The following is a 72,089-nucleotide window of genomic DNA, read 5'->3' on the forward strand; positions in this document are numbered from 1 at the left end:
AGTTTCATATGCAATTTTACTAGGAATATGAAGATTTGTTAAAATATCTTAAGTAAAGACATACTAATCAAGTGAATGTTGATGCAATTTGAAGAATATTTGTTTTGTTTTTAAGTAGATACAGACGCATGGTTGATGATATATAGATTGGTTAAGCTAACTAGTACTAAAAAAACCTAGCCATTCAGTTTCGTTAAGCTGGATGAGAGGCCGGAGCATAGCATTCAGTACCAATTTACCTGTGGATTTGGCGACATTACTCGAGTCTATAAATAACACGGCTACAGTACACTCATTCAATACATCGATACAAGTCAGCGGTAGAGGTTAATATAAATGCATCATTCTCAGTTGGTGTAGCATGACTGTAATACCAAATATTAAAACTTTCATTGTGATAAAATACTGTATGGTTAAATTCCTCTTAATCTTACAATATCTACCAATACTCATTACTATTAATAATTATTAACACAATTTGTGACGATTGTGACAGAATTAGCAATCAATGTAGGATTTGTAGTAAAGAATTTTTCTTTTTTCCTGAAAGCCCATTCCAATTGTTATAAGGGACCAAATTTATCGTAGAAGGATCTAATTCATGGAACATCCAGCGCAAACCTGATTTATGATGTAAACTCCTCAACTCCTTTTGTGAAGAAGGGAGAAGAAAAGCGCCAGTAAGCTAGTTCAGGAATCGAGACACCAGACTCAGTTTTTGGTGGCCACAGGCTGCCCTATTATATCTAGTTCCATGTATACAAGTTGGACATGAATTGTTAATAATCATTAATGAAGGACTCCAGTATGACAGATGATTTATCGGCCTCTCCACACTGAACCAAGCAGGCTGTGATACAGCTACACATTATCACTGGATCTCAGCCACTTGGTCAGTACTGCAGACCCACTCCTCACGTCATCCAGACTCCTCTTCCATGCATTGACTGGCAAGCAAGCTAGAAAAAATGCCAAATTATAAAGATGTCAAGCAATCCTTGATAAGCAGCTTTCAGTGTTAGGAAAACTGGAATATACATGGCATTTCATTGTGAATAGTTCATTGCATATATATACTCACCAAAGTAACCAGGAGCATGATCTTGAGTGTTGCAAATAACATCTAGCACTGTCCAAGCAGGCTGTGATATATATAGATTTGGAACTACATCCCAGCCACTTGGACAGGGCCAGAAAATCAAGTTTGATTTCCTCTTGCTTTCAAATTCTATCTTTGATTGAAGAAATGAATCTTGCCAAGTTGATACACAAAAATGTTGTATACAGCCATCTCAACATTCGAGAATTCACACTAGGCACTGTCCAAGCAGACTGTGATATATACATAAATTAAATTACATCTCAGTCGCTTGAGCAGGGCCTTGTCAATGATTTTTCAAGAGAGGGTCCTAGGATAAGGTTTGAAAACCTCGAGCTCCAAGATAGATGGATCTGGCCGACAACAATGGTTGATCTACAGGTTCTATATATATGCAACAGAAGAGAGTGAATATTAATTCTGAACTAAAACTGTCCAAACAATATAAAGGCAGAGGAAAATCATGAAAATGAAACGTCACTCACTTCAAGGTCTGTAATACCAGTGCCAGAAATGAGGACAAAGAGTGATTAGATGGTTCAGAAATCTCGACACTGACCAAGCTGCTGTGATACACACAGAAATATCTACATCACAAAGCAACTTGACCAGTGTCAAACTCCCATTTCCTCAAATCTTTGCAAGTGTTGGTTTGAAGTTAATGGAGACAGCAAGCTTGAAGCCATGCAGCTTTACATTTATAAAATCTGCAATATAAATATAAGGATTTACATCTTATATAAATCCTTGATAAATATGATTGAAGTTAATTTAATTGTGTTTATAGATCTATCCATTTGTATACAGTTTATATAACTAAATTGGCCGAAAGTGTATACCTGACAACGCTTTGATGATCCAACTCCTTCAACAAGGAAATTTCTCTAATGGCTGTGCTAGGAACTCCCTCAGATTCGCTACAGAACAAAGGACATTTCTTTTTATCAATATTGACACAAGAAAAAAATACTACATCGTCAATTAAATTCAAGAATTGCATGTGGAAAACTAGAATAAAGACTATTATCCGGGTTAAACGTAATCTACTCTAGTGAAAAGTTACTAACAACGAAAGAATGGTCAAATCACTTGTGAGGCTATTAGAAAATGAAAGCGTGGAAAGCATGCATCCTTTCAACTAAACTCGTAGCCATACAATGCGTTGTTTTTAAAACATACACGAATGAATGAATATCAAAGAGCATAAAAACATACTTTCTATCTTTTGCATTTTTTATAACACATGACTATTGTACACCAAAGTTCTTTCTATTCGAGTGAAGAGAGCATGGCGTCCCTTGATGTGTGCTATCAAAACATGGAACACTTACGCATCCAGCCGAATCTTCTTTAGGGCTACCAGACGACCTGTTGTTTTATCACGAGCTTTGTATACAACTCCATATGTTCCTTCTCCAATTTTTTCGATTTTCTGGAAATTTTCCATAATATATGCTCTATTTTTCCTCCATTTGACTTCTCCCGTCGCTAATTCGACGGTCCTCTGTGGCCGGACCTTTGTGTTGATATCTTGTCCGCCAATAGATTTTCCCGCGTATTTCTTGACGTGAAGGGATTTCATTCATTTGATTGGCTAATAATCTGCCACCCACGCCACTACTTTTTAGAAAAGGCGGGGACTACTGCGCACCACGACTTTTTCATTGATTAGACTTTTCCCGCACATATGCCTTTCCTTGCTCGATATACAGATATAGATACACGTGTAGACATTTTTTATATGATCGGAAATTAGGTGCGTAGTGTTTTAGAACATATCAACAGTGAATTTTCTATACAGTAGAAGTTATGAATATGCGTTGAAATTCTATAAGTAACCCTAGGTGTCTAACAAGTTTCATACGTGCATGTATACAATGTAATACATAGCTCAAATTATAAGCAACGCGTGCTCAATAGATTAGATTAAAAAAAAACCTCAAAACATCTACAATTTAAAAGTAACCAGAAAACCCAGGATGCCTACACACGTACACAAACACAATGTGTCTCATCATTATATACCAAACGTTTTGTTTCGATTAGGGAGGGGGGGGGGGGGGTTCGAAAGGTCCCGTAACCAGATATTGAGATAGTATACTATCTAAATCTCTGCTATAATCTAGCCATACAGACGATCATTATGAAGTTATGATCAGAAAAAAAGCATTTAACGCGAGTAACTTAATAATCTTTCGTAAATTTTTCGACTCCTTCCTGAGTGTTCATGGTATATTTTTCTAAAATTGTACAAAATAGGGGTCATACATAGAGCAAGGACGTATATATCTCACTTATAAATCCTTGCATAGAGTTAGCCAAGGTTAGTAAGGTATGTAGAGTATGGTTTTTACCTATTTTTGATCCAATCCCCTAAAACATCTAAATCAATGGTCAATAGATTTGGGTACTCTGGTGAGTCAATAATTACATCAACTGAAACTAATTCTCATATCCCTGTGGGATTTCAACAAAGTTCACACGTTGATTTCCGTGTCATTATATGTATTTTAACACCCGTTAGCTTATCGGAGGGCAGAGTTCAGCGTGTCACCCGAACAATGGGCCGGATTAATTTACGTCCGCTGTCATCGCACTTGATGTGAGTTGGTGAGACATATCACTGGTCATAAGGCCCACGGACTCATCTGCCATAGTTAGTTGATTTTATAACCAATAATCCATTTTCCCCAAGAATTTATAAGCACTTATAAATCCATGCCGTTTTCCCCTAAATTTAGCATACCATAGCTCTGAACACGAAATACACATGATTAGTGACCACAAAATTGGATTATCATTTCAATTCAATTTGTTTATTTCCACAAGCCTTGCGACTTATAAGACACAAAGTACAAGTAATACATGTACATATTGAATAATTTAAACATGTACAGGAGAGTGATTGTATACAATAAAACACAAACATTAGCGCACAATTATTATACATCATATACTATACAGTTACTGAGAACGTTTCTGGAATGCAAGTTTTGAGAATTTTTCCGAGATTATTTAAAACTCAAACATTATTTACACTGAGTAATTGAACAAGTTTGAACACACTTAGATGATAAGAATAATAAGGTTTCAGATATCAAACTCGTAGTTGGGTATAAAAAGGACATTTAAGGATGAAGTGAAACTCATCTTCTACATGTATATCATTCGTATTACAAACTGTACAGATTCTATTAGGTCGTGCTACGTTTTGAAACCTACCACTTGCTATATTTAACTTATGACTACTTAATCGTATACTTGTAATACTGTTTTTATACTTTTGATCAATGGGTTTCTTTAAACAATATTGTAAACCAAAATTGTCTACTAGATGTTGATATAAAATTCCTTTTGAGGAATTCTGTATTCTGTATAAAATTTCTTGAGTACATACATCATAAAATTTTTGTTCAATTAGTTTATAACAATATTACTCTCATACGTACTATTCCACAAATACCCCAATCCTAGCTTATTATCCGGCTTGTACATTCATGATCCAAACATCATTGTCTAATATTCTTTGCTCATAACATGCTTTTAATATACAATTATTGGTTTCTTTAAGTTTTACCCAGTATTTTCATTTTCCGGATAACATGCATAGGCAATCTACCTTACTCATAGTATACAATATCGTTACAAGTGTTTTTACCGACGCCTAGAATTCTTTTACAAAAACTAACATCAACCTCAAGTGCTCTATGAAAACCCCATACTTCACATGCATAACCTAATACACTACTTACGTTAGTATCAAATACTGAACATAATGTTTCGGTGTTAAAACTGTGACTTTTTAATTTGTTTGATAATGCAAAATATGTTTTTCAGCTACATGTTGTTGAGTTTTGTTAAATTTACCATTATGATTAAAAAACATACCTAGATAGTTAAAATCATCTACCACTTCTACTTCTTTATGGTCGTAAAACCATTTTTCTTCTTGTCTTACAATACCACCATTTCTAAAAACTACAATTTTAGTTTTTTCTACATTAAGTGTAAGCTTCCATTCATTATTATACAAAAGCATTGCATCCAATATAGTTTGTAAAGCACGCGGACTTTCTGCAATAAGCACTATATCGTCCGCGTACATAGTATATAAACAGAGATATCATACCAATTTCAACCGGTTGACAACTTTCTTTTATAAAACTCATTTCACAATCATTCAAAAACCGATTTTGTTATCAAAATATTCTGATGTATGGCCATTGTATTTCATACATGATTTTACATTATCATATAGAGACTTAATAATTTTAAAAAAATTTTCCCTGAACTCCATATGTTATAAGTTTACACCAAAGTTTCCCTCTATCAATAAGATCAAATGCCTTTTTATAATCAATGAAACAACAGCACAAACGTTTCTTTTTATTAAGAGTTCTATTAATTAGTGATTGAAGGACGAATATTGCATCTACTGTTGAGTGACCAGCTTTAAAACCAAATTGAGCATCAGTTATAACAGAATTTTCCTTATCCCACTTAATCAGCCTTCTGTTTAACACTGCGGTAAATAGCTTTCCCATACAACGGACTAAAGCTATACCTCTATAATTATTGACATCATTTATATCACCTTTTTTATGTACTGGAACAATGGAGCCACATGACCACACTTCTGGAAAGAACTCGGATTAAAAAATTCTACTAAAGAGTTTTGATATACAAGGTATCAAAATATCTTCACAATCTAATAATAATTCGTTTAAAATGAGATCTTCACTGCAAACTTTTATCTCTTTTCAGATTACGAATTGCAAAATGTATCTCCTCTTCAGAAAATGGTTCATCTAATTCATTAAACATTGTTGAATCTATATCGTTATGCGACAACTCGTCACTAGTGTCATCTGTATTAATGTTATTACTAATATTACTAAAATAGTCCAAAAATTCATCCATACTAATATGTGGCTGGGATACATGATTTTTACGCTTTGAATAATATTTATAGAATTTTTTGGGGTTATTCTTTCTGAGAAACTCTACCATATCACCTTCTTGTCGTTTGTATTGACGATTAAGTCTATATTCCAACTTTTTGTAAGTTTCTTTTTTACTTATAAGAACCGCATGATTATCATGTGTCTTGTTAACATTAAAATTAAAGATGCTCCACCACTGAAAAATGGTATTTTTTCACTATCAAAAACAGGAGCAGACGATTAAGTATTTTTCTTAAGTTACAAAAGTTACTTACTTTACAGCGTTGCCACCACTGAAAAGTTTGAGCTTTTAATTTGACTTCAAGTTAAACATATGAAAAATAATTAATTGCATCCCGAAAAAATTCCATGGCACTATATTCAATTTGGAATGAAGTACTGATTGCGCATGCACCAAAGACGAAATAATTATTTTATATTATTTTTTGTGTTCATTAGACACATATATACACGATTAAACACCAATTATTGTTCAAATGCTGAATATCATTTATGCTCTGTCGGCGATGGAGCATCTTTAAATACTGCACGTTTATAATCATTATATTTATTTTTACATTCATCAGTAAACCATGGTTTGTCCTCTTTATCACCTTTTACTGTTGAGGGTATTGATTCTTATTACTTGTATTTTTAACATTACAGTTTCGTAAAACAACATGATTTATATTACCACAAAATTTGGTTACACATTCATCTATTTTTTCTTGAGAATTTAACGACATATCACATATATTAAGAAGGTCATGAACTATTGCTTGAAGGTCATTGCATATTCTATCTACATTGTCTTTGTTCCATCTCACAGTTTTTGTTGTACTACCACTACATAAGACATTATTGCGGTCATCAATTATATTAGTGTTACACATATTGAAGGAAAAACACAACGGTGAGTGGTCAGACATAGTATTGAACTCGCCCGTGCCAAATTTTAAAACATTTGAAATATAATCACAATCAACTAATAGATAATCAATGAGGCTCATTCCGTTGTTATTACAAAAGGTATAATTTCCATTTTCATCGCCTGTATGACGACCATTAACTATTCGCATACTTTTAGATTTACACAATGTAAGTAATTTTCTACCATATGTATTTACATATTTATCCATATTACTACGAGGACAATCAGTTGAATCGTTATTATAAAACATATCATCAAACAATTCATCATCAAGCCCATTATCTACAACATAATCTGGCCTAGTTCCTGTTCGAGCATTTAAAAGTCACCGGCTACATACACATTTCCATTTGTTTTGTAACGGCTTATTGACTCCTCTAGACTCATATATATATCACAACTATTATAAAAGATACTATTTTCCGGAGGAAAATAACAAAAACACAAAAAATGACTTATTACCAGAGTAAATCTTTACCCAAAATATACAATCAACAATATTTTCAACTATAGAAAACATATTTTTTAAATGGTCTTTATGCAGAAGCACAACTCCACCCCATTTTCCAGTAGGTCTGGGGAAAACATATGTACAAAATCCATTCAACTCAACTACGTCTTTACTCGTTATCCAACATTCAGTCAGACATATGACATCATATTTATGTAATATTTCTAAGAAATCTCCGTCGGCGAGTTTACTAATGAGCCCTTTACCAATGTTCCATGACAGGACCGACAACTCACTCTCCTCCCTGTCCTACCTCTGTTCCCCTACTGACTGGGAGCTCGAGGTGTCATGGGTACTAGACTCACGAGACTCAATGATCCTCCGTTCCTCAACTGGTTGCCTAGGAGTACTAGGAGGCACACGTAACTGCCCTGGCTGGGCCTGGACGAGGTTACCCTCGCTAACCCTCCGTTCCTCAACTGGTTGCCCAGGAGTACTAGGAGGCACACGTGACTGCCCTGACTGGGCCTCGACGAGGTTACCCTCGCTAACCCTCCGTTCCTCAACTGGTTGCCCATGAGTACTAGGAGGCACACGTGACTGCTCTGGCTCACGAAACGGGGCATTATTATGCACAGATGGGGAAGACGGAACACGTGATCGTTTTTAACAATTCTACCACTGTTAACATTAGATGATAGAAAAACTTCACTAAAAGATCTACTAGCTGTCTCTTGACCATCATACAGTTGATTATCGATGTAAATTTTGTCTCTCACAAGTTTAACTTGGTGGCCTGCTCTTTTGTGCGATCGCAGAATAGGGTATAGCTCTCTACGCCGTTGTTCTACAGCTTTGGGGAACTGCTCATTGATCCAAAAGTTCATAAACACTGCTACAATCGGCCGCGATTTGCCAAATACATGCCTGCCAAAACGATGGACATTTGTGAAATCAATGTTTTTCTCGATACACAGTTCATAATAGATAAAGTCTTTCAGTCTACTTTCAGTGTCCTCGTGTTTGTCTTCCCTGAGTCCATGGAATACCAGGCTCTGTTTCATGTCTAATATTGCCTGCTGGTTGTCTTTGTTTGTCATTACCACTGTCTCAATTTGTTTTGTGTTGTAGTCAATCATCCCTTCTGTCTTCTTCATACTTTTAATCTCTGAATTAGTTTTTAATGTGGAGTCTTTCATGTCGTCATATAAATCACTTATTATTTCTGCACTCTTCTCGATTTCACTGTGTTTGTCTTTAACCTTATGGATTTCATCTTCTAGGAATCTCACTGGAGTTGTCAATGAATTCAAGGATTTTTGAACACCATTAATGTTTTTACCTGTATTCAATTACATTAAGTCTCAAATCCAGCTTGCCCACTAGGGTTAAAAGTTCTCTGAGTTATCTGCTGATAACACTATCAGTCTCATCAGTTGTAGAAGTTTTATCATTAATGTTGTCTATATATTGTGAATCTTCACAAAAAGTCACCACTATACCACTGGTAAGCACTGTCTATGTAGCTATCACAGTACATAGGTAAGTAGGTACTGAACACTTCTCAGCTATACACGTAAACTCCACTGTAGGGATTTTCCTTTCAAAAGTCATATTTTCCCATTTTTTTTTCTCTCAGAAACTGGTTACAGGAGATGGTAGTTTATCCTTTACATAATCCACATATCAAAAATTAAGAAGATCCATAATCTCCTTGTATGGTATTTAAGAAGAAATTCCAGAGCTGTATGAACACTGATCCTCACTTATTATTACAGTGTAGCTGTAAAGTATTTTTTTAAATTTCGTAGTTGCGTAGTTTTCAAGATGGCGGCTGTGTTGGCCATCTTGGATTTTGGATAAACCCGAAAAATAACAACACTTTGACGGGACTATATCAGGATGATTTCATGCAAGTTTAAGTCAAATCGCACCAGTAGAACTTGAGAAGTAGTTTAAAATGTGAAAAGTTAACGCATGGCGCACGGCGGACGACGATGGACGAAACATGATGATTATAGGTCAACTTGACCCTTCTGGTCAGATGACTTAAAACATAAAACATGCAAATGAATGTATTAAGAGGATATGCTATTCCGTGAATATATAGCTCACGGAACAGCATTAGTCATGATCAATGACGTATGGTCATGATGCAGTCATCATCGACACACAGGGGTTCCGATGTGTTTAGTCAAGGACGTACAGTATATAAATCCATGGTTGGGTGTATCTGTACAATGTTCGTGTCTTTGGGTTGAATATCTATGTTATTGTAAATTAAGTTTTGTTGCACTGTAATCATGCACTTTTTCTGATGAACTGGTAAGGTTCAAAGAAAAAAGAATTGAAATTGAATTGAATTGATCATTTACGACCTCTACATCCCTGATCATTATCTCCGAGTAAAACCACCCTCAATACTCCAGGGGTTACTATAACTAACGTTATATGGAATCACGCCTGGACTATCTCATAGTAAAACTGGAGATAACAGAACAGGTAATTTAGTCCTTTGATGCACACCAGTAGAGGCGTACAGCGGCTGGATGGCTTTGAAGTAGGGCGTTGCTCTCTCTGCAAGTCTTCAAAGGAAATGTTTGCAAGCCTGTGATTGGTTCAGATTTTTTCTCCTGAGCTGCTTTCAGTTTTAATATAAGATAGACACGGGGCTGATTAAGAGTCAGTTATAGTGACACCTAGGGTATCGAGAATGCTCTCTCTCTCCAGTCTCTGTAGTCTTCAAAGTAAGTCTTCCAATGCCTGTGATTGGTTCAAGATTTTTCTCCTAAGCTTCCAAGGCTTCCGTTTGTCACGGTTGGATATGAGCTCAGTTATAGTAACTCATTGAGTATAGAGGATGTACACGTGTATATTTATAGAGCCTGTGCTGTACCAGAGCAGCGTTTTACTGACCCTAAACCAGGTGTGAACTTATAATCTACATAATATAAATATAGGACAAAGAAGTAATTACAACCTTGTGGACAAAAAATTGTCAAATTTTCGAGTCGATCTGCCCCTTTATCAAAACACACAAAACGAACACAATTACATTATATGATATGAACATAAACTAAACTTATTTTACATTTATTCCAACAAGTTATACAACTTACACAAATCACTTTCGATGGCCCGCATGAAAGAGCCGGAGAGTTAGCCCGAGATACTCTGGCCCTGACACCAGACTTAGACATACGTCTAGGAAAACGACACATTCACAAAAATACCTAACCATTTCTAAACACCCCTCCCTCACCCGGAAAAAAGAAAACATTTTTTGTGAAAGTTAGAAGGAATATAACAAACCATTTCATGACATTACAAGCACCATTTTAATATAAATCAATATTAATTTTCAACGACAAACTCGCTGAATATCCTTACCATACAGCAAAATACTAACAACAAATTCACAAAACATTTTTCATCTATCATAAAGCAAATTAATTGGTATCACTAAGGCAACACTGAACAACTACAACTTTTAGATTTGAAATAGATTTCTCTTTGGTATTACACAAAACAAAACTTATGTTCAGTCTTAACTATTTCTATAAAATTTCTTCGCGTTTTACAGAATAACCTCCCTAGAAGATAGGTATCTATTGTGATGTCTTTACTTCACGTACAAATCTCTAATCATTTTCTCTGAAAAGAATGATGATATGCTTGCAAACACATAAGGTCATAATCAATACCTACCCTCAAGGGCAGATAACTCTAATATGCAAATACAGAATAAGAGACCTTTTGTGATTTAGATTTCCTTTTGGATTTCCTGATATCATCAGACATGACAATAGCAGTCTAGTAACAAATTGTTTATATCACTATCATGTCTAACTCGAAAAGAGCACATTAAACTCCTCACATTTAGTTATTACAATGGTGTATACAATTTGCACTCAAGCTTAAGTTGGACTGGTATACTGCTAAGTTCAGTGCAAATACAAATGTACATTGACAAGAGGAATCATCTTATGGCCTAAATCTATATCAATGTCAAATTATGTTGAATGCCTGAGTCGAGACGAAACATTTGCTTACGGGGTATTTCATTCTCTCTTTTCTCAATGTACATGTAAAGAATACAGCGTTTTTGGCTCTTTAAAAAAATAAATAGGACTTTATGATTTATTGTTGTATATGAACCTAAAGTTTTTTTTCGAAGAAAAAAACCAAAACAAATCAAATAAAACCCAGTAACTCTCTCAACTTCATGACTTCACTATCTGCTCCAACAGCAGATAATCTAGAAAATTAAAGATTCATTATCCCATTGCTGGACATCATACAATCAAAACATCATCTACTTTTGATACATTTCATTCAATAATACCAGACCACATTTAAAATGAAAATCTCCTTATCTGAAAAACATAACTATTGGATTTGACAAAAGGAATGTTAAAAGCTTCCTTATAGAATACATCGTACTTCAAACATGAATGAAGCACAATAAGTTGAGACTTTTTTAACCTAAACAAATCAGATAGCTTTGCCGTAATTACATAAATCTTTCAGTAAAATTTTACAGAAAAGGCTAGTTGAATGAAATAATGAAATATAATAGCTACCATAAAAGGAGTATGAAAATATTATATAGCTGCAATAGCTGAAATTGGAAGAAAAATACTAAATCCTTATTAATGATATGACTATAAATCCTAAAGCAAATTAAATTTGTACCTAGAATTCAATCAATTAAAATACTGTTGAGTCTTAGTATGGATCAAACATTGAGCATGCTATTTTACTGGAATCAATCAGATTAAAATCAGACTTGTAAATCCGCATAGCTACAATATATATTTGCTCAAATACAAGATCTAACAACTCTCTGTTTGGTTTCACCTCAGATTGACCCCAATGGTTCGCAAAACATCAGCGTAGCATATGGAATCTTCAATGTTGTCAATTCGTTCTCTCATAAGCATAAATGGTTTATAAAACATCCCAAAATGTTCCAATTCTAGGCCATGGATCATGCTGAAGTGACCCCAAACCGAAAGTTTTTTTATCTAGTATTGGAGCGTTTTGTAGACCATTGTAATGGAGCAGAATTACAATTTTCACTAGATTGACTGGAACCATAAAAAGTTTCAAATTAACTTGTCTTAGTTAGGTTATATTTTTAGGTACCAAGGTTTAAATATAGAGAAATAAGGAATACGGTCACATTTAAAATACTTTACACTTCACAGGTAAGAACTGACCAACTTACAATATTCTGCATGCATACATGATCACATAGCTTTATATCACAATATTCTAACAATGTACAGTACATGAAATTATTAAACTTTTAACATCAACTAGTTTAAAACAGACTTTTCTGAAGGAACCTGAAATCAGTGAGATAGTGGCTTCTGAGACAGTTGGTAACATCGCTACATTTCTGATAAAGGATGAAATCATTACCATGTAATTTTCATTCAATAGTCTGTCTTAACTAATAGAGCTATCTACTCTTGTGATTTCTGGATTTCTCTGAATCACAACATCTTGGAGAAATTTCGAGCAATCTTGGAAAATTATATTAAAAATTTGTCAGAATTTTAAAAGGTGTTGTGATTACTGTATAATAGTTTCATATTTTGTATATTAAATATGTCAATTTCTAATCTGATTTTTCATACTACAGTTATCTTCCCTTGCAGATATTGGTAGTGGCATTTTGTGATTGCACGTTTTTCAGAAAAAACGACTTCACTATCATTACAACCCCCAAAAGACAGATAACTCCACAAGAGGGTATAAATCTTTAAAAAAAGTGATTTGGAAGATACAAGATCGAGATGGGGAGAACAGAAGACATGATAAATAAGTAACTTACATATGTAATAGTGAGGACAAACCACATCTTTTGAGTTTTATTTCAACATTGATCAGAAAAACATGTCTATCTGTTTTTACTATTGCGTATGTTACAGCAGGAATATCTATTAAAAATCACACAGGGACGGAACTTAGTGTAGCCTCAAAAATACACAATAAATTGCATCATCATGAACACTAAGGCAAATTTCAATAAAATACCACTTTGGGATAAAACATGAATAATTGAACATTGATCTCCAAAACAATTACCAAGGTTAGTTTTAATACATGCCCTGATCATCTTCGTTTTTTTGGGGCTTAATAGAGATATTATTTTGTTTTCGTATATCTTAATCCATACAATACATGACATTTTTAAAAATATCACGAATCTGTTCTAAACAGAGCTATTCATTTGAAATCTATTCCCAACAGGAAGATTGCCAAAAATAAACCACAAATTTGTTTGAATTCTTTTCATGCCCTATCAAAAGCAATGCTTACGCCAAGATATTTATGGTTTTGAATGGCAAAGAAAAGAAAGAGAAAGCCATAAATCTCTACTCAGTGCCTGTCAACTTCTCCAGATAGACTTCAAACTCTCCATCTAGTGGTGAAGAGCTAGGGGGTTGATATCAGATACCTCTTGGCTAATGAAGTGATCGAAATTAGAGGGTGACATACTTCAGCATCTGTTTCAATAACACCTCTGATAAGAAAAACTTCTTAAAGCTTCCTGTTGGGAAAAGATTTTCCAGAACAGCCTTAATACCAATAATACTAACGACAATAAAGAATTTGATGATATTTGTGTAACGTGCTAAGAAGAACTCTCCACCACTGGAGGTTCAGAACTAGATTCAGTTGGGGCGTCCTTTAAGGTGTCTGACGGATCCTTAGATTCTGGTGTGCTATTTGTGGCGTCTCCACCATTTGTCATAGACTCACTCACGTCTTCTGTATCTGAAAGCAGAAAAAGTTAAAATCATCTATAAATATTTCAAGACATATTCAAGGAATATTTAAAGTCAATATGATAAAAGTTCATCAATCATTTTTGTTAAAGCGTTATCAACTTGTACAATACACTGGTCATATAGTTAACATACAACCTCTACATTATCTAATTCAAGGTCTAACTATGGTCAGGTTCTGGAAGTAAGTGTTGTACAATACACTGGTCATATAGTTAACATACAACCTCTACATTATCTAATTCAAGGTCTAACTATGGCCAGGTTCTGGAAGTAAGTGTTGTACAATACACTGGTCATATAGTTAACATACAACCTCTACATTATCTAATTCAAGGTCTAACTATGGCCAGGTTCTGGAAGTAAGTGTTGTACAATACACTGGTCATATAGTTAACATACAACCTCTACATTATCTAATTCAAGGTCTAACTATGGCCAGGTTCTGGAAGTAAGTGTTGTACAATACACTGGTCATATAGTTAACATACAACCTCTACATTATCTAATTCAAGGTCTAACTATGGCCAGGTTCTGGAAGTAAGTGTTGTACAATACACTGGTCATATAGTTAACATACAACCTCTACATTATCTAATTCAAGGTCTAACTATGGTCAGGTTCTGGAAGTAAGTGTTGTACAATACACTGGTCATATAGTTAACATACAACCTCTACATTATCTAATTCAAGGTCTAACTATGGCCAGGTTCTGGAAGTAAGTGTTGTACAATACACTGGTCATATAGTTAACATACAACCTCTACATTATCTAATTCAAGGTCTAACTATGGCCAGGTTCTGGAAGTAAGTGTTGTACAATACACTGGTCATATAGTTAACATACAACCTCTACATTATCTAATTCAAGGTCTAACTATGGTCAGGTTCTGAGAGCAAGTGTTGTACAATACACTGGTCATATAGTTAACATACAACCTCTACATTATCTAATTCAAGGTCTAACTATGGTCAGGTTCTGAGAGCAAGTGTTGTACAATACACTGGTCATATAGTTAACATACAACCTCTACATTATCTAATTCAAGGTCTAACTATGGCCAGGTTCTGAAGCAAGTGTTGTACAATACACTGGTGTTAACATACAACCTCTACATTATCTAATTCAAGGTCTAACTATGGCCAGGTTCTGGAAGTAAGTGTTGTACAATACACTGGTCATATTGTTAACATACAACCTCTACATTATCTAATTCAAGGTCTTACTATGGCCAGGTTCTGGAAGTAAGTGTTGTACAATACACTGGTCATATAGTTAACATACAACCTCTACATTATCTAATTCAAGGTCTAACTATGGCCAGGTTCTGGAAGTAAGTGTTGTACAATACACTATCATATAGTTAACTACAACCTCTACATTATCTAATTCAAGGTCTTTCTATGGTTAGGTTCTGGAAGTAAGTGTTGTACAATACACTGGTCATATAGTTAACATACAACCTCTACATTATCTAATTCAGGTCTAACTATGGTCAGGTTCTGGAAGTAAGTGTTGTACAATACACTAGTCATATAGTTAACATACAACCTCTACATTATCTAATTCAAGGTCTAACTATGGTCAGGTTCTGGAAGTAAGTGTTGTACAATACACTGGTCATATAGTTAACATACAACCTCTACATTATCTAATTCAAGGTCTAACTATGGTCAGGTTCTGGAAGTAAGTGTTGTACAATACACTGGTCATATAGTTAACATACAACCTCTACATTATCTTATTCAGGTCTAACTATGGCCAGGTTCTGGAAGTAAGTGTTGTACAATACACTGGTCATATAGTTAACATACAACCTCTACATTGTCTAATTCAAGGTCTTACTATGGCCAGGTTCTGGAAGTAAGTGTTGTACAATACACTGGTCATATAGTTAACATACAACCTCTACATTGTCTAATTCAAGGTCTAACTATGGCCAGGTTCTGGAAGTAAGTGTTGTACAATACACTGGTCATATAGTTAACATATAACTCTACATTATCTAATTCAAGGTCTAACTATGGCCAGGTTCTGGAAGTAAGTGTTGTACAATACACTGGTCATATAGTTAACATACAACCTCTACATTATCTAATTCAAGGTCTAACTATGGCCAGGTTCTGGAAGTAAGTGTTGTACAATACACTGGTCATATAGTTAACATACAACCTCTACATTATCTAATTCAAGGTCTAACTATGGCCAGGTTCTGGAAGTAAGTGTTGTACAATACACTGGTCATATAGTTAACATACAACCTCTACATTATCTAATTCAAGAAGGTCTAACTATGGCCAGGTTCTGGAAGTAAGTGTTGTACAATACACTGGTCATATAGTTAACATACAACCTCTACATTATCTAATTCAAGGTCTAACTATGGTCAGGTTCTGGAAGTAAGTGTTGTACAATACACTGGTCATATAGTTAACATACAACCTCTACATTATCTTATTCAGGTCTAACTATGGCCAGGTTCTGGAAGTAAGTGTTGTACAATACACTGGTCATATAGTTAACATACAACCTCTACATTATCTAATTCAAGGTCTAACTATGGCCAGGTTCTGGAAGTAAGTGTTGTACAATACACTGGTCATATAGTTAACATACAACCTCTACATTATCTAATTCAAGGTCTAACTATGGTCAGGTTCTGAGAGTAAGTGTTGTACAATACACTGGTCATATAGTTAACATACAACCTCTACATTATCTAATTCAAGGTCTAACTATGGTCAGGTTCTGGAAGTAAGTGTTGTACAATACACTGGTCATATAGTTAACATACAACCTCTACATTATCTAATTCAAGGTCTAACTATGGCCAGGTTCTGGAAGCAAGTGTTGTACAATACACTGGTCATATAGTTAACATACAACCTCTACATTATCTTATTCAAGGTCTAACTATGGTCAGGTTCTGAGAGCAAGTGTTGTACAATACACTGGTCATATTGTTAACATACAACCTCTACATTATCTAATTCAAGGTCTTAGTATGGCCAGGTTCTGAGAGCAAGTGTTGTACAATACACTGGTCATATAGTTAACATACAACCTCTACATTATCTTATTCAAGGTCTAACTATGGTCAGGTTCTGAGAGCAAGTGTTGTACAATACACTGGTCATATTGTTAACATACAACCTCTACATTATCTAATTCAAGGTCTTAGTATGGCCAGGTTCTGAGAGCAAGTGTTGTACAATACACTGGTCATATAGTTAACATACAACCTCTACATTATCTAATTCAAGGTCTAACTATGGCCAGGTTCTGGAAGTAAGTGTTGTACAATACACTGGTCATATTGTTAACATACAACCTCTACATTATCTAATTCAAGGTCTTAGTATGGCCAGGTTCTGAGAGCAAGTGTTGTACAATACACTGGTCATATAGTTAACATACAACCTCTACATTATCTAATTCAAGGTCTAACTATGGCCAGGTTCTGGAAGTAAGTGTTGTACAATACACTGGTCATATAGTTAACATACAACCTCTACATTATCTTATTCAAGGTCTAACTATGGTCAGGTTCTGAGAGCAAGTGTTGTACAATACACTGGTCATATTGTTAACATACAACCTCTACATTATCTAATTCAAGGTAGGTCTTACTATGGCCAGGTTCTGAGAGCAAGTGTTGTACAATACACTGGTCATATAGTTAACATACAACCTCTACATTATCTAATTCTAGGTCTAACTATGGCCAGGTTCTGGAAGTAAGTGTTGTACAATACACTGGTCATATTGTTAACATACAACCTCTACATTATCTAATTCAAGGTCTTACTATGGTCAGGTTCTGGAAGTAAGTGTTGTACAATACACTGGTCATATAGTTAACATACAACCTCTACATTATCTAATTCAGGTCTAACTATGGCCAGGTTCTGGAAGTAAGTGTTGTACAATACACTAATCATATAGTTAACTTACAACCTCTACATTATCTAATTCAAGGTCTTTCTATGGTTAGGTTCTGGAAGTAAGTGTTGTACAATACACTGGTCATATAGTTAACATACAACCTCTACATTATCTAATTCAGGTCTAACTATGGTCAGGTTCTGGAAGTAAGTGTTGTACAATACACTAGTCATATAGTTAACATACAACCTCTACATTATCTAATTCAAGGTCTAACTATGGTCAGGTTCTGGAAGTAAGTGTTGTACAATACACTGGTCATATAGTTAACATACAACCTCTACATTATCTAATTCAGGTCTAACTATGGTCAGGTTCTGGAAGTAAGTGTTGTACAATACACTGGTCATATAGTTAACATACAACCTCTACATTATCTTATTCAGGTCTAACTATGGCCAGGTTCTGGAAGTAAGTGTTGTACAATACACTGGTCATATAGTTAACATACAACCTCTACATTATCTAATTCAAGGTCTTACTATGGCCAGGTTCTGGAAGTAAGTGTTGTACAATACACTGGTCATATAGTTAACATACAACCTCTACATTATCTAATTCAAGGTCTAACTATGGCCAGGTTCTGGAAGTAAGTGTTGTACAATACACTGGTCATATAGTTAACATATAACTTCTACATTATCTAATTCAAGGTCTAACTATGGTCAGGTTCTGGAAGTAAGTGTTGTACAATTCACTGATCATATAGTTAACATACAACCTCTACATTATCTAATTCAGGTCTAACTATGGTCAGGTTCTGGAAGTAAGTGTTGCACAATACACTGGTCATATAGTTAACATACAACCTCTACATTATCTAATTCAAGTTCTAACTATGGCCAGGTTCTGGAAGTAAGTGTTGTACAATACACTGGTCATATAGTTAACATACAACCTCTACATTATCTAATTCAAGGTCTAACTATGTTCAAGTTCTGGAAGTAAGTGTTGTACAATACACTGGTCATATAGTTAACATACAACCTCTACATTATCTAATTCAAGGTCTAACTATGGTCAGGTTCTGGAAGTAAGTGTTGTACAATACACTGGTCATATAGTTAACATACAACCTCTACATTATCTAACTCAAGGTCTAACTATGGCCAGGTTCTGGAAGTAAGTGTTGTACAATACACTGGTCATATAGTTAACATACAACCTCTACATTATCTAATTCAAGGTCTAACTATGGCCAGGTTCTGAGAGCAAGTGTTTTACAATACACTGGCCATATAGTTAACATACAACCTCTACATTATCTTATTCAGGTCTAACTATGGCCAGGTTCTGGAAGCAAGTGTTGCAGTAACTTGATCTCCTACAACATAATACATTATGTAGTTGTTTAATGTTGTTGAAAGGACCCAAATTCAATATCAAATTTATCATTTAAAAAAAAATTCTTTGAACTAATCCTTACCACCATTTTGAATTTTAGCCTCTGCTAATTTCTCCTGAAGTTCTTGTTCTTCTTTTTCTTTTTTCTCTTTTTCCTCTTCCTCCTTTTTTAACTTTTGCATGACTACAAATTCCTCTGCAATCACAGTTTTATGGCCTTGGTCATTTAGCAGTGAATGAAGTACATGTGCACAATAAATATTTTATATATTACTTCTTATGCTGCAGTCAAAGATACTATTATTGGGTCACAGTGACCTAATTTTTCAAAGAATACACTGTGTTACCTAGAAGGTTACAATATTTTCTGGATTATATGCTGCACTTAAATGTAAGATAGAAAGGTTTTTTTTTACGTTTTACTTTTTTTTCCCCAATTTTTACTGCACCTTTTGATCTTTGATTTTTACAAGAATGAAAAAGATATACTATATATTTTGTCCAAGGAACATGAAAACTGAATCTTGTTAACAATATCTGCCTTCAACAAACACTAACCTGCCATTTTACTGCACATCTTTTTATGTGTGGGCCAGTGTAACTTCTGACAGCGACCGTCACAATACCTCACCTGAAAAACGAAAAGATAATGACACATACTCATATATATATATATAGTAAAGTGTTTTTGTAAAGTAGATGGACAGATTTTTTTGCAAACTCATACAAATAGAAGAATAGTACATATTTTGTACTTGATTATTGATATCATGGTTTATGTTAATCATTGAAAACATTTTCTGATGTTGTTGAGAACTTTTTTGTCATACACTCTAATAAAACATACAATGTGTGAATATGGATGCTTATATATGATGGTTCAGATCCATGAAACCACCAACATACCATAGCGGTAAATGTCGCATGAAATGTAAGACATTTTGAAGGAACCGCCATAGTCAATACCATGTTTCAAACTTTCGGGTACTATTGGAAAACCGAGTTGCATCACGTGACCGACATCGACGATACCCTTATAGATCGGAACCTCCCGAGCCGTATCACGTGGTCAATATTTGCAATACCCATACAGATCGGTATAGATCGGAACAGTTCAGATACTTCCGAGCTATTTTAAAAGTGTACACGTTAAAAATCAATATTTTAAGTTAATTGTTCAATAACTTTGCGAACATGAACTTTACAAAATTTGGTAAATTTCAAAAGTTTAAAACTTATAGAGGCAGAGAATATAGGTAGAACACTTTAAATACTTTTTCTATGCCAAAAATACAACAAGTCACAGACCATACAACTATTTTTATTAATCAACTGGATTGTAAATAAAACAGTTCCAGAGAAAATCTATTAAAGTTTTGAGAGGAAATCTTACCATTTTACAAGCAGAACACTTCTTTTCTGCCCCCATTTCCCCACATGTTCCACAATTATCTTCAGTGTCAAATGTCATACGGTATCCATTGATTCCTTGTGACAGTACAGATAGACCAGTTGGGTTATCTCCCTGTCAACAATAAAAAAATCATATTTAGGTTATCTTGAAGGTCCTATTAAGGATGTACACCTCTGAGAAGTCAAAATTTTCTTGTATTAAACTTTTTTTCTTGTATAGATTTTTGGAAATAGGAGTTCATACCATACAAGAAAATGGAAGAAAAACATATGTCGGTGCGCTTGTTTTTGAGCCATTGGCACTCAAAGATACAAGGTTGACAAAATCTAAGATTTTTTGGGATTTTTGTCGTTTTGACCATATACACAAGAGTTTAAAGCCATAATTTCCTAATGAGATGTTTGATATGTATGGAAGTTTGAAGAATTTATTTTCCTGTAGTCTTCTTTAAAAAGATACACGTTTTGTTTAATAAGACTCATATTTTTTCTCAGAATAACAACATATGCTACCCCTACCCCTTCATTTTGAGCTACAAAATACACCATTTTCAGCCATTTTTGCCAAATTTAACCCTTTATAGAAACAGTTGTGGTATTAAACTTTTGTTAATATTTTACATATCAACAGGGAATGGGTTGTTCTTTCTAAACTATGCAGAAAAATGGGGGGTCAGTTTGCTTACTTTTTTGCCTCATTTGAATATGTGTTATTTTTCAGTATTTTAGAATAAAAAATAAAAGTGCTCAAATTACCATTAAATGTAAAAATAAAGTGACAAAAGCGTATCACTTCACGCAATAATGCTCAAAATTTTAATAACCACGAACCTAGTAAAGATTAACAGCAAAAATTAGCTCGATACAGCTAAAAATGCTAGTGCAGTGATGATTTAAGTAAAAACAATTTCAGTAAAAAATGGTTAAACTATGGCTCTACTCAATGAGGAAAAAGACACAATTTCAAAATGGCCGCCAAATGGGCCATTTCTTAAATTCCCTGTATAAAAAAAATCTACTGAAAATAGAAATGCAATTTTTTGACAAAATTTGCATCTGGCAACTTGCTACAGATATTGATAAAATATATTTGAAAATCTCATAACAACATTGATCTTTGTCGAAACGAGACTTCAACGGGACTGAAACCTCAGAAGAATACATCCTTAAAAGCTTTGAGAAATTCACAGCCTACAGTCTGACGACGAGGTAGGTATCAAACTGACGACTGACAATACACCATTACATACCATTAAACTTCATAGTAAACCATTACATACCATTATACTTCATAGTACACAATTACATACCATTATACTTCATAGTATGTATGTACTACAATAACAGAAGTGTCATCTGTTTTACAGAATCATTATGGAATGTAATACACAGTAAATCAAAATCTCATAATTAAGGCTAATTAATTATTAGTTTCTCAGGCCAATTTTTTTAAAATCTAATGAGGTAGGCAGGTGTTTTTTTATATATTTTTTATTCCCTACCAAAACAGCGAGGCAGGTACCTTTTTTTTTTTTTTTTTTTTACAAATGGCATGTTTAAAATAAAGATCTATTTGTAAGTTATATAATATGTTAGTAATAAAAGTGACCCCCATAGTCAGTTTGATTCTTTTTAAAAGCCCATCCATCTACTATCTACAGTGGACACTATATACAGTATACTAGTATATGTTCCTTCATGAAGTAGTTCAAAGCAAAACACATTTAATGAAAAACACCTTCAAAAAATCTTTTGAATATGGCAGTTTTTGTTATGGCTTCATTAACTTAACAAGAGATCCCAGAGGGATCTTGGTGCCCACCAAAGAATGATCTATGTCTGACAATGACAGAGGGATCTTTTCCCCTGCTTTTCAAACTTTTTCAAACACACTACATATAAAATTTGAGACAGATCCGCTACAGTAACTTTCTAAGAAATAGTGGTAACAACTTCAACTCAATGAAATCTAAGATGGCGGCCAAGAGGTTGGCCATCTTATTTACCGATCAGTCCCGAAAGCATTGATGCATCAGTCCTAAAAAGGTACTATGCACAACTAGGTTATCAAGGGGAAACCTATGCATGGAATTTGAGTAAAGATCCCTTCAGTACTTTCTGAGAAATAGCGATAACAAACTTTAATTTATCAATATACCAAGATGGGCCATCGTGCGTTCGGCCCATCTTTGTTTACCAGATCCGTCTCAAAATACAATATGCACAACTAGGATCCTAGGGGAACCTGTATATGAAAATTGAGAAAGATCCCTTCAGCACTTTTTGAGAAATAGCGGTAACAAACTTTAACTATCAAAATCAAAGATGGCCACCTGTCGGCCATCTTGTTCACCGATCAGTCCCAAAATGCAATATGCACAACTAGGGTCCTAGGGGAACATGTATATGAAATTTGAGAAAGATCCCTTCAGTACTTTTTGAGAAATAGCAAAATCCTGTCGGCCATCTTGTTCACCGATCAGTCCCAAAATGCAATATGCACAACTAGGGTCCTAGGGGAACCTGTATATGAAATTTGAAAAAGATCCCTTCAGCACTTTTTGAGAAATAGCGGTAACAAACTTTAACTATCAAAATCCAAGATGGCCGCCTGTCGGCCATCTTGTCCACCGATCGGTCCCAAAATGGCAAATATGCCCACAACTGGGGTCCTAGGGAACCTACAACTGAAATTTGAAAAAGAATCCCCTTTTAGCAACTTTCTTAGAAAATTGCGGTAACAAGAATAGTAAACACTACGGACGGAACACGGACGAACCGAAACGAATCACACGGACGAAAGGTGGCGATTTTGAATAGCCCACCATCATATGATGGTGGGTCTAAAAAATACCAATATAAAACTGTTTTATAGAAATAATTAAATGAGATTAAACAAGGAAAGTTCCTTCTAAACACACTTTTCCGGAACTCATTCAAATTTCCCACTCGCCTACGTAGACCGGAAGTACATCATGGGCTTCATGCATCTCACTGCAGAGATTATTTAAACGATGTTTTATGACTGTCTGTTTACATTACAACATCGGAAATATAGCCCAATATTACCTGTAATTTTTAACCCACTATCAACATGATTGAGTCGAGTTATTTCAATGAAAACACGAGCGAAAAATGTTTTGACAGAATCTTGAAATAACACCTGTTGACCGACATTAATTGTATTTAATATTTATCAAATAGCAGATCACTTCGAAGTTCGAAGACATTTCCCTTTGCACATTATTTTAATATATAAATTAGATTTAAGATTGTTTGATATTTTATAATTTTTGACGATTTAATTATTATTTTCTCGATAATAATCCCGCAGAAAATCGGTAGCAAAATCAGTCCGCCATTGCGTTACGATTGTAAACAATCACACTTCAGTTGGCCGATTTTCCGTGAATTAAACCATTTTACCGTTCAACATGTATCTGGTACGTGATTTATTTTCATCTTTATTATATTTCGAGTACATATTATATCTTTTTAACACTTTTACCAAGATTATTTCGATGTATAACTTAGCTAATCTGGCGGCTAAATCGAAAGTAAAACTTCAGATCTTCCGGACTGGCAAAATCCGGAATTTTAATGCGCCTGTCAGCTTTTTATTTTTATTTATATTTGCGATAAAATAGGTGGTGCGGGCATAAAAATCACGTGCGGCGGGGCCTGAGAAACTAATAATTAAATTTTTTGGGCCTAAATAGAGTCATTTGCCTAATATAGATTCCAAATTGTAACAGTGTATTAATTTAGAGTAAAAAAAAAAAACAAGTTCTCACAATTTTGACAGGAGAGAGAGTTCGAACAAGCTGTTGTAACAGTTGAGAGTCTCCGTATGGGAACTCCCGCAGGGTCTGTCGGATCAATCTTTCCTGAGTCTCAGGAAAACCATCAGAGTCACGCCCCTTCACCAATCTATAAGATGAAAACAGATTATGAAGATTCTATTGATTTATTGCTTTTGAGATAATTTTATTTTGTTTTCAGCTAGTTCTTATGACGATAGACTGCACATGATGTGTACAGTTTAACTGCAAACATTAAACATTTTACTGAAAATTTCCAATTTATCTACTCAATCTCTATACAAGAGATCCCAGAGGAATCTTGGTGCCCACCAAAAAATGACGTATGTCTGACAATCGAAAGAGAGATCTTTTCTCTGTTTTTCAAACTTTAACTACATATGAAATTTGAGAAAGTTCCTTTCAGTACTCACTGATAAATAGCAGTAACACGAAATGTTAATGGATGGATGCAAGGACTGACAGACCACGAACCACGGCCGATAAGCAATTTGAATAGCTACCATCTGATGATGGTGGGCTAAAAATTTAGATGGTTTTACTGATGAGAAATAAATACAAGCGTTAGGGTATAAAATAACTTTTATATGACAACCTAACGTAATTTCTTGGAATTACATCAAACAACTTTAAGCAATCATTCCATATTACTAGATTATACTTAAATTTAAGACTGTCTAAATAGTCCAATTTTTCATTTTATGAAGAATTTGCTCAAGACAAGATATCAAAATGTAAGTGTAACTTTTTTACCTTTTGATCCAGTTGTCTAATGACTTATGTTCCTGGTAAGACTTGGAAGCATTTTTGATGATAACAGCCATGAAGTGAGTTTTCATCGCCATAGCATCGTTAGTGTCCCGTGCTTTCATATATTTCTCACTTAGGTGTTCCAACACCTTCACGACATTGGAGGATTTCTCTAAAACACAGGTGTAGTCTTGAACTATCATTGAAATCTGGAAAATATAACAATATTGTAAACAGTTGCCAGGTACTGACTGTAAGTCGGTGTTTTTCCTCCAGGTAATCTGGGGTTTTCATCCACCATCTAAGCCTGGCAGGTCCTTAAACTAATCAAGCTAAATCCAGTGACAATAGACATACAGGCTTTAACAGTGATCTGACGCCTTAGCATGAGAAAGGAGTTCAATATGTTCTTTCACAATGTTGACTTTGGTAGCCGTCTTTGATATCAGATTGACCAGATGAAACCACCTCAGGATAACTGCAGACATGTTTTAGCTCAGTACAACTCTTACAACTGTGAAAAGTTTATGGATGGCACATGAGGAACGATGACAACATAACACAATGGCTGTTGTTCATTCTAACCCTTTGGCAAAAAAACCTGGTAACCTAAATATCTGTATTAAATCATCACAGTTTAAATGATCAAATATGTGTACGTTACCTTGACTGGATTTAAATTAGACTGGTTAATCAGCTTCAGCATAGCCACTTCCAGGTCTGCAGAAAGTTTGGGCTCTTTTTCAAGTCCTATAATATAAACATCAACAGCCTTAGGTAAGTTGAAATTACTGTGGATAATTCAGTGTTACAAATTGTTTATTTAATAACACCTGGCTCATAACAAATAGTAGCAATGATCTATTTCATTATCAGAATCAACCATACATACATAACTTCAAGATGAAAATCAATTTTGGTATGGTGTAATGCAAATCATTATCACGACAGAAAAATGTATAAATATCTTAGTGTGCATAATTCTAAGAACTTTGAAATTTCTTTAACAGTAAGTGATAGTAAGGAACTAACAAACAATGTTAGATGAAATGGCCTGACCTTGTAGATATAAAAAGATTTTTTGGCTATTAGCAGTTAGCTTTTGGAAATAACAATAATTTCCTAATAAGGTGGAGAGCTTCCAAATTTTCAAAGAAGTAAAGGACTACTAACTTCACTAATCAAGGATTACGATCTGCATGCTCAACTCTATAGGTGAAGAGGAGTAGACGTGTAGTTGTATTACTGTGTGTACAGATTATAAACCTTGGCTAGGATAAATAGGGGACTACTTACCTTGGGTGTACGGTGTAGTGTATTCCTGTGTGTACAGATTATAAACCTTGGCTAGGGTAAAGAGGGGTCTACTTACCCTGAGGTACCGTGTAGTGTTTTAGATTCTCCCGACCAAAGAAAGAATTAATCACGGACACACACTGGTGCTGACCTGTACAAACATGATAAAATCATCGTTAACAACATGTGTGATGTGTACAAATAACAACATGAATAAAAACACTTCAACCACTGTAAATTGATAGTTACAGGTACATCAGAAATAAATGATTGTGATTTCAAAATTCAAGGCAATAAACTAGTGTTTCCCAAAGGAAAAAAAAGGGCATGGTGCTGGATTTTGAAAAGGGCACCTTGACCGCGATAAATAACCATCAGAGGGGCACAAAGGTTATATCGACAACTTCCAATACAAGGAAAATTCTTTAAAACTGTCTTGTTGTTTATTTAATTCTGGTTCAACTTAATATCATTTAAATGCTTTAAACTCTCTGAGTTGCTAAGTAATATCAGGACATTATTTAATTATTCTGAGTGAAAAAAATGATTTTGAAAATTGTAATCTGCAGATCATATGATCATGACTATAATTGATTCACAAGAAAGATCTAAATTTCATTTATATTAATTAAAAGAATGCGAAAATTCAAAATGTATTCCTTTATTTCAATCCAATTACCTTTATTTTAATATATATCTTTATTTAAATATTAAAAATACTGTATTGATTTGAATAAGATAACATGTTTCATAATAATGGACAATTAATTAAAATAATGTTCTAAATTTTCAAGCACTAAATTAAGAAAATGCAGATAAGTGTTAGAGTAGTATGCAAAATATTTCAAATTAATCTGATAGAGAAAAAAGTTGATTTCTTTTTAATTTGATTTATTTTAATTACTTTGCTATTAATAATTTTATTATTATTAAAATATCTTTTCTAAAAATAAATTCACACTGAAATTCTAAAAAAATAATACCGTTTTCATTTTTAAAAACGTGAATATTAGTAAAATCCTGAAATTCAATACCTCCGGATCTACTATTACAATACACCCAAAATGGCGGCCATTACGATTACAAATCTTGTGACATCTATCCGATATAGATAGGCCTATTAAACATTAAAAACGTGAGTAAATCATTTACAGTTGTAAGCAGTATTTGTTTTTGAAGTAATGCTCACTAACTGTAGTCATAAAACTTATTGAAAGGCCAGCTGATTGTTTTCTAGGCTGCCGATCGGCTGCTTGACTTCAGCTTACGTAATACACAGACCTGAAAGTGACACCACAAGCCAAGGTGGAAATAGCCCAAGGCTGCTAATTAGGGCCACTGGGGTGTTGGTCAGGGGGTCAGGGAGTGGTCACACTTCTTTTGTTTACTTCATTATCAAGCCACTACCTGGTATTTTGGTAGTTTAGTAGAAGTGTACTGGGGACAAACAGGGCACGGCGTTAGGTCATAGGGGCATGGCGTCAGGTAAAAAGGGCACGGCGCGGCGCCATGCTAATCGGGGCTGTGGGAAACACTATAAACACTGCTGTTTATAAGTCACCACTTATAATAAAAACACTTTACAATGTATTTCTTTTAAAGAAAGCAGTCAAAGAGCTTAAAGATAAAGTTGTGTTATGATTTAACATTGTCTTGATGAATTGGATCAAATAATGATGCATTATTTAACTAGATTAAGCACTTTGCAGGGGTAGAAATAAGGACTGATTTTAGTTGGACCAAAGGGCTTGCCCAAAAGAAAATATACTGGACCTTCAGTGATTTAAGTGGCCTTCATATTTGGGACATGGAGCAAAGTGACAGGTCCGCCTGCCATAGGTGGGGCCGACAGGGGTTCAGGCAACACTACCCAACCATTTGAGCCCTGTTTTACTCATAGTTATCTCCCTTACCTACAAATCCTGTCATCTGAGACACTGTTTTCCTCAGTTATCTCCCTTACCTACAAACCCTGTCATCTGAGACACTGTTTTACTCAGTTTTCTCCCTTACCTACAAACCCTGTCATCTGAGACACTGTTTTACTCAGTTATCTCCCTTACCTACAAACCCTGTCATCTGAGACACTGTTTTACTCAGACACTGTTCACTCAGAGTTACCCCCCTTACCTACAAATCCTGTCATCTGAGACACTGTTTTACTCAGTTATCTCCCTTACCTACAAACCCTGTCATCTGAGACACTGTTTTACTCAGTTATCTCCCTTACCTACAAACCCTGTCATCTGAGACACTGTTTTATTCAGTTATCTCCCTTACCTACAAACCTTGTCATCTGAGACACTGTTTTACTCAGTTATCTCCCTTACCTACAAACCCTGTCATCTGAGACACTGTTTTACTCAGTTATCTCCCTTACCTACAAACCCTGTCATCTGAGACACTGTTTAACTCAGTTATCTCCCTTACCTACAAACCCTGTCATCTGAGACACTGTTTTACTCAGTTATCTCCCTTACCTACAAACCCTGTCATCTGAGACACTGTTTTACTCAGTTATCTCCCTTACCTACAAACCCTGTCATCTGAGACACTGTTTTACTCAGTTATCTCCCTTACCTACAAACCCTGTCATCTGAGACACTGTTTTTCTCAGAGTTAACCCCCCCCTTTACGGTACCTACAAACCCTGTCATCTGAGACATTGTTTTACTCGGAGTTACCCCCCTTACCTACAAACCCTGTCATCTGAGACACTGTTTTACTCAGTTATCTCCCTTACCTACAAACCCTGTCATCTGAGACACTGTTTTACTCAGTTATCTCCCTTACCTACAAACCCTGTCATCTGAGACACTGTTTTACTCAGAGTTACCCCCCCCCCTTTACGGTACCTACAAACCCTGTCATCTGGGACGCTGTTTTACTCAGTTATCTCCCTTACCTACAAACCCTGTCATCTGAGACACTGTTTTACTCAGTTATCACCCTTACCTACAAACCCTGTCATCTGAGACACTGTTTTACTCAGTTATCTCCCTTACCTACAAACCCTGTCATCTGAGACACTGTTTTACTCAGAGTTAACCCCCCCCCCCCCCTTACGGTACCTACAAACCCTGTCATCTGAGACGCTGTTTTACTCAGAGTTACCCATCCCCCTTACCTACAAACCCTGTCATCTGAGACACTGTTTTACTCAGTTATCTCCCTTACCTACAAACCCTGTCATCTGAGACACTGTTTTACTCAGTTATCTCCCTTACCTACAAACCCTGTCATCTGAGACACTGTTTTACTCAGAGTTATCTCCCTTATCTACAAATCCTGTCATCTGAGACACTGTTTTCCTCAGTTATCTCCCTTACCTACAAACCCTGTCATCTGAGACACTGTTTTACTCAGTTATCTCCCTTACCTACAAACCCTGTCATCTGAGACACTGTTTTACTCAGTTATCTCCCTTACCTACAAACCCTGTCATCTGAGACACTGTTTTACTCAGTTATCTCCCTTACCTACAAACCCTGTCATCTGAGACACTGTTTTACTCAGAGTTACCCCCCTTACCTACAAATCCTGTCATCTGAGACTCTGTTTTACTCAGAGTTATCCCCCTTACCTACAAATCCTGCCATCTGAGACGCTGTTCTACCAACAGAGTTTGTATGGTTCACATTAGCTCCGGCTTGAAGCATCAGGCGAGTTGTTTCTGAATTGCCTAATCAAATCACATAAAAACTTTTAAATATGTGTTAAAGTCAATGCATCATTCCAAATTAGAAATGTACCTACTGCTTCCAATAGTGTTGTCTTAAAAACACTCCTTTCGAACACATTCAATTATATGGTTGTTTTCAGGAGTAAAAGCCTAAAAATGGTTCTGAGTAATGAACAAAACAATCAAATGAATTTATTTTAAATGTATTCTGACATTTGAACTTTAATATTTAGAAAAATCCTATTAAAGAATAAAGATTGATACTACATCGTATTACAATACTATCAAAATAAATCGCTCAATATCAATACTATTCCAATAGTGTTTCTACAATAATAATAGTATAGCAATAGTAAATCTGTCCCAATATTCAGCCCTAACCAAGCCTAATACCTGAGAGGGCAGCAAACATTAGAGCTGTGTAGCCATTCTCATGATAGTTAGAGTTGACATTGGCTCCATGAGCCAGAAGTAATTGACAAAGTGCAGTCTTTCCTCGGAACGCAGCATGCTGGAGTGGGGTCATCCCAGTCTGCCAAAGTAAGGTTTGTTATTATTTAATTCAGCTGTTCATATTTCATCTTATGAATAAAGTTCAGTCAGGAAAATAATGAGTATTCTTAATACTTTGCATCCAACAGAACAAAGATATGCAATACAGCCAAATTATTTATTTCATAATGAAATTCAGTGCACCAGCCACATCCTTGATTTCATAATGATATTCAGAGCATCAGCTGATCTTTTATTTGTTTTCAAAAATATATGTCTCTTAGAAAGCTAACTGGTGAAAAATACTTGTATCATAGTCAAAAACACACCTATGTACACTCCCTCAATTCATGTAACATTTTGGGAGTAATTAACATACTCAAGATAAACGTTACTTACATCATCCAAAAAGTCAACATCCTTCACTGTGTTTTCCTTCAGCAGGAGTGTCACTTCATCTGCTTTACCTGAAATTTAATTAGAAAAAGATGTAAGATTTTAACATCTTTACTTGACACAGCATGCGAATATCAGTAGAAACAGGAGCAAAATGACGTCTGATGAAAAAACGGCTGACTAGTCGACTCTCATATTATGGGAGTAGGGCCAGAGTATATAGTAAATTTGGGAATATCTATGAATAATTGAATTTCATATGTTGCACCAATTTCTATTGGTTAGATCTGTGAGGTTATTTTTCCATTGACTGAAAGAATTGTACGTCACATATTATGACGTCATAAATAAAAAAAGTTTCCGCGGGGGTATTTTAAAAGCGGCACAGTCATTGGCCAAACTGAATTATTGGATAAGATATCAATGCACAACTCAATTTGTTTTACTGTAAAACTTTTAAAGTAAGTAAAATTACGGCAATTTATGCCTAATAAGTACCTGATTGAGATATCTGAATTAAATTATAAGCATTATCCTCAATATCTTTTCGTGTCTATGAAAAAGAATGTCCGTCCGTTTTTTGTCTATGACTTTGTCTATAACCCCAAAAGATATTGAGATTAACGTTAACATTTAAAGATTGTGTAGAAGAACATGGAAAATACACATTCCTGTCGAGTGCACCGAACAGGAATCGAACCCGGGTCTCCGGCGTGGAAATCTACGGCTGAGTACCGACTGAGCCAAAGAAGCATGCTCCGTCAGCTGAGTGACAGAGACCGTATTTCACACTGACTATTTACAAACCACGCCGACCCGCTCCTTTTACAATTGCATTAATGTGGAAAACAAATCTACCTCGTTGTATACTGGTGTATACTGAAAATGAATGGGGCGTACAATGGGTAGTGTGTGGCATGTCTCGATATAGACATTATTTGGCTGATTTTTTCCTATGCTAAGTGATGCTAGCCTAACTAACAGCGTCCCGGCATCCGTCAAAACTGGTAACGTATACAATTCCACCAAAAATGTTTACTTGTAGTTCTTATGGAGTTGTTGAAATGTTTTCTACGTGATAAAATACTAAAAATTACATCAACAAAGTATATTTTTCAAAGGAAATCCCACCTTGTGACACAGCATCGTGGATTTTCTTCTGCAATTCAGTGAAGTTTCCCTTTTGAGGCGCCATCTTCTTTTGATAATGTTAATCTCGAAAATGACATCAAAATATATATTTTTTAAGATTTTTCGCTTTTCACATTGAGATCATCTTTATACAGCAATAAAGATACTTAATTTGTATTCTGTGACTTCAAAATGTCTTCTTATATTGGTTTGCTAAGTAAGGAATATATAACATTTTTTCATCCTGGATACGAGAGTTATTGACCACAGGGCGAGTCCATAATGCAGAAATGGTGATGTCTTGTTTAGATATACATCTTTTCAAACAAAAATTCGGTCGTAAACGATATTTATTCACTTCATACTTAATAACTTTTATGTATAATTTTGTATTTTGAGCGGCCAACAGAAATTGTTCTTTTTATTCCGTTTCATTTTCTGTCAATGGAGCTTGCTCTACCCTATTACTATTGCATTCACTCCGGGGAAATGGCGGCGGTTCGATAGTGTTTGCGGCAAGGTGTGAAAGGCAGTTTATTTTCCATTTCAATGTCATTGTTTGATCCACCTGTTAACTGAGAATAGAAAAACTGATAATAATATCGTGTGCGCTCTAACTCCCAAATGCTGTTGACCATTGGGCATTGCCATTGATTTTATGTTAGGCAGCTGGCGTTCACTCCGAAATTTAGACCAGCGGTACTGCATGCTGTGCTTCTGCAGGTGCACGGTGGTCTTTGGGTGATCGGCGGTCGTAAGTGAGATAATGTAACTCAACGGTTCCAGAAATCTAATGGTTAGGGCCTTCTTCAAAATTACGATTAAATCTTGGTGACACGGAGGTGAACCAAGGAAAATATTTCTTGGCCTTGCCCCCCCCCCTCCTCCAGTCAAGATCAGATAGGCCTACAGTTCTAGTATGTAGGCCTAGTATATTATATGATAGTACCAAGGATACACTCTACATCATAACAATTTCGGTAGCTTGATCGACTGTCGCACAATGATCAGGTGATAAACTACTATTGAGTGTTATGGATTCTAAAATAAATTGAACTGATTAATGAACTTAAAAAAATATACTAATACTAGCTGGTTCCATTAGACTTAGAATGATTTTATTTATTTGTACAATATAAAGGCAATATAATACCTCAGTGTTGCTAGTTCCTGAATAGATTGAAGCTATTACTAACTGTTTTCACAAAGGTAGTAGATCACAGCTCACACCAAATATTACTAACTTTAGACTTTATTTTATTGCATTGATTGTAGAAGAGGAAGAAGATGACTGTGACCAGTGGATACAAGCCCAGATGTTTTCTGGACATAGAAATAGGTGGGCAGTCAGGTGAGTGATGTCGGGATTGGTTATTGCATTGCATTGCCGTGACATAATCGTCATATTTTGACGACGTCACGTAAATAGAAGAAGAAGAAGACAGGTGAAAAAATAGATATTATATAGTTTTGCTATTTATATAAGTAATATTAAAATTAATAATATGTTGTACCATCTTTAATGTTAAGATAAGTGTTCAAGTGATCACTTCATCTCAACAATCTGTTTTATCAAGATGTGTAAGATTTTTCTATTTCAAATATCTTGCCATTCTTGGCCATACTTCATAGGACCTTGTATAGAGGAAGGTCCAATTATATATATATGTCTATATGATCCTTCTTTTACCTTTACCTTTAATTCCAGTTGGAAGGATAATAGTAGAGCTGTTCTCGGATGTGACCCCCAAAACATGTGAAAACTTCCGTGCACTATGCACAGGTAAGTCTTTGTAATCAGGTTAATTCATTACAAATTTAAAACCAATATCAGTAAATGTATATCAAATTTCCAGTAAAAGTAACTGATCTATATGTATTATTTGATTATGATTTATGATAAGCTATAGTGCAATTAAATACTCAATACAGGATTTCTTTAAACCATACACCAGTTATAATTGACAATTGATGATTTTGATTCAAAAAGTACTTTGATCATACAATAATAATTACAATCTCGTCATCTATTCCAAAATTATAATTTTCTTCCTATTTTCTTACACAGGAGAAAAGGGGGTTACCCAGAAAACTGAACAATCCCTCCACTACAAAGGGGCTCCTTTCCATCGTGTGGTGAAAGACTTCATGATCCAGGGTGGAGATTTCACCAAAGGTAGGCCCATGTTATTTGTGTTATTGAAAGAAATCCACAATGAACTGTATTACAAGTTTCTCAAGTTTATCTTCATGTGAAGTTTTAAGAATTAAGTGTAGTTAAATGACAACATTAATACTTCATTCACATCTCATACAATTGATTGCATCCTCATATATCTTATAAAAAGGTGACGTTAAATTAACATCAACTAAATTTTTTCGCTTATGTTGCATGAACAAATAAAATGTTTAAGTTTCAATACTGTGTTGTTTCAGGAGATGGAACTGGGGGCGAGTCAATATATGGAGGGATGTTCCCTGGTGAGTGTCTTCTTTCATGATGACAGGAATGTTCATTTGAATTTTGAAAAATCAGTATGAAAAACTCCTTTTAATGGAACATAGTTATTTCTCCTAAAAAAAGAACAAAAGAGAGAGTTAATTGATGCTTCTACTGTCAATGGAAAGAAAACTGGCTAATCTTGGGTACAAATTTGCTGTAGACTAAATATCATATTTGGCATATATATATATAACCACTAGGTACAAGGAAGAAACTGTAAGCATACTGTAGAGAAATATGCTTAAATTTGATTGTTTTGATGACGTTTCTTTCCTCAGCATTACACAATGTCATTACTGAACTAATCTAGTACATATTTCAGATTACCAAAATAATGATCTTAATGTTTGATTACATTGTCAATCAAAATAAGGCAATATCTTCTTTATTTCAGATGAAAATTTCATCTTAAAAAATGAGAAAGAATTTCTCCTTTGCATGGCAAATCGTGGAAAGGATACAAATAGTTCTCAATTCTTTATGTAAGTATTAAATGTAGTCTAAAAACAGAGGAAGCTTCCTTCTTTCCTACCTTAGTGTCAGCATTGGTTCCAACCAGTTTTACATTTCTGCTTTGGTCACCAATACTGCTTTTAAATTACCAAAATATGCCAATAATAATTCTAAAGTTACTAGGTATACTGTACATGAGCTCTACCTCAGCATTCAGAAGTGAAAACTAAATCATTAATCATGTCTGTAATTATATTGTTCTTGAATGAGCATAATGTAAATGTTCTGATTGGTTAACAAAGATAAATCCAATCTCCATTTAGGTACGTGAGTTATAGTTAACTGATAACGGTGATACAAATCTTTCTGACAATTTGTGTTTGTGAGATATGACAATAGTCGGTCATCCCTCAACATGAATTTTCTAGACAGAACAAATTTTCCATATAATGATACAGGGATTTTGTTTTCAGAGACTGTTTTTTGCAGGAGATGCTGATGGCAGATGCTTGCAGTCATACACATCTTTTGTTTTTTATAAAAAAATTATACTAAAAATGAAACAAATGTAATGATAAATATAAATGGATCAGTTTTCTCAGTATATATAGAAATAGTAATTTGTTGTGTTTGGACAGAATTTTCATTCCTACCAAAATAAGTTTTATTGTCAAAATGCACAGTTATTGAAAGTGATTCTGACACAATTGTTCAAAGACTTGTTAGCTTCAAGCTAAACTTATGAAGTTTTTAGTCAAAAATAGCATGTAAGATCATGATATTGTTTTGCCAGGTAAATGGTACAGATTGTTATGGAAAAAAATTAGACAAATTTATAATGTGGTTAACATTTGTTTGCTGGCAAGAATTTGTACAGCTGTGCTCAGTGATGGAACAAAGATTTATGTAATGTATCAGTGTTAATATTAGTTGATACAAACATTATTTTTGACTTTACACTGATATGTTTTGTCGCATTTTACATTATGAACAGAAACCTCTGCGACGTCTGCAAGTAACCAGGTAACACACATGCCTCACCATGACTACAAGTCCGTAAAGATTCGCCCTCAAATTTCCTACAAAGGCGTCTATGCAGACTTGAAACTATTTTATCCCTCTCAACTTTGCTGCTTCATATGAACTTTTTTTGCTCGTGATAGATGCTGTAATTATTTGTAACCAGTCTATCAGTCTTATCAAATATGCCATATGTATATCCCCTTTAAAAATGAAATATTGATCAATCTGGAGTTGAAATATTGTTATTCTGGGCTAAGTTTATCAATAAACATTTTATTTGTAATTTAGAAACAACAACAGTTAATTAGTTATCATATTCGTTTGCTTAAATCTTAATTTTGTTTGCTTCCATTTTTCAATGTCTTTGTTTTCTTTCAAAAACATAAATCTTTCAGAGAAAGAGAGCACCAAAAATTCAAATTTCAAAACATAAAAATGCAAAATTATGTTAGCCGTAATAACATGTGGCACTTTGATTTTCGTAAGCAGATAAAAATGCCAAGTTCAGCTGTATGGTTTAGACGACAATTATGTAGATTACTTAGGGTTACTTCTGAGATGTCTAAATGATAGATGTTAGTGATGCTATAGAATGATGTGTAATAAAGCACAGATTTGAAACAAAGTTTAATTATTGAGTGATCTGCCCTGGTATTGACTGGTTATTTGTTGTAGAATAGATAAAGTCATGTTTCCTAACAGTGTTTCTTTCTCTTTCATGTTACAACGTTATTCCCCACAATAGAACAACAAGGCCAGCTCCACACTTAGATGGGTAAGTAGACAACCAATTTTAAAAACGAATCATTCATGGAAAAATAGCTAGAATTGTTTTTATTTAAAAACAAAAGTTAGATTCTGAGGGAATGATAAGTTGGTGTCTGGGAACTTTTATCATTTTGATAGGATGTTGATATTCCATCGTTAGATACCTGGTATTGAAAATTAGATTCTGAGGGAATGATAAGTTGGTGTCTGGGAACTTTAATCATTTTTGATAGGATGTTGATATTCCATCGTTAGATACGTGGTATTGTATTTACAGAGTTAGCTGTCTTACAGGTGGGTATCCATTTGTGATATTGTTATTTTGTGAACAAAATTTTCTGAAAGTATGACGTTATGCTCTCAAATACATGAAGTCACAAACAATATCTACCGGCAAAGACAGATACTGGTAACTTGGTAATATGGAAATACAGATCTCTTTCTAAGTCTAACCTATAGCTATGTGACTGTCCCATTTCAATGCATCTCATCTGGTCACAGTTTCATATGGAAGCATTTAGGCATTAATGTGTTGCTAGTATTTCTAGTTTCCAATTCAAGATTACAAAAGAATACATAAAGATAGGTATTTTTGTTCATTTTGTAATCCTTTTGGTATTTTAAGAGGTTCTTCTGTTTTAAAGATATTTGTTAAAAAAAAAACTGCTTATAATTGTCTATAGTGTACTTGATGATTTTCATATGATTGCTTAATTTGTCCTTTCAGAGTTCATGTCGTATTTGGTCAAGTCATTCAAGGCCAGGAAACTGTCCGTCTCATAGAAAATCAAGAGACCGACACAAAAAGTCGACCTCTGAAAGAGGTGCGCATTGCCAATTGTGGGGAATTAGTCCTGCAGATGAAGTCAAAAGGTGATTTAAAATTTACAGAATTAGAATATCATTTTTGATGAATAATGTTAGGTACATTAATTCTTATCTGGTTACCTGGTGAAGAAAAGGTTTCAAATTTTCTTATCTGGTTACCTGGTGAAGAAAAGGTTTCAAATTTCCTTGAGTGAAACAGTTATTGACAGCGGAAAGAAAAACATTGAGAGATATTTATATTACTTTATCTACTAAGACAAATTAGGCTTTAAATACTCACATTAAACATAAACAAAATAACAGTTAAAAAATAACTTATTTTTATTTGTTAACTCTCAGCTAAGAAGAAAAAGAAAGTGTCAGAATCTGAGTCAGACTCAGGTTCAGAATCAGCCTCGGGCAGTGACAGCAAGAAACGTAAACGTAGAAAGAAACAAAAGAAAAAAGATGCCAAACGGAAAAAGAAGGACAAGAAGAAGAAAAAAGATAGAGATGAAAAGTAATTAAAATCAAATCAAATTTGTCATTCTCAAAAAAAGGGTGTGTTAAATAGATTATGATATAAAAATGACTGAAAAATGTTAAACTTATTAAAATCACTACATGTGAATGAAGTGATTCATGGTTTAATAGTTCACTCCTATATTAAAGAAGTATCAGCAATGTTCTAATTTGATATATAATCTTTGTTCTATAACAGAGATGAAGAGGCAAGCTCTAAGGAGCCAGAGATTACCACAGTATTTGCTGCCATTAGGCCTGATGAAATCCCTGACGTACCGTCACAGAAGTTTCTGATGAGAGAAAACCCCAACAAAGATCAAGAAGAGTAAGAAGCTGAAGTTTAAAACTATTTTGATAATCAATATTCATTTTTGTCCTGTAACAGGCTTTTGAAGGCCGTTGCTTCTTTTTATCATACTTAACATACTAATCATTGCTTTGGTCATTTGAAGACGTCTTAGTTTTTGTTGATGGAGGAAAAGCGAGAATCCATAGACAGCAGGAGAAATCATGATTATGCTAATTCTGACTGTCAGAATCGTAAAATGACTTATCACAATACACCATGTTAATCCTGTAACATCAAATTTCTAGGACACTGTAGATGTATTGAACCTTTTAAAATGTTCTGTTGGGTTTCTCCTAGATATTCCTCGTATCTGTGAATATAAAAAAAAATCCCATGTTGAAATTTAATCAAAATGTTTTGGTATATCTCCTGAATTCTGAATTTCATGCAGTTTTGAACATCTTACAATGTAGAGTTTTCTTGGAACATCAAATCACTTTTCATTTAGGACCTTTGATATTACAGAAGTAATAGTGAAAATGTTTATTTACAGCAAAGGCAAATCTCCTCCTGGCTACGGTCAACGTCGACCTATTGACAGGATCCCATACAGTTCTCAGGTTAAAGTGACACGAAGTGGTCGTAGAATCAAGGGGCGTGGTACGGTGGTAAGTCTCCAAAGAAAATTGACAAAGTTATCTCCGTAGAATCTTAATTTGGTAATACAGTGAGGTACTTGTAATAATGAGTACCGAGGTAGTTATTTGCAGGTGAATAAATATATTGTTGAATTTTACTGAAAAGGTAGGTCTAACATTGAACTCATTGTATGTACTTGGACTACAAGTTTGGTTATCATTGGTATGTTAACACAGAGATACAGAAGCCGGAGTCGTAGTGAAACCCCGCCCCACTGGCGACAAGCCATGCAGAAACCACAGCCTATAGACTACAGTAATCGACAGGAGGAAGACCAGGGAAACCGCTGGGTGAGAGGGGACAAATTACCACTGGGGAGAAGAGAGAGGGGCAACCGACGATTATCTGACCGTGATCGGGACATGGAGTCCAGAGAAATTGGTCAAGGTGATGGTGGTAATCCTCGATGGGGCCGGGAAGCTGCTAGAGGTAGGGGGGATAGAAACGAGGAAAGGTCACAAGGTCGTAGTCGTGACAGACAGCCCCTTAGGGAACGCTTCAGACAAGGAAATGAGGACAGGTGAGAGTTTGCTGTGTCATTCAATACACATTCAGACTATTCTTGTAGAATTTTCATGTCACAACATAAGATAGGGGAATGTAATTGTTATCCAAATACATCGACTCACATCGTGTGCTGCCTAACCCCTGAGTAAAATTTTATATAAAAGCGGAGAGTGTTTGCACATTCTGAAGCAACCTCATAGATGAGTTGTTTTATGATTGCATTGATTTTATAAGATAGATTTTTGTTCTTCCTGAAGGAATGCTGAAATGCTATCTTATGACTGTTTTATGATAGATAGTATGTCATGTACTTTTGATACGAGACTATTTGAAAACATAAAAACCAATGTTTGTATTAACAGAAGTGAAGAGGAGGAGGACGATAATGAAAGGAAAAAACACAAGAAAGATAAAAGGTTGGTTGACTCAAACATTTACTTAGCCGTTTTGCATATTACAGAGTTTGTTCCCTTGGGGGTAGGTATCGATTGTTATGTCATTATTTTGTGAACACAATTCACGTTGTTTTCTCCGAAAAGTATGACATTACACTCGCAAACACATGGCGTCACAATCAATACATGCCTGCAAGGGCAGATAACTCTTCTGTAATATGCAAATACAGAATACACAAAACTAAATATCTTAATTATGCTACAAATTGTGTCTCAAACAGTCTTTCATGTTTTTATTTAGAGAATAAGTCTTCAAACATGAGCTATTGTGTGTTTCATTACTTATATATCTATAATTTGAGACTGGTTTCATGATGCCCCTCTTTTATGAATGTTCAATCTTGATTGTTTAAATTTCAGTCACAAGAAGCACAAAAAGCACAAGAAAACATCCAAGAAGCACAAAGAAAAGAGAGGTAGTGATGACGAAGATGACCAAAGAAAGGCAAGACAAGCTAGCGCTTCTGGTGGAGAAAGTATGTCCCGATCACCCTCACCTCGGTCAGTCAAGGACAGCAAGACTGAGAATGGTCACTCAGATGAAGGGAGATATAACGATGGCAAGGATATCAGGAGGTGCGTGATCTATTTAGGAACATAGAAAAGAAGAAGAAAGTATCTTTATTAGCCCAAATCATTTTCCATGATTTACTTTAAATTTGGATACTATAAATTTAATACATTTGAGTAGTACCCTTAACCAAATGCAGATGAAGGCAAATGTTTTGCTTGAAAGATTTAAATAGAAAATTGTAAATAAAGAGTTTCATTTCATGTTTTGAAGAAATATCCTTTATTCTTAGATAATGTTTTACATCTACACTTTAACTAAGCATAAGGCATTTTGTGGAAGGGAAGTACCTTTATTCCTACACCAGTAGGAACATCCTCAATATTTCAGGGGTTGATGTCAGTGCCATTATATCTACCCCTGGACTCTGTCATTGTAAAACTGAAGGCAGTTCTGGGGAAAGAAACTAAGCATTTCCAGACCTGCAGAGACTTTTGTTGAGGAGTACAAAGACAATAACACCCATCTTCAGAACCATAAAGTCTACCACAGTGTACATAACATCAAAGGACCACTCTAGCCATTTCATCTTTTGGTCACACACAAGACCCTTAAGATTTTCTTGACATAATAGTCCAGAAGTGGATATTACAACAGTGATAATAACCCCTAAAGTGTTCAGGATGCAGAAGGAAAAGCTTATATAAAGGAAGACTTGATGAATTAGATTTATAATAAAAACCTTTAAATTGAGTTTGATTACAGACTATGAATCGTTTTGATTAAAGGATTCTTCATCAGCTAAATTTATGTTAAATTCTGTTATTTTACTTGGATGATAGACGGAATGAATCTTCAATATATGGATACATAATTCATATTTTATCTTTAATTTTTAGACTGACTACGGACAATATGAATAGTTCTGACCGAAGGAGACATGATCGCCGGAGATCAAGATCACCTGACATCAAGACAAAACAACCAACTCGTAGAAGATCTGTGTCAAGAGACCGCCATCGTTCAAAATCTAAATCACCCAACCGAAGACCTTCAGATTCACGTGGTAGAAGACGACGATCTTCAGATTCTGAGTCAGAAGACGGACGCTCTAGGTCAAAGAGGCAAAACAGACAAAGGTCAAGGTCATCAAGTTCTAGTAGAAGCAGGTCAAGGTCACGAGGTCGTTATCGTGATAGTGGAAGACGAGGAAGAAGAGATGATGAAAGACGTCCACGAGTGCTTCCAGGGATTAGGTAGGTGGAAATTAATCTTTATGGATTGGACAATTACTGTATAGTATAGTTGCTTTTATTTGTAGGCGATTCATTTCTCTATTTTCATGCTGAAGTTAATTTCTGTGAACTTCAGCTTAAATACCTGTGAATGAAGTGGACAGAACAATATGGCCTGTATGGCATATTAATATTAGAAACTGGCAATGCACACTCATTTCTTCCAGAGAATCCATCAAAGAAAATCACAATTTCAAAGTGAATAGTCGGGCAAAGAAGCTTCAAGTGGTAAAAATGTAGTTATAACCAGAATAATTTCTTATGAAACAGAAAAATATAACTTTCCATCAAAATTGCATGCATTTAAAGAAATTAAATTTATACTATATGAATCCTAAAAGGTTCTCCCAGCTGGCTATGTCTGTGTTAATATTCCCATGCAGCCTCGCTTTCAGAATTTATTTTTAGAACTGTGCTAAATTTACAAGAGGCTTTTCCATAATTTCAATGATCAAAACTGGACAATGTAAGCAGAATTTGACCGTCGTTTATATAAGGACCTTTGGAAGGCCAACAAAGGCATTTAGGCTGGATTCATTGCCCAACTATTCACCTTAAGATCAACTTTGAAAAAAGATCTTATGTCATGTAAGACTAGATACTTCGGTGAATAGAAGGTGACAGTTTTACATTTCTGTCAAAGCTAGATGTCATGATCGAAATGAGACATGCTGTCCCTTTGTTTTTGATAACACACTGAATGCTCTTAGAACTACTAGCTCTAATAACAAATCTGTCACCAGGATAATGAAGATGAAGTCTGAAAGTCCCCCTCCTACACACTGGAAAAAAGGACAGAAGCCATGGAAAAACAAACCTCAGGATCGACCACTCACAACAAAGTATGACGCTCAAATTTTTGCATCAGGAATCTTTTTTTCCAGAATATTCATAATAGCTGAAACAATATAAATGAAATGTTAATGAGCTATATTTGTCATTATTTGCACGGCTTTACTCTAACCTCTGCTTACACTGATATCACTTTGGAAACCGTTACTATTTTGGAAAAGAAGTTAGAAATTGATTGAAAGAAGGTTGTTACTTTTTATTACAGCATGTATGACATTCAAGTGAAATTAGTGAATATTCTTTTTTTTTTTCCCTCTCTGTAAATTTGGCTAAGATAAAAGTTTCTAATGATACTTGCCTCGCACATGAGATACAGATATTGCAAGGTTCCATTTAGGTTAGGTTTCTGGGGTCACTTGGGTGCTCGCTAAAGGTGACCTAACCTAATTCATATTGACAGATGAGCAATCTTAATCTTAATTTAGTTCAGTTAGGCAATTAAGGATATCAGTATGTTAGATTCTTACCTAAATGCTTCTAGATGTTCCTTTCCTATATATAATTACTAGAGGAATACATTTGACATGTAATTAATCTAAATGTGTATGTTGTAGGGATGTCCTTGGAGCACCTGACATGAAAGAAAAAAGTCCACAGAAGTCCGGTGCCAGCCCCAATGACAGCCAGCTAAACCGAAATCGTTTGTCGAGTGATTCTCCTGTCAAACTTCCTAATCGTCACAAACAATCGGACAGCAGTGACAACAGTGATCGCTCTCCTAGTCCAAACATACCCATGACAAAGACTCGGAGATCGAGTGGGTCGGATCCATCACGGGAAATGAGATCCGTTCACCTGGATAATGACAGGAAAGGTTGTTCCGAGTCGGAGAGTATTAGGACAGGACATCATGGTGGTATAGCAGAACAACGATCTATCCACCTTGGTAGGACAGACGATGATAGCTACAGACGTGAACCTGTCCCAGCTAGTAAAATCCAATACGATTTGGCTGAACAGGAAGATCCGATTAGAGCTAGTCCTGTACGGAAAGAATCTAAGTCAAAGTCCATGCATTCGTCAGATTCTAGATCAGAAAGCTCCTATAATGCTTCAGAGGATTCTACTGAAGATTCTGATACATCAGTGAAATCTGAGGAGGAACAGAGACGCACCGTGAGAAAAGTCGAGGTGAGTTGTCCCCATTATCTAATAAGTCCTTATTGTTCTGATGTGGAATGAAGGGAAGTAACGAAGCATCAAAATTGGGTACATACAGAACTTGTGTTGATTTGTTGAAAGAAAATTTGACATAAATGTCCACTTTCAGAACACAATCTTAATTAAAATATTGAAATTGTGATATATTGGATATTAACAATTTGTTGTTGTTTGAAAATCTAAAACAATAAAAATAAAACATGTCTTCCAGGAAAAATGTAGTTGTTGTTGGGAATGGATATTAAAAGGGATGTTACTGCAAGATTACATAAACATTAAATCATGTATTGTATGATTACAGGAGCGCATTAAGTGGCAGCCGCCACCAGATCCTGAGGTACCAGAGTGTGAGGAGATTCCTAGAACAATGAATAAGGTAAATTCAGTATATAGATTTTATCTCCTTGATATGTGGAAAGGCAGAAAGTACCCCACCCCCCAGGTAGAGGTAGGCATTTAGTGATACCGATATTTGTCACATTCCATTGCATCACGTTCCCATTCCAGTACTGATTTCATATAAAGGTGGGGGCATTCTGGTTATACAGAATTGGAATATTTTTGTGAACTCTTTTATGATGACTTGTGTAGCAGTAACCTTAAAATTAATGTTCAGCTATACGCAAAGTACTACATATCATGCAGCTAGCTGTGTTTTATGATTTCTATATCCATTTTCACTAAAATATGTAGAAGAGACATGAATATGTCTTATAAACATGTTGTACTTGTGTTTGCAGCAACCAGAGGAAGTGAGTCGGACGTCGGTGAGAATGAGGACACCTCCACTGCCACCGATGGGACAGGTAGCCGAGGCGGCCTCAGAAATGGCCAGGTAAATACACAACTAAATACACTTTATTTCTTCCGTCAAGACAAATTTTACATCTCTGCATGTTATGTACAACATTAGGTCCACACGACAAAAATTGACAGAAAACAGAGAAGAAAATGCATGGGTAACAAGTATAACAGACCTGCACATTTATTCCAGAACATATTCAAAATCTTCCACCATATGAAACAAAATTGTGAGAGGAACACAGGTGAAGATTAAAGAACAGTAAAGAAATGCACCCAAATGGATTAAAAACTTTGAGCTTAGACTTTAATGATTTTTTACATATGGTTTATTGATATATGTATAAGTGTACATCATTTTGGATTTGTAAATATCTTTCTGTAATGTTTTGATATCTGTTTGCAGGAAGAAAAATAGGTGGGATGTCCATGCCCCTGTAGTTACACAGGAGAGAACAGCTGTACCGCTTCCTGGGCTCAAACAACCTTCACCTCCAAGGTCATCATCTCCACGTTCGAGGTCATCTTCATATTCATCAGACAGGTCAAGGTCACAGTCTCCAACTAGCAGCTATCTCTATGGAGATGAGAAGCCAAAGGATAATGGACAGACTGCATCACGAGATCCTCCTAAGCAGTTTGAGGATTTTTCTTCTTCTGTTTCTAAGTCTATTTCCAAATCTCCTGCAAAATCAGACCAAAATAGGGGAAGTCTAATCCCCCCAGTCACCAATATAGAGAGTGTTCCTCTACAAGGAGGCCGCTCACTGGATCTCAACATGCTAAGTCCTGGCAATATACCTTTCCCCTCTGATAATGCAGACAATATCAAAGATAAAGCCTCGAAAAGTTCAGAGAAAAAAGATTCCCAAGAAAATGCACCCCAAAAGAGTCTAGAAGAAAGGTTGAAATATTTTACTGCAGGGATAGGTGGTCCCAAGTCCAAATTTACTTCTGCAGATAATAAGACTCGATCAAGGAGTAAATCCTCAGAAGCTTCACCAAAAAAGAAATCCTCTCCAGACAGGAGACCATCCAATAGATCAGGCAGCAGAAACCGAAGTAAATCTCCTCAGAGATCCCGTAGGAAAAGTCGTTCAAGATCTCGAGGAAAAAATCATTCCAAATCACCAGTACGATCAAGAAGGCGCATGTCCAAGTCACCTGTTCAGTCAAGGAGGAGAAGTCATTCAAAGTCACCGAGACGTTCACGTGGGAAAAGCAGATCAAAATCTCCTATTCGCTCCAGACGCAGAAGTTACTCTCGCTCTCCACAACGACGAAGGATATCTCCGGCAAGATATTCACCAGTGCCACCTAGGAGAAGGTCACGGAGTCCACGCAGGAGATCAAGGTCACAAAGACGATCAAGGTCACCCAAACGATCAAGGTCGCCCAGAAGATCAAAGTCACCTAGAAGGTCGAGATCAAGAAGGCGCTCCCCATCACCTAGAAGACGATCTAGATCACGTCGTTCTAGGTCGCCAAGGCGAAGGTCAGTGTCGCCCAGGAGGAGATCACCTGTCCGTAGGCGACGATCCAGGTCAAGGTCATCCAGGCGACGATCACCAAGGAGACGTAGTATCTCTCCACGACGCCACAGTCGATCTAGGTCAAGGTCAGTTGTTAAAGAATTGTGTAGAAAGAGAAGATTTGTATTTTTTTATTTAGATTTAAACAAATTAATTTTATATTTGTTCTTTGATTTTTATTAAACTTTAATAAAACTTCTCATTGGTAAATGTTTTCGCAAAGTTTTATGGCATTTTATTTATTGAAAGATTATAGATGATCAATACTTTAATGATAAGACAGGGTTACAATATTTGGGCTTGCTCAGTGTCTAATGAACTTGATTATTTCTTAATTTACGATTTTCCCTTTGCAGGAGACGTTCTCCCCCAAGACGGAGAAGGAGTCCTTCAAGGGATAGACGAAGGAGGTAATGCATGTTTACATAATGATCATTGAATGAGAAACTGATGAATGCTGTTGTTAACATTCTGACTGACATGTAGTGTGATTCGTTGTTATCAAGCTATAACCAAATTTAAATCTCCAGTCGGTTTAGTGATAGTGAGTTACTGACAAAATGCTCTCTCTCTCATTGTACATTTACGTTTACAGACGCAGTAGGAGCGGGTCGGGATCATCGCGGAGTCGGAGTAGGAGTCACAGTCGTCGTAGAAGACACTCCAGTAGCTCGCGTAGTCGGAGTCGTAGTAGACGCCGCCGACACAGAAGTTCTAGCTCAGATAGTGACTGAACGTTGCCAAAGAGTTGTGGATCTAAGATTGATGTTCTCAAACACAGCTAATACAAAAATAATTCTGGTTTTAAATTTTCTGAGAATATCTCCTTTTGCTTTAATGGAGTTTTGAGGATAAATGGAATGGAGGTTTAAATGCAGCTATAGGCTACCATCAATAAACTGATTTCATCATATTTGTAACTCTGACATCTATTATGTCTGTTTTCAATCATCTGTTTTTAATATGATCGTGGGTAAACTAATGGTTTTATGAATATTTATAACACAAATGTGGTGTTTACTCAATATTGTGCAAGTACTTCAAAAAAATTAAATGATATAAAAATAAGATACTATTGAAAATTATGAGTTGTTATTATTAATTATGAGTTGTTATTGCATCAGAGCTTTCTGTTGATCTTTCCTAGATATACAGCATCCACCATGGAGAGAGCCAAACTATATTATGAGGGCCACAGGAAATACGGCTAAATCTTATTTGTGAACTTATTTTAGCGGTATTCTGATATTACTGTATTGTTGTTAATTTCGCTAAATTCGCAGATTCATCCAAATTCGAGAAAATTAATATCTCGCAAAATTGATCAAAATAATGGTTTTCCATATCAGAGCTTGTCCTGTTAATGACGATTTCAAAGGCTATAATATAATTTGTGAAAATAGATTCGCGCCAAAAAGTTCCAAGCCGTAAACCACGAAATTTTACTCCTACAAAATTTTACAACTACATGTATACAGAAGTAGTTTTCGTGCTGCAACAATATGCCAAATGCTGGGCTGAATTTCCGACAACCTGTATTGTGCCATTTTGCATTTACAATAAAACTAATTTGACTCTTACTTCACCTGTACCATGTAGCGATATAATCTACTACAGTGAGTTGATACACTAGTACTGTAGCACAATCGTGCAATCTTATAATAGAACGGCAGTAATTAGCAATATCAAATGTCATCAGTGTACATATACAAGTCACTTCACCATTATACTTACTACCTGTCAGCTGGTTTAGTATTGGAAATCATTTTTCTGACAAGTGTCAAAAGTTTTTTGTCATGCTAAACCTTCTAATATTGTTGGAATACATTATACATTGTACTTTAACCCATTTTCTAGCAAGAACGACAATTTTATCAGTACAATGTCTTCGATTATATGAATGAAGACGACTTCTATTTTCTTCAAATGGTTACCTGGGTATGTGAATTAAATATAGATGTAGTTTGAATAAGGCTACACCCTCTCAATGCTAAGATGATGGTATGTATATATACCTAACAGACTATAAATGAGACAATATACAAATTCCATATTTAAACAATGTGACAAATAGCTTAAGGAATTAGACAGGAGGCACTGTCAATATAGGTATTCTCCCTACAAAATTACACAGTGGTACAAGGTACAAACATCCGATTTCAAATGAAGAGATATAACTCTAGTAAGTTTTGGGGCACTCATCCTCGATACACCAGAGGTTACTATAACTGACGTTGTGTCCCGTACCCCCCCCCCCCCCCCCCCCCCCCCCCCCCCCCCACACCCCTCGACACACACACTGTAAACACTGTAACTGATGTTATATCCAACCCTGGACTATATCATAATAAAACTGGAGGCAACACATGAGAAAGCATCTGAACCAGTCACAGATCTGCAAATACTCTCTGATGAATACAGAGAGAGCGACGCCCAACTTCAAAGCCACACAGTCAACCAGTGCTACGTTATATAGCTCTGTTGATGTAGATCAAAAGACTTAATTACATGTTCTGTTATATTGCCTCCAGTTTTACTATGAGATAGGTCAGGGGTGGATATAACGTCAGTTATAGTAACCCCTGGATTTTCGAGGATGTAGGACACTATAAGCCAAGACATGAAGTATCCCAGAGAAGTGTAAAATTAAATGTACACCATAACGCTTGTCAAACTGTCATAGTTGGTTTTCGCTGCAGTACAGATAAATTTCTACAGTGTTTAACATTCATCAATAACTTTTGCTCTAGAAGTCAGAAATCATTGAATATAGTATAAAATGAAGTAAACATTTCGAGAACATGTCAACGGTTTCAACTGTAATATAATAGGCCTATCGAGCAATTACTTTCAGATTTGGTCATAATTTTTGACGAAGATAATAATTTCAAATAGAATTCCGCCCTCAATGTTTTATTTGAGTATTTTAATTGCTTTAGGGTGCTTTACAAACTGTCCGGGTAAATCAGATATGTCACTGAGTTTGAGATTTTCGCACTTGAACAGCATCCTTGCCCCGAAGTGAAGCGGAACTTGCAATCTTGCTCGTTTACTGGTATTTTTTCTCGTTATGGGACGAAGAATTTATAAGTAACAGCTAAACCCTTTCCTATTTATTTTGTGTATGAGAGATTGGTATATTTTTGTTTTCGTTCTCTTATTATTACGTGAAACTTGGCCGCTTAGTGAAGCCTACTGCCAAGGATACCGCACTCCACCCGATCAAATAATTTACGGAGCAACAAAGACACTGAACACTTGCAATTGGAACCCTGAGCCTCCCCTCACTTGGATTTGAAAGTAATGTCGCTTTGTTCTTTCTTTTAGAGTTTTCACAATATATATATTACGTTTGATCACCAGTGGTCAAATTTAATATGGTAATCCGCATTAATCCAAAAGTAGCCATTAAAGAACGGATTATAGCTGAGTGAACTGAACAAAGCTAATTATATCCTGATCTCTGAGGACTTTAAAAAAGAACTTAATAAAGTACTTGCTGACTATATATTAATACATAGGGTGTGTTTTATTCGCCTTGCTGATCACCGTGACCTGCAATTTTAGGGTTCTCGATTTCCCTTCCAGGTTAAACCAGGGGTTCGGTGCAAATTTGGAATAAATTCAATAAAGAGTGAGTATTGTTTCCATGTGATTGTTGAATACCGTTGACCTTACCATGTGTTTCGGACTGTACGTGTGTAATCCTCTAATACTAACGAACGGTTTTCATTTTCTTATTCATGTTATTCATGGAAATACTATCTACTTCGGGACAGGCTAATAAAGATATACTGTAGCAATGTTTCAAAAGATGTGTTTTAAAAGGCAGTAGACAGATAGACTACACTATAGAATAGAAAATATGCAAGATTTATTGGAATAAAAACTGTTGGGTGAATTGATAAAAAATTATAAGAATTTAACTGAAAGAATAAGTTTCGTCAAGATAATACTGTAAAAATATGGGTTGAATTCGTACAACACATTGACTTCATGGTCTGACCATATGTACTTATTACATTGCTCTGTAGATGTAATTGCAATGATTTTTGCGGTACTGCCAAAATCATGTTCAACGCTTATTTACAATTAAAATCCTATGCATAGCAAGTATTGTTATTCTCAAAATGTTGGTGACTTTTGGTTGTAAATAGCATAATAAAAAATCTTTGTTCGTGATTATCAAAAATACGTCACATGTATCCATGTTTTACGTGTTTTGGGAAACTGCGGTATATTTGCGTTTAGCAAATAAGAAATCCTCGATACTCCAGGGGTTACTAATACTGTCGTCATATGCACCTCTGGAATAGGCCTATTCCGTAGTAAAACTGAACACAGTTTAGAAATAAAACACTTTCCATTTACAGATCCTCGGAGTTTACAAAATTATAGAGGACAACCCCTCACCGCAAACCTTGCAGTGTACCGTTATTAGATTGTTTATGTATATCAAAGGATCAATCTACCTGTTTTATCTGTTGTCGCACACAGAACCTCCAGTTTTACTATGACCTAGTCCAGGGGTGGATATAAAATGATCTGGAATATCGTTCGGGGTTGATAAGAAATATAGTATGAAAATATAGCCATGTAATGAAAAACTGCAAATAGATCATTTATTAATATTTGTTGTTTTATGATTCATAAGCTGTGATATACACTAGCCATTTTGCTTCACCAAATCTAAGCAGACAGTATGTTGTTTAAGGTAGATATTCGTCTACAGAAAGCTGATAGTAATGGCCAGCGAAACATGGGCAGGACTCGTTCTCATCGTCTTCTTCGTTGCCATCGGGGTTATCATCGCCGTCATCTCCTTTGCTATCATGATCTTCTGCTGTAAAGCCAAGAAAAACAAAAGGGCAAAGGTCATGCCAACGTCTCAAAATCTGCGAGACATCAGATCAAGGAACGAAGGTTTGTATGGCAATAACGAACCAATGAACTCATTAGAAATCTCGTCTAGAGCGGTCTTACAAGCTCTGCTTACGTACAACCGACAACAGTACGAATAGTCTGATATATCAGAGTTACTTCCCTTTGTATCTCGTGTGCATCACGGTATCGCGGTAGTCCGCTTAACAAGCATATATTATTAGTTTTCCCCTAATATATTAGGAAAAAAGCCTAATAATAAAAGTACGTTTAGTAAACTAGTATCGCGATAGCTTGCTTGACCGTGGGGACCGGGAATGGTGTCTAATATGGATATTGTAAGAATCAAAGAAAAATTCCAAACATATATATGTACTATTTACATTTTACAAATATTGACCCAATAAGCCATTGTAGAAAACATATTACGACTTAAAATTGTAATATGTTTCTAAAAAGGATACACAGTCCGTCTTCGGTACTCCAAAGGTTACCACTATACTGTCGTTTAATACACCCATGGAATATTAAGTCATAGCAAATCGGACGGCTCTGTGTGCGACAACAGATGAGAAACATAGTTTGGTCCTTTGATGTACATCAATAGAATCGACTGTGGGTCATTGAAGTTGGGCGTCGTTCTCTGTCAATCTTAAGAGAAAGTCTCCGTAAGCCTTCGATTGGCCCGGTCAGATGTTTTTTTTTCTTCGGAAATGCCTTCATTTTTCTCTGACATAGCACATAGTAGAAATAAGTGATAGTAACCTTTGGGATATCGAGATACGACAATACATGTTTAAACACAAGAAAGACACTTTATATAACGATATTTACATTTTCACTGCAGTCCCACTATGTAACTTTACGAAGCGCAGTTGGCAGTCATAGACTATGACCTGCAATCGCTTATTATGTCGTCACTATGATTGTCGTGCCAGCGATCATGGAAAATGGCTGTTTAAAAGAATGTTCCATTCATGAAGATAACGAATGATTATTTCATTACTGATGCAAAATTCCTTGGGATTTCATCATAAAATTGTAACCAAATGTAAATATAAGCATTGGACGTCTTTCAGTTGGCATTCATAGCCGTAGCCAATATGAATGCCAACTGAACAGAGGCAAATTCAACATGAAGCGCTGTTCAATCCACAGAAAATCTCATTAAAACATCAATTCTAGGCATTAATACATTTATTTTCTGTTTTATGTACATAGCCACCCCTCGGTGTTCCGATGACAGAGTTGAGGAGTTTCGTTTGGAAGATGAAAATGACAGAAGAGATAGATTATTACAGTTCAAGAGGACGAAACAGGTCTGGATGTTTGACCCGACGTAAGCTTTTCGGACATTGTGTCGGTCTATACAGTAAGGAAAATATTTCCTGTTGGCAAATGTTCTGGCAACTCCGAGACGGGAATGAACAAATTGTTCTTGAAGCAGATCTAGAGACAGCGGTTCTGTGAACACCTAGCAAGAGGAAGCCTAATCGAAATTGGTGCATGTGACATTCTAACGGAAGTAGGGTTCAATGCAAAATACGGTAACTGGAAATATCAATGATGATGCTACTCAAGTATTTATGTACATCACATGATTTGAAATCAAGAAAATAAAAGAAAATTGTGATTCACGCGACAGCGAAACCTTGACAATGGACGAAACGTTGAACCTGAAACCTTGAGAAATATAATTAAAACGAGAATCAACTAGCAAGTAACGGCCAAATAATCAAGGACAATCTATAAATGTGCTCGTAATTCATAAGAATAGAAAGCAAACTTCAGCACAATTGCTCAAATATATTAATGCAATACCTGGCCAAAGACAATTTCACTTTAGTTCAAACCTCTTCAGAGATGTTCATTTCTAGTTAATAATAATTCTGTTTGAAAGAAAAAACGCTTTTACAATAGAAACAACTTGGTCTCATTGTACAAAGCTTCACGCTCTTCGGTAATTGCTATGGTTCTAATTTTTATACGGACGTTAAAATGAAAGAATAGTTTCTATGATTTTTCTAGAATCGCGAAGCATTTGTTTTGCATGAGTGTTGAATTGACCAGAAATAGATAAATATATATTATAATTGTCTTCTACTTCTCAATTTAATGTCTGGACTTTGAAAATTACAGAACTTTCGAAATATGCTTATGTGTTGCATGTACGTTTGTATATCAATAACCAATACATTGTATATGAATAAAAGACTGTTTAAACTAAAAATACAGAAATAAATGGGAGTAAAATAGAAATAATCCCGACACATTTATACAACATGGAGGATCAAGTTAAGGTGCAACACACCAACTAATTCTCCAGTTTGGTGCAAAGAATTATAAAAGGCAATCCATAAATGTCTCCACAAAGAATTATATAAGGCAATCCATAAATGTCTCCACAAAGAATCATAAAAGGCAATCCATAAATGTCTCCACAAAGAATTATATAAGGCAATCCATAAATGTCTCCACAAAGAATTATAAAAGGCAATCCATAAATGTCTCCACAAAGAATTATAAAAGGCAATCCATAAATGTCTCCACAAAGAATCATAAAAGGCAATCCATAAATGTCTCCACAAAGAATTATAAAAGGCAATCCATAAATGTCTCCACAAAGAATTATAAAAGGCAATCCATAAATGTCTCCACAAAGAATTATAAAAGGCAATCCATAAATGTCTCCACAAAGAATTATAAAAGGCAATCCATAAATGTCTCCACAAAGAATCATAAAAGGCAATCCATAAATGTCTCCACAAAGAATCATAAAAGGCAATCCATAAATGTCTCCACAAAGAATTATAAAAGGCAATCCATAAATGTCTCCACAAAGAATTATAAAAGGCAATCCATAAATGTCTCCACAAAGAATTATAAAAGGCAATCCATAAATGTCCAAAATGTCTCCACAAAGAATTATAAAAGGCAATCCATAAATGTCCAAAATGTCTCCACAAAGAATTACTGTACCTAATGTTCTGTTCAGCCAAAGTATTGCACACTGAGATCTAGATTAAATAAAAAAAAATAATAAAGGTTTAATAAACAACACACAAACCTTTAATAGCCATTAATGTACCAAAGTATTTTCATAAAAACACAATTGAAATCCAGTTTCCAGAATTTTAAGTTCAAGTGAGCAGCTATTGCAGGACTACTTTTCAGTAAGTATGGAGGCCCAAATAGAGCAAAGTTAATACAATTTATGTGTAAGAAACTGAAAACTGATAAGTATTCTTACTTACAAGTTGAACTCAAAATTACAATTATCATAAATGTAAAGACCCAGAGGACCAGTATTGTTCACTTATGAAATGTAATCAACCATTTGTACAGTTTTAAGTTTATCACCCCAATTGTTTTTGCTATTTTATGATTGATATTTTAGATACCGGGTATATATACCTTTATATATCAATAAATTTCACTTGTGATGCCTTGTAGTCTTCGATTAGGTGGTCCACCTCAAAGGATTCATCATCATTTTCATACTGAGCCTCATAAACAGCATTGTCTGCACCGTCTTTTCAACTCACAAGCGCCTGTTCCAGAATACAAATGAATAGTGTCTGATCCTTCGTCAAGTATCCACTGGTTTAATATTCTCCAAACCACAAAGTTTGTCCTTTGATCTCTGGATCTAAACAATGAAATTACAATGACATTGATATCAGAAACGATGAACTGTATGACTTTATTTCTATGTACATAATTACGTACATCATTTTGATTTCTGACAATTTTTTACCAAAAGTGTAAATAATTTTGGTAACACATGAACATAGTCACTACGTCAAAAATTTCAAGTTTTCACCATATTTTCCTTTTTCATTTAAATCTAAAAACAATTTTGGATATCTCACTTTTCCCAGAAATACCTTGCGTACTTATTTTTAAAACTTCATTTATCCCTATTAGGTTGCAACAGACAGATATACGATGTATCTGTGCTTAGTCTTAGGTTGCTATCCTGGATGTGCTGGGTAATGTGCTATGTATATCTGTCCTATCTTCCTCAATGTCACTGGATGTGGAATTACACTTTCTCCCCTTTCTGGAACGTTTCACTTTGGATTGTTTGCCAGATTTCTCGACATCATACTACAATTACAGAAAAAGAAAACTTATATATTACTTGTTCAAATCTTCAAACAAAACATATTCAAACAAAACAAGAGGCCCAGATGAACTGTATCGCTCATTTGGTTTGTTATCTTTCTTAGTCTTACTAAGTTGATACTAAACGCAGGCCTTCATGCCTCTGTTTCCAAATACCTAATGTACATAAGTGTACATTTTGTATTTCTATTGTCGTTTCCAGATCGTATGGTGTTATTATTGTTTGTGTTGGTGATGTAGATCCTGCCTTTGTGTTGCCAGTGTTTATCAAGCCTGTTTTCAAAGGTGTTGAGCGCTGGTGACTGTACAACTTCTTCTGGTAACGAGTTCCAAGCATTTACAACCCTTTGTGGAAAAAAGAGTATTTTCTAATGTCCAGTTTTGATCTTGCCTTTCCCAAACAGTATGAATTCCCTCTTGTTCTTTATTTACAATGTACTTTAACCAGACCAGCAGAACCTTGTTTGTCTTCGAACGCTCGTACAATCTTCAAGCCCTCGATCATGACTCCCCGATGATGGCAACTTCAGCTTCTTCATTCTTTCTTCGTATGCAGTATCTTTCATCCCTGGTAACAACTTCGTTGCTCCACAATGACTTCCAAATCCTTTTCTTCCTCTTCTAATTTCAAACAAGTCTCCCTTCTTATTCCATCTGATTCCTTATACAACTGAAGATTTGGAGCTGTTGAATTATTTCCTATCCTCATGTTGTGACACTTATTAGGATGGAACTTAAGCAGCCATGTATCCGACCATTTTTGGAGATTATCCATATCTTTCTGCATATCAACGTTTTTCCTGGAGTCACTGTACAGCTTTGTGTCATCCGCAAACATTAAAGCAATTGAATCCACTAAATCTGGAAGGTCATTTATGTACGAAACAAATAATGTTGGACTGAGTACGCTACCCTGTGGTATGCCTCTTGTCACTGATTTCCATTTGGATGTTTGTCCATTTACAGGCACCTGCTGTTCCTTTTCTGTTGAAAATGTCCGTATCCATTCTGTAATCTGTTCCGATATCCCATATGTTTCCAGTTTCCCTAAGAGTCTTCTATGAGGCACCGTATCGAATGCCTTCATGAAATCCATGTAGACCACGTCTACACTACCCCTTCATCCATTATTTCTGTCCATTGATCGACAACTTTCAAGAGTTGAAGACTGTCGATCTGCCATTAACAAAACCGTATTGCTGTGGACTCAATAGATAGTTATTCAATGTATGTAACATCATTCTTGACCTAATTATCTTTTCCATCATCTTGCATACCACACTGGTCAGGCTCACATGTCTATAGTTACAAGCATATTGTTTGTCCCCCTTCTTAACGATAGCAGTGATCCTTACTTCTTTCCAAACCTTGGGAACCTTTGCTTGACTTAGGAATTGTTTAAAAATAAATTTCAGTGGTTCTGTTACAGAATTTTTCAATGTCTGTTAGCAACCTTGGGTGTATGTTGTCTTGAAAAAAAGTCCACTAACGCCTCTGCTTTTTCTTCATCGCTTCTTGTAACATGTTTTACCACACCATTATCTTTCACATGCAGTTCTGCTTTCCCCGTCCTAGTTTTGGTTTTCGAATTTGCATACCTCCAAAATTTCTTCGGATTTATTTTCAATTCCTCCGCAATATTTTATTCAACCCTCTTCTTTGCATTTCTAACCAAATTTTTCACTTTATTTCTTACTACTTTGGCATATTTTCTGTACTTGTTTTCATCCTTTGTTTCCTTGAATCTTTTCCAACCTCTATGCTTTCTTTGTATTGCTTTCAAAATACTTCCATATAGTGGTTGTTTGTACTGCTTCTTAGTTGATTTCCTCACTGGTATATGATTGTTTGTTGCATTCAATATTTTCTCTACAAATCTATTATAATTTTCATCTAGATCTCCGTTTAATAATAAGTCCCAGTTTATTTTGAGTTCTTCTCTGATTTTTTCATAATTCCCTCGATTATACAGCATTTTCTTATTCGTGTGATTTTGTTTATCACTGGTTCACACATAATTGAATTAAACACATCCGTGATCACTTTTGCCGGTAACATTTAATTTTTCCACCATATTTTCTTCATTTGTAAATATTAGGTCCAGCACACTGATTCACTCTTATCCTTGATGGCTCATGAACATGTTGAAATAAATAATCATCACGGACTATCTCCACAATTTCGTATTCATTCTTGTTTTTGTAATCAGTTGCGTTCAAGTTCCAATTAATGTTTTTGAAGTTGAAATCTCCCTTAATTAATAGATGTGAGTAGTTTGTTTCACCTGCTTCTGTTATTAATTAAAATATTTCCTATTGTTCCTTTCAATACAACTTAGGCTCCTGTAAACACAACCAATGAGCAGTTTATTCCCTCTGCTGAGGTTCATAGAAACCCATATTTGTTCTTTGAAAACTGTTGGTAACATCTATTGCCTTTAATTCTGATTTTATATAAAGCGCTGTTCCTCTTATCCCTTCATCATTTTCTGCGTTATTTATAAACATGTCATATCCATATATGTGCAGCTCTGCAGTGGTTGGAGCATATCTACTGGTTTTTGACAAAACTTCATTGATTCCTATTATCATTGGATCATCACTTAAAATCCTAGCTTTCGATTCATGCTAATAAATGTTCTGGATACAAGATCAGTTCTTACTTTTTAAACGAATTACTTGTAATTTTCATGTTTGACGCACCCCTCCTGTCACAAATTGTGTTCTCGTGCTCGCAACAAGGTTTCTTATTTATACATTACAAATCATGAACTGATATAATAATAACTCAGTATTTCATTTGTAAACGATTATATATACATACAATTTTACCAGGTTCTCGAATGTCAGGACTAAGATTATGCCTTGGACATACTAATTCCGGGAGAATGGCTTTCATAAAGAACGCAGTCAACTTCTCAATGTAAATCTGGTACGGATTCTCGGTTCTAACAATGAGGTCAATCCATGGGTGATCAGTAATGTTTACAATATCCTGGCACTGGTAGCAAAACTTGTGTGTGGTTTTTTTCCAAGTGTAGTTCACCGTCTTCCAGTTCTTAACAGAAATCCTTAAGATCAGAAAGTTTAGCTGAAGTTGTCATGCTGAAAGGTTTATTGTATAGCACATTCTTAATTTCTATGAGTCCTATCTCTTGGTTGTTTTCCATCACAATATCATCTGGGCTTGCACTAAGGAAATGATGTATTTGATAAATAACCAGTCCAGATGGCACCACAGTGAGATCTCCTTCTTTGTCACTAATATATTCCTGTATCGAAATGGCTTCCTTCTTTGTTCCGATTGAAGTAAAGGCGGTCCCACGAAAGGATGGATATAACACTCTTCTCAACAATGGAGCTACTGGTATGAAGCTTTTTCTTTTTATGATTTGTCCAAAGATGTAGGCAGTCAAGCGCTACCATCTTTCTTTTTTCCATATCTTGCACTCAGACTGAGCTAACGTAATTTTTTGTATGTTATTGATCTGAGCTGTTGTTCCTTGCACTTCCCTTTTGAAAAAAATCATCTTTATTAACCCGTTACTTATCTGATGACAAATCTGGCCATACAGCTTAGGCCTCAGCACCATAGGACTCCCTTGCTTTCTTTGTCTGATTAATCTTGTTGATCATTCTCCTCTTTCTCCACCTTCGTGGCAAACATTTGGCTTGGCCTTTGATTCACTGCATTTCTGTCTTGACTTCTCTCTTTTCTTGTAAGCTTCATGAAATTCTCGGCCTGCTGGAGTCTTGTGCAGGTTTCCCAAGATATCACAGGCCACTCTGTCCCCAAATTCATGCGTAGAGCACCAGCATAGCATCGAATGTTCCACGACCATCGATTACAATGGTTAAACACCTTTCCCCCATCAAAATTATCCTGATGTCATTATCGACATCAAACATTCCTCCATTTTTTATATGAAATTTCTTATCAGGCAATGGCTTTTTTCAGTAACTCGGTTGATGATAAGCGATGCGGCTTTCATAATTTCGTGAGAGATTTTAATGTCACCTGTCTTTACACCAGTACTCCCTCTTGACTGTTCCTTTTCCTTACGTGACATACCGTTTGTCCATTAACTGGCTTGTTGTGACATCAGGTCATCTGCCTCGAGCTTACCCTTATTGACCAGATGTCTGTGGTGTCCTCCCCTTCTTTGGCTTTACAGAAGTCTTTGCTGCATTTGGTTTGGTCACCCGACCGACCCTAACTTTTTACACCCTACCTTATTTTTTTCAACTTTTCTACGAAAAAAAAAATTAAATAGTCGTGATTTCGATATCAGACTCCGGTTTCGCCCATCATTTTAGAATGAAAGACACATAAAAAAAAAGAAAAAATCCTCCCGACCGACCGACCCTATTTTTGCCAATGTAACCCTAAACAGACATATTTTTTGACCTAAACACTATATCGAATAGCATGTGCTAAAAGTTTTACTGCTGCCTCTTTGTTGGGGTTGCTAGACCTCATTTGAATTGTACATGTAATTGCTGTCACCATTCTTATACGCAGCGCCTTGGTTAGATTTCTTTTTCCTTTTAAAGAAGGATTGTCAATCACTATATTCTCAAGGTTAGCACGTAAGCATTTTCAGTACGGTTAGCTCATTCCAGTTTTTCAACATAAGGTCCCTATAATGGCACTTTTCCCCTGATACTTGCAAAAACAGACGAGTCCCCATCTCCAATGAGTTTCATATAGCGAATGCCATAGTGATCAGCCTTTAAAAACCCTTCCACAATCATATCAGATATATACTTTGGCTGCTTTTGCTCCATTTTTGAAACACTCATGAAGTTTGGGCTGACTTCCTGATGTTTCTGCAGGACTGCATACGTAACAATATTTATTCCTAATTCCGATATAGAGACATTAGTTTCTTTGTGTCTAATCCAATTATAATCACAAACCCGCCAAGGGCATTGTAATTATGTTTTTGTGAGCGAGCGTTTACTCCATCCGCCATTACAGATCACTGTGACCACAGGAACTCTTGTAAATAAATGAGGAAAGTCAGAGTTACAACGCAACACCGGTAAATCAACACGTCATATATACAATGTAGCTAGAACTCAGTAGTCCAATAGGCCTTATTATACCTCCATTTGCAGTATTGATATTTCCATCAAACATCTGCTTCACACGGCATGACAAGGTTAAAATTTGCAGAAAAACCTTTATTCATATTGTATATACCTAACATAGGAATAGTTAATTGAGAATGTTAAAAAAAATATTGAAAAATAAGTTTCGAAAGGGACGTCAATTTCACCTTTCTGACTAAGCTTAACTGTCACCGGAAGAAAATCTTCGAATTCGCTTTAAGTTTTGTACCAATCTCTTGCTGAAATAAACTCAAATCTTCCAAATATAATAATTTAAAATGTCAATGTTAAATACTTTTCGATGAAGTTATCGCTTTCCTTAGAATAGAAGAAAAATATTGCTGCTTTCCAACTCTGACCTAATTGCGCCACCACCAGAAGTTGGTACGATGTAATTTAGTTGCTCAACTGCAAAAACAAAAACATTGTTATAAAGTTATTTAAACCCAAATCTTGACGAATTACGTATATACTATAAACAAGAAATGAATAGAATAACACAATGATAAAGCCAATGGGAGTAAATTGATTTATTTAGAATATATTTTATCGTGGCGTAGGAATACACTTAAAAGTACGTCGTGCTGAATTTATTTAAAATATATGTTGAAACATCGTTTAAATCTGAAAACTGTTTCCATCTTTTTAATTCCAATTGATTTTGATACCGCTTTACAGCTGATTTTCTTTTAACAACTTTCAGGCGTTAAGCTACAATATACTCCCGTACTCGCGTGCATCCACACACTTTTCATGTTCATTTGTAGAGTAAGTTCTATTTACCATTTTACACACAATTTATTAGTAGCAAATTTTCTCTTTGCTTGTATCTGTACTCTTGCCAAAATTACTCCTATGAGTATCCATACTTCCTAATAAATCCATTCACGTATAATGAATTTTATTTAAACGTTCGTGTTACTGCTTATGATATTTTAGTGTTGGAAATCCAAATGTAAAAAAATGTAAAGTCAAATATTTCCACTCATTCCCATGGTCACGCGGAGGTCGATTTAATTTTTAAATTTCACTATCCAAAACATTGAGTTCAATAGGGTAGTGTCTTATGGCCACCCTTTTTCTCACAAACAAGCTCCTCCAATAATTCTTATTTTTATTTTTCAAAGAAAATTCTTATACAAATTAGAAGCCATTGATTCGCTTAATGTGCATATAGGTGAAATATAAAATAAAGACTTGCGATTATGTATATTGGGGTGGTATAACACCATAAAAGTTTCGCGTAATAACAAAGTTTTGCGTAATAACGCGATAGTCTCGCGTGATCACGCGAATATTTTTTTTTTCTACCAAAATGAGCCGAATCGGCTTTCGTACATTTCGGACTTGTCGTGATATATAAGAGTTTGTGTGACTTAGATTTTGGTGCTTAGTATGCAATGGTACATTCATTTTTTTTTGGACTGTTTTTCCGAAATTTAGCTCACGTGTTCTCGATTAATGAATGCTTTTCCTTGTTTCATAATGGAAAGTTTGTCACATTTTGAAGCATTTCTACTTTTTTATTCACAAAATTTTTACGCTCGAATCTGCCCATATATCAAGACACGGGAAAAACTTAATATCTTTAATATAAACAATCAAGTCTGTTAGTCTGCCACTGCATGTCCGCTGATATGTGTTAAAATTTAACTCACCACAAGCAACACGAGTCCCAATAGAATCCGATTAAGTTTTTCTATTGCTACACGCCATCTCTAAATTTCATTCCTAAGAGTTTATTTAAGGTGCTGCCGACTCCATTCTAATTTCCCCTTCTTTGTTGCCAATGCAGATACATTCTTTTTCTCAAACGCTTTCGTTCAGCTATTTTGTTTACTTTAAGTACGCAACAATGCGCATGTGCGAAACTTCATTTGCATACTATCTTTTCAGTCTGTCATTGTAATAATTCAAGGATTTCCTTCAATTTTGTATTCAAAACACATTTGTTCAATCTCATACGCATAAAGAAATTAAATCTAATGTTTTTTCATCTTTTCTTCCGTTTATCGGATTTTACAAAAAAAAAATATTTATTTGATTGTGCGAATACCTTTAATGTTATTTTACAATTGTTTTCAAAGCTCCTAGCTATTGAAAAGATACAGATTCCAAATTAACAAACTACTTTAATTAAAGTGTTTTCAAATTTTGTCGTAAATAAAGGGATATCGACCATCTATCTATTTTATGTCGGAGCATTCATCTAAATTTTTACTAGCATCAAAATTCACGACACGTGTTTTAGCAATTATGATGTCACAATAAGTCTGTTTTACCCAGGCGCTTGTGCAATACTCTATCTGATCGACCACAGCACGATAGGAGAGAAAAAAACGTCATACCCGACACAATATATTTGTATTTGTCACAATGTATTTCTATAAGAATTATGACTGACATGTATTTAATTAAGATCGACCTTCTATCGATTGTTCATTGTCCTACAACCTTAAGTAGATAATAAATGTCATCAGTGACAATGTGTCTTAGTCTATTTAAACATCCCATGTAACTGACGATCTCCTAAACAATTAGACGTAAGACTATGTACCAGGGCTATCAGCAGGGAACCTTTTATATATTAATGTTTACATCGTTGGTTGTACGTAGCGTAAATAATACAATGTATAGACTAGTGTTAGGACATTCTTTTAAATCAATATTCTCTAATTCCAAACGGAGATAAAGAATATCGATACAAAATATTTATTTTTTCTATTCTAATCATCTCTCGCATGTCATTTTTTGTTGTCTCGTCACGTTATATAATGAAACCATCCAATCACTCATATTATTTTTTCTGGTATGCTGCGTGTGTTAATATCTCTCTTCTTTGAAACTATTGCAAGTTATTGAAATAGTTTTATTTGAGTGCCAAGTTTGATATTTGGTATCCGTCTCTATATTGTTGAAAAGATCATTTTAAGACAAACCCATGCCTACAATGTATATGTACTCTTTAGCTAAAATATACACGATCTATTTTCTTTTTTTTTGTTTCCGATTTGGTGTATCCATATCACTATCTCATATCCCGTATCATTACTGGCGAATCTTGTAAAATAAAACTGATTGATAGTTTGTATTGTGAACTGTACGTCACGCTTAACCTTCAAAATAGTTAAATAATGGATCGTTTTTAACGCATGTCATTTGACCGCTTTCCGCGTACTTGAATTGCGGAATTCGTATTTTTATGTCGTTGTTATAGTAGTTATATAAGGAACCTACGAACTCATCACCGCACAAACTTGTTAAAGACGGAATTTGCACTAACAAAGGGTTTGACCACGTGATTTACGGGCCATGGTCAGGGATATTAGCTAACAGTATAGGCATGAACTACTGTCAAACCTCGGTGAATCGAATTTCTCGCTGTATCGAACTTTTTGATTGGTCCAGAATTTCTTCACCGTATAACATTACTAACAAACCCATGTAAGTTTTATGAATCGGATTTTTCGATATATCGAACTTTTTTTCATGTGCCATTTGTTAATAAATCATAGGTAACTAACACTCGATTATTAACTAAAAAATACCTTAGTAAAAAAGTACAGATCAGGTGTTCATCGATGCCCATGTATATGTAAGTATGAAATCAATTTTGATTATCATCTATTTTTTCGCATCATGTTTGATGGATTAGATTTGATAAGATAAGAACACCTTCGACCATCAAAATGTTCTCCAGGCGTGAATGATACCATCTTATCAATAAACTCCGTTATTTTTGTAATGTGGTTAACTTTGGATGGCCCAGTATCGGGTGATAAAAACAAACGGAGTAATATCAATATTTTCTCGAAGCATGGATTGTAATTGCCTATATTTTATTCGTCATTTGAGTCATTAATATGTTTCGTTTATTGATTTCAGAAACCTGAATGACTAAAAGATAATTTTAAGTATTCATTAATGCGTCTATAGCTATAATGATAAAAGTAAATAGGCTGTATCAGCTGGAACGCTTTATCACGCCCAGTTTACTTCGTTTCGTCTAGGTAGAAGCGTCAATATAGTGTCACGGCAACGTGTGGTTGGGGATATCAATTTCTACACCGTTACGTGTTGTTAGGGGTGTAAACATCAATACTCTTTTGATTATCTACACGTAACAAAATATGCAGAGATAGGAGAGAATCACAATTTGTTGATTTTAATACATTTTTTGAAGATATTTAATTGCAATTGAAAGTGCTGTGTATATTTTGACGAACATCATTTAGCTAGGAGAAAATCGAGATGAAAACAACAACTTCAGGAAGCGAAAGTCTAGCAATGACACGAACGGAGAAAATGTATATTTTCAAGGCGTTATTCGTCCGTTTTTTGTTCTGTCTTCACAACTTTGTGGCGATATGGAGGACAATAACGGTGATAGGAGACCCTCTTTACTGGATCTACGCTACCGTCTATCTACTGGTGATTGTAGAGACCGTCTATTGTCTCAAAGTCAGGAAAGGCAAAGAGCACTCGTGGTAAGAATATTTTATATTGTAAGGAAGGGCAAAGAGCATTCATAGAAGGAACATTTTATACCTACCTGATTTATCAAGAAATGCATTTATATTTACTATTGTTGAAAAGGTGGGTATATAGGGCTCATGCTGAGAACATTTTATGATTTTGTAAGGAACGGCTACAAACGTTCGACGTAAGGACATTTTATATCCGTCAATGTTTTCTGTATATCTATCAGTAAAATGTTAACAATAAACCAGAAATTAAAAAAATACAATAAAAAACTACAAAAATAAACAAACAATATGATACACACGAAAACATATCTTTTTTTCAAAATTGTTAAGTTTTCTAAACTACGAAAGAAACATCCACTGAAATCACGTCTAAAGCGCCCTTGCACCAAAGTCTTTTAAAAAAGTCTCATTATAACATGCCAATTTAACACGAATTAAATAGGGGGAACACGATATCATATTTACGAACTAAAACCACAACTCTCTTTGAAAAACAAATGTGAAATTGTTGTATCGATATTAGGATTTTTTATATGAAACACACTTGTAAATTTTTTTTCTCAGTTTTAAAACTTATGTACAGTAGCAGAAAAATCGTTTTTTTTACATATATTCGAAGTGTACGCTATGAACAATTCCATGATCTGTTTTATCGCACCATGGTTTAGTTTTATCAACTTGTCACATGGGCCGATCTGAATTCCCCTTTGATGTAGTTTATGTCTGGAACTGGTATCGACATTTTGTCAGGGCTTTTACTATCGTGTTATTCCCAAACAATTGTCCTTTACAGAGAAAAGTTCCAGAGTTAAATCTAAATACTGGTCAAAAAGAAATTTTCACACAGTTTTATACTATAACACCACCAATGCTAGAATAGATTTAAACACATTTCTCAGCGGTGCCAAAAATGTTTAAGCAAACAAAAAAGAATTGTTAATTTCCTTTTTTATTTTATTTTCATTCCATCAAAATCCTTCATAGCACAGATGAGACTTATTAAATTAAAAATATATTCACAATATCAGATTCTAATTACTAGTATACGACAAGTCTCTTTACCAATACGTTAGTTCCGGAATCTCTAGCCTGACACCGACTCGATGTTTACAATAACAATACACAGACAGTGGAGTATAATGGGCTGCCTGATGACGGCTGCTAGTATTGTCGCCATGATTTTACATTATCTGCCTTATATTTACTTTAAGGCATGAATTACTAGAGGAAAATAGCGATGTTTGTATAAACTATACTCGACCTTATTAGGCGTCAGACGGTGTTCACGTTGCAAGAGTATTAAAAGAACGCATACAGAAACATATGGATCATCAATAAACCAGAACCACTTCATATCGGTCTAACATCTGTGGGAAAAGTAAGGTACTTGGTATAAAATGTCCTAAATCTGTCCTGGTCGTGCTCCTATTACTACATCTTTTCAACATTACATTGCCTTCGATTTGTTAACTGGTTTCTTATCTACTATGTTTTATTACATAAGTTTTTCAACCATTGCACTATATATTGGGAACTATAGGTAGCTATATAGGTAGGCTACTACCCACATTTAATGTTATAACATATGGCAATATACAGCGTAACCCGGGTATATTGAAGACCTCGGGGAATGGAAAATCTTTTCAAATTATTCAGATATCAATATATTTCAGGAGAAAGACAATGAACATGTGTTAGCAGAGATTGTATTTCATTTCGTATTAAGGATATATCAGTATAACCGATTTCAAATTACCTGGGTCCTACTTTATTGTTATTTATCGGACACCAAGTATTTATTCATATCTGCATCATATACATAATTTAGAGCTGTAAATGAATTGGCACTTCAAAGTCATGACGATAACCATTAAAATTTCACTGCGCTTAAAATAAGTACGTTGATTAGGATACCATTATGAAGTAAGTATACTTAAAAAAATGCTAGTCAGTTATAACATTCTAGAAGACTACTGTTTTTATTTTAGGATATCTTTTTGCACGTTCGTATTTACCATAATCAACGTGCCCTGTATTTGGCGTCTAGAACTCGACAAGATAAATGGGGCGCCGGACCGTAACATTTCAACGGCTGAGGCACTCAACCTGCTATATGGGGTAAGTGAAAAAAGATTATTGTGCCTGAAAAGAAAATCGAGTGTAAAATATTTGCTTATTAGTGTGTCAAAAGGATTGTATTCAAACTCAAAATCGATTACGAAAAAATGAAAACTATCTGAAAAAATACTCAAATCCCAAAATCTTCATTGCGACTCCAAAGCGATTGAACAGGTAACAAACGATTACACATAAAAGGTGATGATAGAGCCAGATATTCCAACAGAGTGAACGTTTTCGGCTTCGTTGATAGTCACAGTTGGTAACCAAGCATTGCTCGATTGGTGTTGATGCTTTTATATTAACTGTGTATTTACGGAGATTATTTTTGCGCGTGTATATGTTTGCTAAGTAAGCATGCAAACAGCAATCCAACTGTTCGCGGGGTGATTATTTTCGAAAAAGCGAACATTTCTACATCGCTGATAATTTCACTTATAGAGAAGGCCCAATCTTGTTGTTGTGTGGCCAACTGCAATTTAAATTGTGACTACTATTTTTAGGATGGTCTCTCCGGGAGTCTCACAGACGAGACGTGGGTGTTTACCATTGAGCAGACGTTCCTACTGCTGATTATTTTTGCCAGGTGGATCCTACCAAAGGGAAGATTAACAAGAGACAAGTTATCCCAACTCCTCTTCGTCTTCCTCAGCAAGGCCTCCGATATCACGGATTTCTTTCAGCTGTTTGACGAAAACCAAGTCAAGCGTGACGACGTAGTTGTATATTCTATTCTTAGTATCTGGACTCTCAGTGTCCTTCAGTTCAGCCTCGTCTTGACTGAGACAAAAGACATACAAACCGGAAGTGACGGAAATAAGAATGAAACAGGTGTGGTGAATACATGTCTTGGAACTGATGTTTGGAGCAACGTCGTCTCCTTGGTGATGGAAGAAATCCCATTTTTTGTTGTAAGAATGTACGCTATTGCAACGTACAATCTAGTCACCTATAGCATAATATTTTTTGCTGCTAAGAATATGTTGATGATCACCATGCTTGCTTATCGACTTTACAGTGTCTTCAATGACGTCCGAGAGACTCGGATGCTAAAATCAAATAGTGTATCTCCTACACCCAATCCTGCATCCGGTGCATTCCAAAAGTCTAAGGATCCACCAGAAAATGTCGTAAAGCGACAGGCTTTCATGGATAAAGGAAGTGACAACACTAAAGAAAACGACGAAGCATACGTTTCCAAACATCGAGCAAAAAGACGTCCAGATACATTCGTCGTAGGCATCGATGATTATATAAATTCTTGATTAGAGAAAAATATTTTCTTCATGTTACATTTGTGAAATCAAAATGCTTTTAGGAGGCTTTAAATCAGACAGCTATAACCATCGACATAATGGATACAGAAATGGTGAAGAGGAAGTACTCATAAAATATTTATCAACACAAAATGCAATTATAATGCATAAAAAGCACATTATTTTAATGAGTAACTTACAAATAAATTAAAAGACTAGCCTGATTTCGACATGAACGTGAAACTAATGTCGGAGGACAGCCAATGGAGCGGTCACCCATCCATGACATGACCAAGTTCGAACTGCTAAACTACAACATAAAGACATGACACTCGACCTCTTGCTATACTTTCTTTTTCTCGGGACTGACACTATATAACCTCATCAAACAAAAAGAAAATGGATGAGATCATGATTCTCCTATAACTCCCATTGATGTAATGATATGTAAAACATGCTTTGTATTGTCGTTCTGACCGTTTATGACATAATGACGCAATGCGCATTTTTTGTCCGTACTTGCTTGCTACCGGAATGAAAAAAACCCAATTGGTCTATGTTACTCGAAAACGTGAATTGAAAAATGATTTTAAATGTTGAATATCCTAAAGATGGAACATATTGGTGAAATTGTTGGAAATGTCCTATTGATTTTACCGCGAATTACGTCGGGGCTACATTTAACGTGGCCAGCGAGAATTTTGATTTGGCAATAACATTAACGCCATATTTCTGATTGGAATAAAAATAACAGAAAACGGAAATATAAGCATTAAACTGCCTTCTTGAAGGAATTATGGGCCTATAACACTACTCCCAGGATTGCAGACAAACTAATTATAACAAGTTAATGCGCGTTATTCAATTTGACTGCAATCCTGGGAGTATACCAGGACCATAAATCCCCACAAAAGGCAAATTAATGTTTAAATATGCAATAGGAATACCCAGATCTATGAATCATTAAAGACGTTTGAACTATTCGCAGTGGACATGGACCAGAGAACTAATCACAGTCGACATGGTCCAGAGAACTATTAATAGTAGACATGGACCAGAGAACTAGTCAGAGTCGACATGGTCCAGAGAACTAGTCACAGTCGACATGCTCTAGAGTACTAGTCATAGTGGACATGGACCAGAGATCTAGTCGCAGTCGACGTGGACCACTTTGACTAGATAAACGTTTTATTTTCAGTCAGAGCCATATATGGTGGGTTGTGAATGTAGAGTGCGTGCGCGTTTTGGGGGACTGTAACGTCTAGTTGTGTTTTTATGATAGCGTCTTCACATGTCAACGTAAGATAATCCATTACAATCCTTACTAACCATTACAGATTCCGTCGCTTTTACGGTGCTTTACTACTGCTGTCATGTGGTGGCAAAAATTTTCACTACAATCCCGTTACTGTTCGATTACGTATATTCTGACCAATCAGAGCGCTCGTTTCTTACTTGATGGTAGCTAATTTTTGCGCTACTTTCGCTTTCAGACAGTCACGCTGTTCATTTGTAACGAGCGCTCTGATTGTGCTGTCGATTCTCACTTCGGCCAATCAGCGTATGGGTTTCCCAGGCACCGTAACAGCGGGTCAGGAGGCCAAGGGATCATCGACGTATGTCGGTATCGCTTGCTAGGCGAAGGTGTATAATAGTGATTAGTAAAAATTTATGCTCCTTTTATCGTCCTCTCAGAGACACCTTTCGAGCACATCTTTATAAGGTAAAACTGAATAATTTTCCTAGAAATGCCTGAATTCATATTATTAATTCATCCTTGATGGTTGTGAAATGCTTTTTATAACGAAATGCAAAAATAGAAATTTAAAAAATACATTTTTAAAATCTGCATGTATATAATTCAAACAATTTGACAAATCGAAATATTGTGAGCGCTTACACATCTTTCCCTTTTTAATATGTAATATCCCGTATAGCCGACTATTTACGTCGGTCAAAATGATTTCAGTTATATCGAGAAAATCATATTTTTGTGATAATGATTTTTCTTAATTTAGCTTTCAGAGTATAAAATCATAGCAATGTCCCGCGGAATAGCGAAAATATCATCCCCGCGAAAGTAGCCGGCTATACGATAGTACGTCAGCCATGTATGTGATGCAAATGTTTTGTAGATAGGCCTAATGTTGTGAACGGCAGGTATCATACTGTTTGGAGGTCGCGATAGATCGTGATCGGACCCGTCATATTGTATACCTCGCCACCCCGTTATACTGCCGAAATCGGTCAAACGATGTCGATATAACGGGGGACTACTGTATCTAACTAAGCTTTAATGTGGTGAGAATGAGAGCTGATTAAATGGATGGTATATTTCGCTTAATCTGAATACACTACGGCATCTTATTTGATCAATGTAAAATTAATGCAACTGTTTTTGCATTTACCTTGTAAATATTGTCGATTTTGATTTTAAAGGGTCGATTGATATCAAAACAACGTATTATGATAGTTATAATGAATGTTCCTCAGAAATCAATGACTGTACGCAGTAAAATAATATTGTAGAGTCTAAAAATATTTTGCAATAAAAGAAACCTTCACTAACGTTGAACATTTATTCATTCTTTTTAATTAGTAAAAATTTTGATATGCTTTGACTTGATGTTCCTTTACTCACGGCATCTATTTGAAAACCTTTCACATAAAACATTGTTTTGTAATCAGGCTATGATAGTTTTCAAACATGAAGAAAATATCTGAAAACAACACGTACTTTAATTAAACAAATAATAAAAGGGAGAGGTGGAGAATTCTGTTTTGTCTACACGGTTAGCAGTACTAGTTTTCCCCATATTAATAAAATGCTGATAGTTCATTTCACTGAACGAGTCAATGTTGTATTTATGGGATAAATATTTCTCACCGGTATCTCACCAGTCCAACATCGATAGAAAGCCTATTGGCTTGTTAATATGTATAGGTTTATTTACATATATGGTTTACAAAAAAGTTATAATAGATTTTCTTAAATGTACTGGTATACATTGGTATACATTGAAATATCTGCAATTTATTCAGGAAGGGCAAACCATAAACAAAAATTGATTTTATGAAAAACTTTCTCAAAATTCTGTTAAGGTACTGTCACATGACGGGAAAGAGTCGCGTTATTTTTAGATGAAAGAAAACTTCAGTAATTAATCATTTGTGATTGGAGTTGAACTAGGGTGGGTTATATAATAAAATTCTATTTCATATATAGCTATTCATTAGCAAGTCTATGACTGGATAGATTTAAACTATATGTCTTGCTGTTAAAAGTGAAGGAGACCTATTTAGAATAATTAATAACAAATTGATTTATTTGCGGACTGTCATGAGCACAGGAAACCACATTTTCGATACTCCAGGATTTCCGATCACTTAGATCTCTACACCCCTGGACTATTTTTTAGTAAAACTGGA

General features: G+C 35.3%; 5 protein-coding genes and 1 long non-coding RNA gene across 8 annotated transcripts in view; 3 read left to right on the plus strand and 3 right to left on the minus strand.

Annotated features, from left to right (window-relative positions):
* LOC138321084 (cyclin-dependent kinase 2-like) overlaps nucleotides 1-2,696 on the minus strand; it is a 12,174-nt gene extending 9,478 nt beyond the window's left edge. Inside the window, exons 1-2 of the mRNA XM_069264497.1 lie at nucleotides 2,431-2,696; nucleotides 1,939-2,016 (exon numbers count right to left, since the gene is read on the minus strand). Coding sequence (XP_069120598.1) covers nucleotides 1,939-2,016; nucleotides 2,431-2,681 — 329 coding nt within the window. The 5' untranslated portion in view covers nucleotides 2,682-2,696. The remainder of the gene's footprint in view (nucleotides 1-1,938; nucleotides 2,017-2,430) is intronic.
* Nucleotides 2,697-10,738: 8,042 nt separating this feature from the next.
* On the minus strand, nucleotides 10,739-32,597 carry LOC138321086 (ankyrin repeat and MYND domain-containing protein 2-like). The gene is made up of 12 exons (XM_069264501.1): nucleotides 32,496-32,597; nucleotides 31,368-31,435; nucleotides 30,870-31,008; nucleotides 30,378-30,476; nucleotides 26,871-26,945; nucleotides 26,163-26,248; nucleotides 25,502-25,707; nucleotides 24,722-24,857; nucleotides 20,908-21,039; nucleotides 20,073-20,145; nucleotides 19,597-19,710; nucleotides 10,739-14,213 (listed from the first exon to the last, which is right to left on the minus strand). Exons 1-12 carry the CDS (start codon nucleotides 32,557-32,559, stop codon nucleotides 14,071-14,073), a joined length of 1,335 nt encoding a protein of 444 aa, XP_069120602.1. The 5' UTR covers nucleotides 32,560-32,597; the 3' UTR covers nucleotides 10,739-14,070.
* Nucleotides 32,598-32,752: 155 nt separating this feature from the next.
* On the plus strand, nucleotides 32,753-47,758 carry LOC138321085 (peptidyl-prolyl cis-trans isomerase 1-like). 3 transcript variants are annotated; one of them, XM_069264498.1, is made up of 22 exons: nucleotides 32,753-32,788; nucleotides 33,771-33,846; nucleotides 34,204-34,278; nucleotides 34,564-34,671; nucleotides 34,932-34,976; nucleotides 35,393-35,480; nucleotides 37,220-37,249; nucleotides 37,970-38,115; nucleotides 38,410-38,569; nucleotides 38,771-38,899; nucleotides 39,417-39,531; nucleotides 39,739-40,082; nucleotides 40,432-40,485; nucleotides 40,885-41,100; nucleotides 41,935-42,291; nucleotides 43,074-43,172; nucleotides 43,737-44,313; nucleotides 44,645-44,719; nucleotides 45,084-45,178; nucleotides 45,551-46,762; nucleotides 47,033-47,086; nucleotides 47,272-47,758. In XM_069264498.1, the coding sequence occupies exons 1-22, from the start codon at nucleotides 32,786-32,788 to the stop codon at nucleotides 47,408-47,410; spliced, it is 4,197 nt and encodes a 1,398-aa protein (XP_069120599.1). In that variant the 5' UTR covers nucleotides 32,753-32,785; the 3' UTR covers nucleotides 47,411-47,758. The 3 variants fall into 3 exon arrangements, with proteins under 3 accessions (XP_069120599.1, XP_069120600.1, XP_069120601.1); XM_069264499.1 differs by lacking the exon at nucleotides 32,753-32,788 and adding an exon at nucleotides 32,892-33,015; XM_069264500.1 differs by lacking the exons at nucleotides 32,753-32,788; nucleotides 33,771-33,846; nucleotides 34,204-34,278; nucleotides 34,564-34,671; nucleotides 34,932-34,976 and having other exon boundaries at nucleotides 35,480-36,474.
* A 2,201-nt stretch (nucleotides 47,759-49,959) lies between these two features.
* LOC138322441 (uncharacterized) lies at nucleotides 49,960-53,711 on the plus strand. The gene is made up of 3 exons (XM_069266471.1): nucleotides 49,960-50,310; nucleotides 51,391-51,599; nucleotides 52,779-53,711. Exons 2-3 carry the CDS (start codon nucleotides 51,422-51,424, stop codon nucleotides 52,898-52,900), a joined length of 300 nt encoding a protein of 99 aa, XP_069122572.1. The 5' UTR covers nucleotides 49,960-50,310; nucleotides 51,391-51,421; the 3' UTR covers nucleotides 52,901-53,711.
* Nucleotides 53,712-53,820: 109 nt separating this feature from the next.
* On the minus strand, nucleotides 53,821-55,709 carry LOC138322442 (uncharacterized). The gene is made up of 3 exons (XR_011208395.1): nucleotides 55,445-55,709; nucleotides 54,972-55,206; nucleotides 53,821-54,574 (listed from the first exon to the last, which is right to left on the minus strand). It is a non-coding gene; the product is annotated as an uncharacterized lncRNA (long non-coding RNA).
* A 3,257-nt stretch (nucleotides 55,710-58,966) lies between these two features.
* LOC138322196 (transmembrane protein 26-like) lies at nucleotides 58,967-68,669 on the plus strand. The gene is made up of 3 exons (XM_069266246.1): nucleotides 58,967-59,051; nucleotides 67,334-67,404; nucleotides 67,908-68,669. The coding sequence occupies exons 1-3, from the start codon at nucleotides 58,967-58,969 to the stop codon at nucleotides 68,667-68,669; spliced, it is 918 nt and encodes a 305-aa protein (XP_069122347.1).
* Nucleotides 68,670-72,089: the final 3,420 nt, after the last annotated feature.

The sequence above is a fragment of the Argopecten irradians genome, chromosome 4 (genome assembly GCF_041381155.1).
Source record: "Argopecten irradians isolate NY chromosome 4, Ai_NY, whole genome shotgun sequence".
In the NCBI taxonomy this organism is placed as follows: Eukaryota; Metazoa; Mollusca; class Bivalvia; order Pectinida; family Pectinidae; genus Argopecten; species Argopecten irradians.

Coding starts and splice junctions, on each gene's coding strand:
- LOC138321086 (XM_069264501.1), bottom strand. CDS start 32,559: ATGGCGCCTCAAAAGGGAAACTTCACTGAATTGCAGAAGAAAATCCAC. Junction 24,858..25,501: donor TTAGACAACTGGATCAAAAG/GTAAAAAAGTTA, acceptor TTCATCTTATAG/ATTGGTGAAGGGGCGTGACT. Junction 20,146..20,907: donor AGTGTTCTGCTTGTAAAATG/GTAAGATTTCCT, acceptor TTCGTTTTTCAG/GTGAGGTATTGTGACGGTCG.
- LOC138321085 (XM_069264498.1), top strand. Junction 39,532..39,738: donor TCAAGGGGCGTGGTACGGTG/GTAAGTCTCCAA, acceptor ATGTTAACACAG/AGATACAGAAGCCGGAGTCG. Junction 40,486..40,884: donor AAACACAAGAAAGATAAAAG/GTTGGTTGACTC, acceptor TTTAAATTTCAG/TCACAAGAAGCACAAAAAGC.
- LOC138322441 (XM_069266471.1), top strand. CDS start 51,422: ATGGCCAGCGAAACATGGGCAGGACTCGTTCTCATCGTCTTCTTCGTT. Junction 51,600..52,778: donor CATCAGATCAAGGAACGAAG/GTTTGTATGGCA, acceptor TTATGTACATAG/CCACCCCTCGGTGTTCCGAT.
- LOC138322196 (XM_069266246.1), top strand. CDS start 58,967: ATGGCTTCCTTCTTTGTTCCGATTGAAGTAAAGGCGGTCCCACGAAAG. Junction 59,052..67,333: donor TCTCAACAATGGAGCTACTG/GTATGAAGCTTT, acceptor TTTGGCGTCTAG/AACTCGACAAGATAAATGGG. Junction 67,405..67,907: donor CACTCAACCTGCTATATGGG/GTAAGTGAAAAA, acceptor TACTATTTTTAG/GATGGTCTCTCCGGGAGTCT.